The sequence below is a fragment of the Hyperolius riggenbachi genome, chromosome 4 (genome assembly GCF_040937935.1).
Source record: "Hyperolius riggenbachi isolate aHypRig1 chromosome 4, aHypRig1.pri, whole genome shotgun sequence".
Lineage (NCBI taxonomy): Eukaryota > Metazoa > Chordata > Amphibia > Anura > Hyperoliidae > Hyperolius > Hyperolius riggenbachi.
In genome coordinates this window covers 274,240,803-274,312,891 of record NC_090649.1, presented here as the reverse complement: position 1 = coordinate 274,312,891, position 72,089 = coordinate 274,240,803, and the positions used below count along the sequence as shown (strand labels likewise).

Genomic DNA, 72,089 nt, shown 5'->3' with positions numbered 1-72,089 from the left:
CACTCACTATATACCTATTTAAGGGTGTCCAGAGGTTAGCACTATATCTGTATTATTGGTGATTCTGCAGATCATCCATAATCAGGTATAGATCTGTATTCTTGGTGATACTGCAGATCACCAATAATCAGATTCTCTCTGCGAGCTGACACCGATCGTTACAGAACGGCAGACCAAAACCAAATGGACGCACTTTACAGCCGTCTTGATGCACTTACCACCTTGGTGGAAACTTTCATCCGAGTGCTGGACAGTCATCAGACTCAGATCAACGCTTCGTCTGGGACTGTACAAGTCTTTCAGACGGCTGTAAATACAGTGCGATCTCCTTCTAGCACAGACATACGCATGTCTGTACCTGAAAGGTTTTCTGGTCACAGATCTGACTTCCGGAATGTTAGAAATAGAGTGTTGTCGTACTTTGAGTTAAGGCCTAATTCTTCAGGAACCGTGGCACAGAGAGTAACCTTTATTAAGACCCTGTTGTCAGGGGATTCCCAGACTTGGGCATATTTTCTTACAGGGCATCCGGCCCTAACCTCGGTGGAAGAATTCTTTAAAGCTATGGCTATAATTTATGATGATCCGGACATTGCCTTTACCGCTGAGCGGAAGCTCAAGACACTACGGCAGGGCAAGGGTCCGGTAGAGAACTATGCTGCAGAGTTCAGGAAATGGGCAGTGTCAGCTAAATGGGACTCATTCGCTCTTCTAGACTGCTTTTTGTCAGGCTTGTCAGACGCAGTTTCTGATCTAATGCTGGGTCATCCTGAGCCGAAGTCTATCGATGAGGCCATTTCATCGGCCATCAGGATTGACTGTCGCTTTCGTTACCAAAGGCAGACTCGGGGTAGGAACAATGTGAGATATGTGTCCTACGCTGCGCCTCCATCTGTTTCATCTCCACCCGCTTCGCCTCTCCAGAACCAATGCAGATTGGTCGATCGAGATTGTCCCGGGTGGAACGAAGGCGCAGAGAAACAGAGCAGCTCTGTCTATACTGTGCAGAGGGGGGTCATAAAGTGCAGAATTGTCCCAAGAAGTCGGGAAACGCTGCCGCCTAGGTGTAGTCGGAGGAAATACCCTAGGCGCGCAGTCATTACCTCTAGATGATAAACGTTTGCTCCTTCCTTGTACTATATCTTGGAAGGATAAGACAGAGACCACTGAAGCCTTCATTGACTCTGGCTCAGCAGCCAACTTTATGGATTATGAATTTGCTAAGAAATTGGGAATTCGAATTTCCCCATTGAAGCAACAGATTCTGGTCACTGCAGTGGATGACTCCCCCCTGCAGAGTAACCACCCTCTGTCTCAGACCCCTGAGTTAAGGGTTACGGTAGGGGTGTTACATAAAGAGAATTCACAGTTTCTAGTGTTGCAAATGACAACCTCCACGATCATTCTTGGTATGCCATGGTTACAACTTCACTCGCCTCAGATCAATTGGGCTACAGGTCAGCTAACGAGCTGGTCTACCCATTGTTATCATCATTGTCTAGAGAAGGTAACCTTGGGTGAAACCAAGATTCACATGGAGGGATTGCCAGATCAGTATTCAGAATTTGCGAACGTGTTTTGTCCTAAGTCAGCCGATAAACTTCCTCCACACCGTCCTTTTGATTGCCCCATTGATCTCAGGTCTGGTTGTATGCCCCCTAGAGGTCATCTCTATAATCTATCTGGGCCAGAGAAATTAGCCATGCAAGAATACATCCGAGAAAATTTAGCTAAGGGTTTTATTCGTCCCTCTTGGTCTCTAGCAGGGGCCGGGTTCTTTTTTGTGAAAAAGAAGGATGGAGGCCTCCGTCCATGCATTGATTATCGGGGCTTAAATAAAATTACAGTAAAGAATCGTTATCCCCTGCCCTTGATAGACAATTTGTTTACCAGGTCACCAGTGCTAAGATTTTCTCGAAGCTGGATTTAAGGGGTGCATACAACCTTGTGCGTATTAGGGACGGTGATGAATGGAAGACGGCCTTTAACACGCCCGATGGGCATTACGAGTACCTAGTGATGCCCTTCGGGTTGTGTAACGCCTCGGCCGTCTTCCAAGAGTTGATTAATGAGGTGTTCAGAGAGGTATTGGGCAAATTCGTCTTGGTGTATTTAGACGACATACTAATTTTCTCGTCCAACCTCTCAGAACACAGAAAGCATGTTAAGTTGGTGTTACGAAAGTTAAGACAAAATATGCTGTATGCTAAATTGGAGAAGTGCATTTTCGAAGTGACCTCTGTCGCCTTCCTGGGGTACATAATTTCGACCTCTGGCCTCTCTATGGACCCTGGAAAAGTTTCAGCTGTCTTGGAGTGGCCCCAACCTGTAGGGCTGAAAGCTCTCCAGAGATTCCTGGGGTTCGCTAACTACTATAGGAGGTTCATAAAGGGGTACTCTATGGTGATTTCACCTCTCACCAGTCTCACCAAAAAAGGGGCAGACACTCACCACTGGTCCCCTGAGGCCAATGCTGCTTTCTCCACCCTGAAGAAACTGTTCTGTTCTGCACCCATACTGAGACATGTTGACATCTCCTTTCCCTTTATCGTAGAGGTAGATGTCTCAGAGGTAGGGGTAGGGGCTGTGCTGTCTCAGCGTTCCGGTTTGCAGGGAAAACTGCATCCTTGTGCCTATTTCTCCCGTAGGTTTTCACCCGCAGAGAAAAACTACGATATAGGCAATAGGGAACTTCTAGCCATCAAATTGGCCTTTGAGGAATGACGACATTGGCTAGAAGGGGCAAAACATACCATTACGATTTACACTGACCACAAGAATTTGGAGTACTTTGAAGGCGCTAAGAGACTTAGCCCCCGACAGGCCCGGTGGTCATTATTTTTCTCAAGATTCAGATTTGTAATCACGTATACCCCTGGTAGTAAGAACATCAAGGCTGATGCCTTATCCAGATGTTTTGAGCCCGAGACAGCACAGTCCTCAGACCCAGAAACCATTGTTCCTCAAAAGATGGTTCTGGCAGCCACTGAGACCTGGAAAGACTGGACAGTCACATTGGGTCCGTTCCAACAAGATGTACCAGAGGGGAAGCCTGAGGGGGTCATGTTTGTACCATTGCCATTTTGCTTACAAATATTGCAGCTGTTCCATTCCCACAAGAATGCTGGGCATCCTGGGGCCACCAGAACTCAAGATCTCATTGCTAGATGTGCTTGGTGGCCGTCATTGGCAACTGACTGCAACAACAACAAATAACACTTGTAAAGCGCTTTTCTCCCGTGGGACTCAAAGCGCATAAGCATGGCTCAGACCATCGTGGTACAGAGGAAAAAATTTTATAAGTCTGTAAATGCCAGGCTAAACAGGTAGCTTTTCAGTCTGGATTTGAATAGCTCCAGGGATGGTGCTGTCTTTACTGGGTGTGGTAGGGAGTTCCAGAGAGTAGGGGCAGCATGGCAGAAGGCTCTATCTCCAGATTTTTTGAGGTGCACTCTGGGAGTGACCAAGTTTACAGAACTTGCTGATCTGAGGTTGTGAGAGGTGTGGTGCAGCTTTAGCAAGTCCTTCATGTATCCAGGGCCCAGACTGTGCAGGGATTTGAATGTCAGCAGTCCAATCTTAAAGAGTATTCTCCATTCTACTGGTAGCCAGTGCAGTGAGCGAAGGATCGGTGTAATGTGACAGTGGCGAGGCTGGTTTGTTAGCAATCTGGCAGCAGAATTCTGCACTAATTGCAGGCGACGCAGGTCCTTTTTGGGGAGGCCAACATAAAGGGCATTGCAGTAGTCCAGTCGTGATGTGATGAAGGCGTGGACTAGGGTTGGAAGATCCTCTGGGGGAATCAGATGTTTAATCTTTGCAATGTTCTTCAGATGAAAGAAGGAGGATTTAACTACAGATGAAATTTGGTTTCTGAAACTCAATTCCCCATCGATTAGTACGCCAAGGCTGCGCACAAGGTTGGAGCTGTTTATGTCTGAATTCCCAATCCTGATTGGTGTTGCTTTAGGATAGAGCTGTTTTGATGGCGGGCACTGGCCTTGGACAAACAGGACCTCAGTTTTGTCAGCATTCAGTTTCAACCAGTTATCATTCATCCATGCCTGTAGCTCAGCTAAGCAAGAGTTTATTTTTGGGGTAGGGTCTGTTCCACCAGGTTTGAAGGACAGGTATAGCTGTGTGTCATCGGCGTAGCAGTGGTACGTCAGGCCATGTCGTTGGATAAGTGTGCCGAGTGGCAACATGTAGATTGCAAACAGCAGAGGGGATAGGATTGATCCTTGTGGCACTACGAATTGTAGAGGTGCAGGTTTGGACATTATAGGTCCTAGGGATACTCTCTGTGTTCTGTCAGTCAGGAATGATCTGAACCACTGGAGGACTGATCCACTGATGCCACAGTACTCCTGCAGTCTGTTAAGCAGGATTTCATGGTCAACTGTATCAAAAGCCGCTGAGAGATCCAACAGGATTAGGATGGAGCATTCCCCTCTGTCCCTTGCCATGAGCAGATCGTTGCAGACTTGGATGAGGGCTGTTTCACAGCTGTGGTGTTTCTTAAAGCCAGATTGTAGAGGGTCCAGGATGTTGTTTACTGACAGCCTGGTTTCAAGTTGCAGATAGACAGCCTTTTCAATAACTTTACCTAAGAAGGGGAGGTTGGAGACAGGTCTGTAGCTGCTCATAGCATCTGGATCCATGGAAGGTTTTTTAAGAAGGGGCTTGATGATTCCTTCTTTTAGAGAGGTAGGAAACCTCCCTGCTTGCAGAGAGCAATTTACTATTTTGTGAAATGCTGGACCAAGCAGGTCAGGGCATTTCAGCATATGTTTAGTTGGTCCAGGGTCCAGGTCGCAGGTTGTCTGGCGGAGGCGACGGAGGATGTCTGAGATCTCTTCCTCACTGCAAGGAGTATGTGAGGGAATGTGCAGTATGTGCTAGGAGCAAACCCTCCCGTCAGGCACCTGTTGGAACATTACAGCCTCTGCCAGTCCCGAGTGAACCATGGACCCATTTGTCCATGGATTTTGTGGGCAAGCTCCCCAGGTCTGAGGGCATGACGGCCATTTGGGTGGTAGTCGATTGATTCAGTAAGATGGCCCATTTTGTCCCCCTGAAAGGACTCCCCTCGGCCCAGGAATTGGCCGATCTGTTCATCCAGCATGTTTTCCGGCTGCATGGCATTCCGGAAAATATAGTGTCAGATCGGTCAGTCCAATTTGTTTCCAAGTTTTGGAGGGCATTTTGCCATCAGTTAGACATGGAGCTTTCTTTCTCATCAGGCTACCACTCACAGACCAATGGCCAGAACGAAAGAATGAATCACTCTCTGGAACAATTTCTGAGGTGTTATGTTGCTGATGCACAAACCGACTGGGTCAAATTTTTGCCGTTTGCAGAGTTTGCACACAACAATCTGAAGAGTTCCTCCTCAGGATTTTCCCCATTTCAGGTGGTGACGGGAAGGTTACCTAAGTTCACCCCATTGCCAGTGGCTTCTACTCCGTTTCCAGCACTGGAGAACTGGCAGAAGTCTCTGAAACAGATTTGGGGAATGGTTGAAAGAAATCTGGGAAAAGCTTTTCAGAACCAGAAAAAACAGGCTGACAAGAGACGTTCCATAGAATGGGAATTTCTTCCAGGAGACCTGGTCTGAGTGTCCACACGACATTTGGCTCTAAAACAACTGTCCCCCAAGTTAGGCCCTATATTTGTGGGTCCTTTTCCAGTGACCAGGAAAATCAATAATGTCACTTACGCCATTGATCTCCCTACCAGCATGCAAGGTGTGAGATCATTTCATGTGTCCCTGCTCAAGCCGGCAGTGCACGTGGATTACGCTCCCCCCCCCACCCCCCTGTGTTGATTGATGACCAACCTGAGTATGAAATTGAGAAGATTCTGGACTCACGTCTCGTGCAGAACTCTGTGCAGTATTTGGTTCACTGGAAGGGGTATGGCATAGAGGAAAGAACTTGGGTGCCAGACTGTCGTATGCACACAGAGGAGTTAAAAAGGGAATTCCATAATTGCATCCTGGGAAGCCGGGTAGGAGATGTCCGGAGTCCACTCCTCAGGGGGGGGGGTACTGTGAGAAAACGCGGAAAAGCTGCCGCGTGTACTAGCAGCAAGGCGGCTGATTCCGCGTCCAACGCAGCGGTCTGCACGCGGAAGCGTGCATCTAGTGACATGGCAGAACGCGGAAAAGCCTCCGCATGTATTGATAGCGAGGCGGCTGGTTCCGCGTCCAGCGCGGCGGTTTGCACGCAGCAGCGTGCAGCTGGGGTGCAGCTGGGGTGGCTGAGCCTGTTAGTTCACATAGGTTTAGGAATACACGCGCGCGCGCTGAAAGGCAGAGCTTTTATGATGGCCAAGGGGGGATCAGCTGACCAGGCCAGTCAGCTGACCTCAGAGCTGGTAACCATTGGTTGATCACTTTAGGGCGGCGCCAGAGAGCACTGCTCTATATATGGTTACTGCTGGCCACTTTCAAATTGTCTGCCGTTGCGATCACTACGTGGAAGCACTCAGACCTTAGTCAGATCCAACAGTGTGTTTGAACCAGGAGGACCTGGGAATTCACACTGAGCCAGATTATTATTATGTTATTATTCTGTTATACTTCAGACTAGTTCCAGGGTGTAGAGACCACGGACCTCACACCCAAGACTAGGGAACTTGTGTTATCATTCTGTTATTCATCAGACTAGTTCCAGGGTGTAGAGACCACAGACCTCACACCCAAGACTAGGGAACTTGTGTTATCATTCTATTATACTTCAGACTAGTTCCAGGGTGTAGATACCACGGACCTCACACCCAAGACTAGGCATTGTTTGATATTTGTTATGACCTGTTGCTTTCCTGACTATCCCTCTGCTTTCTGATTCGGTCCCACGCATCTCTGATATTCCGTTGCGAAACCCTGTCTGCCCTGGATACCGAATCAGCCTTCTGTCTTTTGTACGTTGTCTGTCCGTGTGTTGCCGACCTGGCTTGCCCGACCTCGAGAGCTATCTCTCTCCACTAAAGAGATAGTCACCAGATCACTTAGTGACATCCACCTCCAGGTGTCACTCACTCTCTGGTCCTTCCTACCTTCAGCCTGACTCCACCCCTTGGAGAGTCTCAGGCTGCTGGAAGGTTTCTGTACTCTCTATAGCAGTACTTCCTGTACTGCCTAGGGCCACCTGCTCTTCAGGTGGGTTACTCAAAGTCATACTGTTACACCAAACACTCACTATATACCTATTTAGAGGTGTCCAGAGGTTAGCACTATATCTGTATTATTGGTGATTCTGCGGATCATCCATAATCAGGTATAGATCTGTATTCTTGGTGATACTGCAGATCACCAATAATCAGACACCGATCGTTACACTACCTCTCTGAATGTTACAATTTTTTATACAAATGGTGATTTTACCCACAATTGAAAACACCATTAAAACAGAATTTACTGCAGTGCCTGACTCAACTGTTTTTCCTTTTTTGATGCTGATCCTATGTGTATGTTTCGCTATTTAGTCATGAGCATGCAGTATCTGTAATATTATCAAGGTGGCTTTTTGAGCATCTGTCTATCCTTACTCCCAGTGACACGGCTACAGACCCCGTAGTGCCGGCAACCCTCTATTCCTAGATTTCATCTGTAAACATGGACATTACCTTGCACATTCAGTTGTAACTGACAGCAGCTGATATATAACTGACAGCAACTGGTATATTTCAGTTCTGACAAAATCTTGTCAGAACTGGATGGGATCACTGTAAGAAGAAAATTGTGAGCTTATGAGAGGAACTGACAGTGAGGTAAGTGTGTAATTTTCATTTGCAGCTACATAATGTGTTTATTTTAAATAATTTTACTCAGTTCAGGTTCCCTTTAAAGGGAAGGTCCAAGCAAAATAAAAAGAGAGATCTACTTACCTGGGGCTTTCTCTAGCCCCTGGCAGCCGATATGTCCCTCACCACAGCTCCGCTCCTAGTCGGTGGCCCGGGGTCCCCTCCGTTGCAGAATGGTAAAATGAGTAAACATACTTTGAATGGATACTTTGGGTAGGTCCTCAAATTGCATAGATGTGGTAAGATTGTGCAATCTAGATTTTATCATTCGTGGGCACCTTAAGGCCCTGAACCCAGAACACAAATTGTCACAAAGTAAGTATTTCACACCATTACATACAAGTATGACCAGTCTTCAAACTTGCTAGTGTTTTGGATATTTTAGACTGCATTGAAATGTGCTTTTCAGCTCAGGGTGGCCTCTGTGATATCAGCCAACACAGGCTTGACAATTTTGAAGAGTTGTGACTTTGTTGTTCTTCACAGGGATTGATGAATTTGCTTGCCCACTGTAATGGCAACATAACTCACAGGTAGACACGTTTGAAGTTTCACACTTGCTATTAAACCTCCAACTACAAAGTAATAGCTGTCCTTTCAAATCATGAGTGGGTGTGATTTATTTCTACTACAGAAGATCAAAAAGTAAATCATTTGCCAAGATGTTGAGCTTTATAATTGAGCTAGCCATACAGGTATAAGGCAAAACATTAACACCTACCTAATTTTTGTGTAGATCTCCGTTGTGCTGCCCAAACAGCCCTGACCCATTGAGTCAAGGGGCCCAATCCAATTCACATTTTCTCCTAAGTTTTCTCCCAGCTGAAGCAGAAAATTCTGCCCATAGTTGGGTGTTGAACTACCTTTTAATTATATATTTCCCAGGTCTTATTGCTAATTACAATTGCATTGGGCCCCCGTTCTTCATGTTGCTTTTTTAATTTTCTCTATTAAAGGAAAGAATGGGGCAGGCAGAGAGGGAACACTGTACAGCACTTCTCTGCAACACATTTGGTGAAGACACTGCCAAACCATTCACATGACTAATTAATAAAGGCTGCAGACTGCATCAAAAAGTAGGATGTTTATGCAAAGCAATGAATAAGTATATACTGCTTAGTAACCAATATTAACTTCAAAAGAAACAGAAAATGTTTGTGATATGTATGCCAAAGAAAGCTCTGTTACACTAGACTAGTTTCAACACATTTCTTTGTCTTGTAGCAACACAACAATTCACTGCAAATACAGCAGGCATTGGATTCAAGATAGGTTGGGCTTACAGGGTACCTGAAGTGAGAGGGATATGGTGGAGGCTGACATATGGATGTGCTTCTGATCCTCTGCCTATTATACTTTTAGCCATAGACCCTGAACAAGCATTCAGGTTAGATGTTTCTGACTAAAGTCTGACTGGATTAGCTGCATGTGTGTTTCAGATGTGTGATTCAGACACTACTGAGACCGGTTTTACCATAGGATTGTGAAAACAACCCCCATGGCTATACATTTGTGATTTTTGGTGCTACCTCTCTTTAGTAGTTGGACTACCGGTGTGGGCCCTGTGTACAACAATCCCCTTTAACTGCTGAATGAGAGTGGTTATTCCTGGGCTATCCCTCACTCTGTATTGCATCCTCATTCAATGATTACAAAGTGGGTCAGACAAGGAGAAGCTGTGCAGGAGAGATTGATACCACATCCACTGGTGAGGCCTACCACATACGTACCTGCCTATCACTTTGACATATGTTTGATTACAACGCAAGGTAATTTGGATGCCAGGTGATGCCAAAAGTAAGACTATCAGTAATGTACTGTTACCAACATTCTATGGCCTTGCAACAGTGCTTTCTTCTCAGATTTCAGTGTTGTTTCCCATTGATCGGTTATCCCTAATGCCTAACCCTAACGTCCCCACTAAAATAAAGTCCTTACCGTAATTGTTATTGCTTCCTAATGCCTACTCTTAATGTCTCCCCCAAGATAAATCTTTCCCTGTTGCCTAAAACTAACCTATTCCCCAAGATGCCATCCAGATACATACATAACCGCCTACCTCAATATACAGCGTTTCCTAACACCTGAATCCTAACCTTCTACATCTAACCTCTTTCAACCCTATCCCCTAGTGCTCTCCATCTTAAAATAATACCCAACCCCAACCAGTAAACCCTAGCTTATACTTCACTTTCCTAATTTTCCTTCTCCGGTGCTTGGACTGCGTACCGACATTCAGCTATCATATAGCCACGTGACTGCTATCATATTTGAACAAGGCCCTTGCATGAAGTGCTCGACTATACAATAGTTCACTTCTGGTGCCCAAACCACAATTTTAGAATTGAGCTCTATGGTGGTGTCGATGTAATACAAAGAATGCACACCCAAATGACCTACTTCCCAATTATCTGCCTGCCAGTAATCTGCCTAAAGGTGCCCATACATGGTACAATTTTTTTTCATTTGTTTATTTTTTTCTGATTAGATAATTTCGTTGCATTATTCCGTTAGATCAAATATAAAGATTTTTCCAACATGTCTGATCGGATTTTTATAAATAAGCGGGATAATCGTTCATTTTACTTGATCGGAAAAAAGATTATTTTCAACTTTCATTCGATTTGATTGTTTTGGTCGAATAAATGGGAAAATTAAACGTTTTTGCTGTACCGTGTATGGGCACAATAACACTAATCTGCCAGTCACTTTTTTGCCTGCCAGTAGCCTGTCTGCTATCAGAGGAATCTGTATCCTTCAGACATCTGCCCGTTAATGACAATATCTACATGTCATCATAAAGATTTGTTTTGCCATTATCAATATCTGCATGTAGATAATATTTGCCCATTACTGGTAATTGCTGTCATTGCTGATATTATTTATATGACACCGATATCTGTCATTGATATTACCTGCATATTACTAACTGTAATTGCTTGTTGTTGATAATAATTGCATGTCACTGGAAATTGTTTGTATACAAAGGTAGCACTTTGCCTCTACCGAGATCATTCCAACGTCACAAAGCCACTGCCTAAAATTTGAGGAACACCGTTTGGAAGGACCAAAATGAAGGGTGCTAAGTCTACTTGAAGTTACAATACAAACCTGACATCATGTTTTGTGAAGTAAAACATAATGTTTACCTGTGGCTGTGTAGTATCTGGTGTCCTCTCTATTTTGTGTGCACATGTTACCAGACACAGAGGATAAGACATAAAATAAAAGGCTCCAAAATCACTACTAGAACAAGCATACAGATCCAGTGCAAGCACACTACTAAGGAACGGATTGTGTTTCAACTAAAATGTATGTAGCCCGTCTTTTAATTATAAATAATGTTTAAACTGATCTAAAAAGTTAGGGGAGATAATTTAGTAGCTTAGACCAAGGTTCCTCAAATGATATAAACCATTAGCAGGTTCACTGTTCTTGAGACTGCATGGAATAGTGGAATGAAAACATCTTTTGCTTATTGCACCTACACTACACCTATTATTATTTAATCCAATAAAACATGTCCCACTAAGCAGTCATTATGTGCCCCATGTAACAAGCACAGATATTGTATCCCACACATGATATGCATATCATGTTGCTGTAGGCTGTGGGTTGGGGGCAGTTAATGATTGCAAGAATGTTGGTGTTGTTGGCTGGCATTTTCTTGCTTTGTTAGATGTGTGCTCCACACATCTAACTAGCAGCATGCCAACAGACAGAATAAGTAAGGAAAGTGGCACCTGATAATAATTCAGCAGAAGCTTAACTCATTTGGTCCTGTGCATTCTCATTTCTAAAGGGAGTGGCAATGAGTAAGCTGTACCAACCTGTTGCTGTCTGGATATACTAGAGCAGACAGGAGCCAGAGGATGTTCTTGGCATTCTGTCTTGACTTAGGAGGAGAAAACACAAGTGGAGACTGATAGAAGAAGATGAGAACTTTGTAGTTTATAGAATACATCCACATACTCATGGGTAGGCATATACATGATACCACTTCTGTTTGTATATACAGTGGAACCTTATTTGCGAGCACAACACAATTTGTTCCAGAAATGTGCTTGTAATCCAAAGCACTCTTATATCAAAGTGAATTTCCCCATAAGAAATAATGGAAACTCGTGAGAAATAATGGAAACTTGTGATTTGTTCCACAATCCAAAAAAGTTATAGTAAAAAAGTATAAAATAAAAATGTACACAAGACTTGAACTATAACTAACAGAATAATTGCCATCTGTTGGCTCACCCCAACTTTTTTTTTTTTTTTTTTAATGTGGCTTTAAAGGATACTACAACCCACAGACTGTGGGGAGATAAAACCTGCATGGTGTAGGGAAGGAAAAGGACATACTCACCGCTCCCCTCGCTCCCTGCCGTCGGGTCCCACTAATCAGCCACAGCTCCCGGTACTGGCCGACTCTCCTGACCCTTGACCCGGACATACTGTGCCACGCATGCGCAGTATGTCCTGTAATCTTCGCTTCTGGCATCGCATCGTGACGCCAGAAGTACGGACACTCCCCCGCCTCCTCCCTTCTCAGCGTGTGCGTTCCAGCGGCTCCACTATAAAGCTAGCATGCTAGCTTTATAGTGGAGCCGCTGGAGCGCACACGCAGGAGGCGGGGGAGCAATCCTGCAGCACCAAAGGGAGAAGAACTATCGTGTCAGTTGTGATGACGTGCACGTGACACGTATAATTTTTTTGCTTGTATATCAAGATGTTGCTTGTATATCAAGATGTTGCTTGTATATCAAGTCAAAATTTCACAATAATTTTTGATTGTATAGCAAAGCGCTCTTAAACCAAGTTACTCTCAATCCAGGGTTTTACTGTATGTGATTGGATTGGTAGAGCAAGACAGATGGTTTAGAAACGTGCTGTTCAGATTAGGACTCAGGAGGTTAAAGTCACACGGTTTGTTGTACTGTGCTGGGATAGTGGCTTGACAATGGAATAGCAATATTTGTTTCCTGCATATTGCAAGAGCTTACCACCACTTGAGAGCGGAGGGTGTTGTGGTAGGTAGATATATTTCAAGAGAGACGATATGGGGGTGGAGGGATAGACAAAGGATGAGTTGGTGTAGGTCAGGAGCAATGACACTGGGGTAGAAGAATAGATAAGGAGTGAGTGTTAAGAGCAGCAAACCTGGGAGGAAGGATAGATGAGATGGGAGATAGGTGGGTGTCTGGATAGGTGACAAAAGGGTATGGAAGGATAGGTTAGGAATAGTTTGGTACGTGTAGGTCAGAAGAAGTGACTAGGCAAGTTGGGATGTTAGATGAGGAGTGGATGATGGTTATGGAAACAGGCAAAGTAACATGGTGGATGTAAAAATAGATGAAGGGCACGTGGGAGTAAAAGGTGAGGGTCAGTAAAAGTATTGCCCACACTTTGACCACCAAACCTATACAAAGTAAGCTGCTGCGTCCTGAGGGGGGAGCAGCAGCAGAAGAATGATGTGTAGGGGAGAGGGCAGTGCCTGTTGAGGAGGGAAAGAAAGGAGGGAGTAGAGAAAAGACATCCTCCTATCAAAGACATTGCCTACAAGTGTCTCATTTCCCTTCCCCCGGCCCTGCATTTCTCCTGTTAAACTGCTCCTGGAATTTCTCATGCAGCAGGGAAACAGCATATCTGGTAAGCCTATCAAATGCTGCAGTCTTCTATCATGCTCAATTATAAAGACGTGATGTGTAGTCATCCTAATAAGTGGTGTTGTTATGTGACATGGAATCCCATCCAGAAGATCACACACCAAGGAGGAGTGGGCGCCGGTGCTGGACCCTTGCAGCAAGGATATCAATCAAAGTCAAAATAAGGTTCCTCACACGGGCTATTTTCAGGAACTGTGCAATGTATTGTTCCATCACACACATAAAAGACATCTGACCATTACAGCCAACGATTGTTTCGAGGCCAATCTGGTCCCCTTTGTCAAGGTAGTCCATACGTCTGTCCTGTGCCTTGACAAAGGGGACCAGAATGGTCTTGAAACGATCCTTGGCTGTAACGGTGAAACGACATGGGGCACATGCAATGTGCTCACGGCTTCCATCTGAAAGCAATCACTACTGTGGCCCATGGTTTACTTTCCCTAATTTTGTGCAAACATTAGTGGGGACAAGTTAAAAAGGCTTGGCAAATTGGATATGTGATAACGAGCCATAGTGTGAGGATCTTCGTCACTGCCCAAATCATTCTAGTGAAACATAACTAGAGTTTGAGGAACACTGAGTGGAAGGATTGTAAACAAAAGCTTAATTAGTGCAAGGGGCTGATCCATGCTTGACTTTACAGGACAATTAAAAAATGACCTATAACTTCAGCAGCCTATATCTCTGTATTGCTGATTCATTTCACAAGTGCTTTGCACTAAAAGTAACCTATCATTTTCTGGTGCCTCCATGACAACATACCCCTGGGTTTACTCAGGTCACCCACCATAGCACTACAATTTGACTGCATCATTTTGTCCTTGGTTAGAACTTAGTTAGAACTCCACTATTGTGTTTTTATAATTCATTTTCCTTTTATTTGTGGGTCTCTTAACTTAAGGTGGCCACTAATGATCCAATCTATTTCATCCAATCTTACCATTTCTATGTAATATAAGGTAACTGCCTGAAGTATCCATTCAGTATATTCACTCAATTTACCCTTCTACTACATAGATTTGGTAAGATTGGATGAAAAAGATTGGATCATTAGTGGCCACCATTATACATTTGGCTTTCAAGTTTGTTTACGTTAAAGAGAAACCGTAACTAAGAATTAAACTTCATCCCAATCAGTAGCTGATACCCCCTTTCCCATTTCCTTTTCACAAACGGATCATCAGAGGGCTCTGTATGGCTGATTTCGTGGTGAAACCCCTCCCGAAGTATGATGTCAGCGCCTCACAACTCTGAGGTCGACATCACACTGTGGGAGCCTTATTGCATTGTGGGAAATAACAGCTGTTTCCAACTGCCAAAAAAGCAAGCAGCAACTCCTTCCCGGGACATCACCTGCCAGCAGTAAAAATGTCACCATGTGATAAATGTCTGAATGTAAATCAGGGAGAGGAAAGATTTTACAATGACCAAACACTGACTAAATCATTTATACATAATTATTGTAAAAATTAAACACTTTTTTATTACATTATTTTCACCTTTACAGTGGGTACTATATTTGCCAGGGTTGGGGATAATAGACTGCCTTTTGATTCACAAAACAGCTAGGATAGTAGTGTACAAGAGTTATAGAAGATCATTTAGCTAACAAAAAAGGGGCATGCACTTTTCTACTTTAGCAGCTCCTGTACAATTAAAATTACGGTACTGTAAATAGTCTTCTATTCATGTGGCTAACTGCAAAGCAACCCTTTACAACTGTATGAACTGGCTGCAATAGCAGTACTATTGTGTATATAAAAGTGCAAAAATATACAGCATGCTGAAATATGATTTGATTTTTAAAAATAAGCCCTTTACTTTTCCTCTTGTCTGCTCCTTGGCTCTTGCTGCCATCTTGTGTGTTTCCCTGTATTGCATGCATTCTCTACAATGCCTCGGGTCTTAATTTATCTACTGAATATTAATTTAGATTTAGTAAATTCCTCCATCCCAAGGTGGCCAAGAAGACTCTAACTCAATACTGTTCATCCAATGGAGCTTGCAAGTTTCTCCACATTTTATTCAGCATCATGATTTTAAAAAAGACATGTTCTCAGTTTCCTCCCACATCCCAAAACATACAGATAAGTTAATTGGCTTCCACCTAAAATTGGCCCTAGACTGATGCATGCACCACACAATACATACATAGACATATGACTATGGTAGGGACAAGATTGTGAGCCCCACTGAGGGACAGTTAGCGACAATACAATATACTCTGTACAGTGCTGCATAATATGTCGGCACTATATAAATACATAAATAAACACATAAATAAATGTTCTGAGGTTGTATTTCAACAGCACAGGATAGAAGACAGGGTCAAGAGGAAGCTAAACAGAACAAAGTAAATTGATTTCTGCTCTAGACCTCAGATTGGGCCAAACGGTCACTCCCAACAGGAAAACTACCCCGAGAAGAGAGGAAAGACAAAGTTATACAAGGCAAACATTACAAAATACATGATCATGTGATTTTGGGCAGGTTAGGAAGTGCCAACAATTCAAGTACAAGGCGGTCATAGGAAAGATGCACACTATCATGCAGAATACACTAGGGAATGAATGGAGGACCTTGCCAAATGCTTACAATCTAAGGGGAGGGGAGATGGACATAATAGGTAGGGCTGTAGAATAAGTATTCAGTGGGGGGTTACTGTGTGGTAGAAGGTAGGTTGGCCATCTTGAAGAGGTAGGTTTTGAGGACTTGCTTGAATGTGTTAAATGGTAATGTTGCCATATTATGTGTGGTTCTGGTGGTAAAACTGCAATATTACCTGTGGTTTTGTGGATAATGCTGCCATATTAGTTCTGGTTCTGGTGGTAAAGCTGCAATAGTCACAATGGCTTTAGAGGTAACTGCAATATTACAGTTGGTTCTGGAGTGAACACTGCCATATTATGCTAGGCATACACTGATACAATTATGCGCCGGAGCGAGCCGCTGGCTCGATGCCGGCGCATCCCCGCGTGCACGCGGATCGATTCCCGCTCGTCCCCGCCGGCGCACCTTATCAGCCGCTGGATTCCCCGCTATTGTCCTCCGGCGAGGATCGAGCGGGGAATCTATCCGGCAGGTCATCGGACCCGTCGGATATTATCAATCGAGCCATCAGTGGCTCAATTGATAAGGAACACAAACTCTGTGTATGCCCAGCATTAGGTGTGACTTTGGAGGTAACACTGCCTTATTACGTGTGTTTCATTCTGGAGGTAACGCTGCCAAATTATAGTTGATCTTGGAGGTAACGCTGCAATATTATGCATGGTTCTAGTGGTAACGCTGCAATATTATGTGTGATTTTGGAGGTTACTGCAATATTACAGACTAACCAGCAAGCTCATGGTGACCCAGAACTCATTGGAGTGTGTAAGGGACTACAATGGTCCTAAAAGCCCCCTTACTAAGATGTTAAGAAAAACAAAAGTTTGCTTTCCTAAAACAGAAAGAATTTGCGATAATTCAGGTTGGAGTGAGCTTGAGATGTCTCCCAGAGCAACACTGCTGAATATATGCAAATTAACCATTGTACCCTTAGAAGCTAAACACACCTCCAGAACCGCTGGAATGCAATGATGTGTCAGCTTGTTAATTTGTACAGAGCCATAATAATCCAACATGCATACAGACTGTTTCGGATTGTTTGGTGCTCATCAGTGCATGGCATGGATTAATTTGGCTCTATGGAGTAGGGCTTGTAAATCCGAGAGGTACAGACTAACCAGCAAGCTCATGGTGACCCAGAACTCATTGGAGTGTGTAAGGGACTACAATGGTCCTAAAAGCCCCCTTACTAAGACATTAAGAAAAACAAAAGTTTGCTTTCCTAAAACAGAAAGAATTTGCGATAATTCAGGTTGGAGTGAGCTTGAGATGTCTCCCAGAGCAACACTGCTGAATATATGCAAATTAACCATTGTACCCTTAGAAGCTGCAATATTACGTGTGGTTTCTGGTGGTAACGTTGCAATATTACGTGTGGTTCTTGTGATAACACTGCATTATTACATGTGATTCTGGAGGTAACGCTGCCATATTATATGTGGTCCTGGTGGTAAAGCTGCAATATTACATGAGATTTTGGAGGTAACGCTGCAATACTACAGTTATTTCTGGAAAAGAAACACTGCCATATTAGGTGTGGTTTTGGAGATAATGCTGCTTTATTATGCCTGGTTCGTTCTGGAGATAACACTTTCATATTAGGGGTGGTTTTGGAGGTAAAGCTGTCATATTACAGGTGGTTTTGGAGGTAAGGCTATCGTATTACGGGTAATTTTGGAGGTGATACTGCCATATTTCGCGTGGTTCTGGTTGTAACACTGCACTATTATGTGTGATTTTGGAGGTAACTGCAATAATACATGTGGTTTTGGACGAAACACTGACTAATTTCTTGTAGTTCTGGTGGTAACACTGCAATATTACATGTGGTTCTGGAGGTAATGCTTCAGTATTGCCAGTGGTTTTGGAGGTAACACTGTTATATTAGGTATGGTTCTTGAGGTAACGCTGCAATATTGTGTGTGGTTCTGGAGGTTACGTTGCTATATTATATGTGGCTCTCTGGATAAAGCTGCAATATTATGTGTGATTTTGGAGTAACTGCAATATTGCCTGTGTTGGACTTAAAGGGAAGGTTCAGGGAGGGTGGAGAAAAAATAAAAATCAATTTCCACTTACCTGGGGCTTCCTCCAGCCCGTGGCAGGCAGGAGGTGCCCTCGCCGCCGCTCCGCAAGCTCCCGGTGGTCTCCGGTGGCCGACCCGACCTGGCCAGGCCGGCTGCCAGGTCGGGCTCTTCTACGCTCCAAGTCCTGGTACTTCTGCGTCCCATGCCGGCGCTCTGACGTCATCGGACGTCTGCCGGGCTGTACTGCGCATGCGGCGGCGAGGGCACCTCCTGCCTGCCACGGGCTGGAGGAAGCCCCAGGTAAGTGGAAATTGATTTTTATTTTTTCTCCACCCTCCCTGAACCTTTCCTTTAACACTGCCAAATTACCTGTGGTTCTGGTGGTAACACTGTAATATTATGTGTGGTTCTGGTGGTAATGCTGCCTTATTACATTTGGTTTTGGAGGTAACGCTGCAATATTATGTGTGGCTCTGGAGTGAACGCTGCCATATTAGGTATGGTTTTGAGGATAACGCTGCCATATGAGTCCTATGGGAGAAAAGCACTATAGAAATGTTATTGTTATATTATACTGTATGTGGTTCTGGAGGTAAAGCTGCCATATTAGGTGTGGTTCTGAAGGTACCGCTGCCATATAACGTGTAGTTATGGAGCTAATGCTGCCATATTACGTGTGGTTCTGGAGCTGACGCTGCCATATTAGGCGTTGTTTAGTGGATGTATATGTGTTTGAAGGTCACTTTACCTAATAATGTTTGGGGAGAAAACAGGGGTCAATTATTTTACATTTGGCTCCGCCAGCACCTGTCATGAACACGCTCACTTATCGTCAGTTTGCAGAAGTAAGGGTGTGACTTAAAGAGGAACGCCAGTGAAAATATCGTAATGAACAAAAGTGCTTAATTTTCACAATAATTATGTATAAATGATTTTGTCAGTGTTTTCCCATTGTAAAATCTGTCCTCTCCCTGATTTACATTCTGACATTTATCATACGTTGACATTTTTACTGCTGGCAGGTGATGTCAGTGGAAGTAGCTGCTGCTTGCTTTTTTAGCAGTTGGAAACAGCTGTTATTTCCCAATGCAACAATGCTACCACAGTGTGATGTCAGCACCATGGTCCTGACATCACACTGTGGGAGGGGTTTCAACACAATACCAGCCATACAGAGCCCCCTGATGATCTGTTTGTGAAAAGAAAAAGATTGCTCATGGGTAAGAGGGTATCAGCTACTGATTGGGATGACGCTCAATCCTTGGTCATGGTTTCTCTTTAAAGGGAACATGAACCGAGTAAAATTATTTAAAATAAACACATGATGTACCTGACAATGAATATTTCATACTTACCTTGTAGTCAGTTCCTCTCAGAAGCTTACCATTTTCTTCTTAAAATGATCCCTTCCAGTTCTAACAAGATTTTGTCAGAACTGAAATATATCAGTTGCTGTAAGTTATATATCAGTTGCAGCTGAAAGGAAAACTGATGTGAAAGGTAATGCCCATGTTTCTCTATGGCCCAAGAGCAGGAGAGGACTGGGACCTTTTGGCCTGGAGGGAAAACACAAACAGGCCTGGTTTCACGGCAGCCCTAGCCCAAATGACTTCACACGCGCCCCACGTGCTATATAGCGGCATGGCCGGATTTCTGGCAAGGCCGCATAGGCCATGGCCTAGGGCACCAGATAAACAAGGGGCGGCCTGCAGACAGTGGGCATTATTTGCAGGGCATTATTTGCAAGTGTCCAAACAAATGAAAGTGGTCAGGATAACTGCACTATTAGTACCAGCTGGCATCTGCCTGTGCTGTGCTACAGGCAGCTGCAGTTCGTTAACCAAACGTTTGTGAACAGTTTGTGACTAGCAAAAAGCCAGACCTTGACCAATGACATAGCAGCAGCTGCAGGCAGTTGCAGAAGGCCGGGTCTCACGCACTTGGTGTGGGGGTTGAAAGGACCAGGGGCAGCACCAGCAAATAGTACAGAATACAGAAGGCAGCCTCTCACAGTACCCATTTCTTAATTATTGATTGGCCAGCACTGTTACCCTGAAAACAGCAGTGGGTACAGGACTCACTTTTACGTGTTGCTAACCCCACCCAATGTCCAATTGTGAGCCACTTTTGACTATGTGTGTGTGGTGGAAGGCTCCCACCACGCCCATCACCTGTAGATCGCTTGATTGACCAGTTCCCCCGTGTGACATGATTGATTCACTTCACGTTGCCATGGAGACCTTTAGCACTAGCCCCAATAGTGGACACCATCAGCCCAAAAATTTTTGGATTGGTGTGTGTGGAGAGAGGTGGTAGGATACGGTTTCGGTTGAGGCGGCTGGTAATAGTCGGCCTTGGGCGGTAAGAAGTACAAATCCGGCCCTGTATAGCGGTAGTCACTTAGGTCGCCAATGCAGAAATACAGCAAGGATACTCGAGGGACAGCATGACAGGTAAAGTATAAATGCACAGGCACCGCGAGCACACAATACATTTTGAGGAACAAAGGCCGGGGTTTCCATCGCGTTCATAGTTTGTTACATTTACACTTCACGACCACATCGGCCTGAGATTTCCCAGCATCTCAGATGGATACATTCAACTACTTTCTACCCGAAATAAGTCAAATTGTTGATTGGGCATGCTTGTGGCGGCACAGATTTTCATCTGATTGGATAATAATGATCGAAGCAGTTGGTGGATTGGCCAGCCCTAAATCATTAAATGAGAGGCAGCCTGGGATGAAGTCTCCCCCCCCCCCCCTGGCCAGTCCCCCCCTGCCCAAGAGAGTTAAATTACAGTTTAACAGTGTGCTGACCCAGAAGTTGTTACATGGCCATTGCCATTTTTAAAATGTAGGACAAAGAATTCCATTGATCACAGTGAATAAACAGGACGCGGGAAAGGAGAGAGAGGTTGAGGAGTAGACTACACAGGAGGTAAGTATGACGTGTGAATGTTTATTTTGACTTTTAATTTTCAGTTCAGGTTTGCTTTAATAGATTCCCATTGCGAACAGGTTAATCTATCTCTAATTACCTGGGGCTTCTTCTTGCCCCTAGAAGTCATTTTGGTCCCTTCCCTTGCTGCAGCTCCGGTCCTCCTGAGTGTCCTGCTGGCCACCCATAAAGATCGCCAACCCATTGGCGGATGCACAGGTGTGCAAACATGCCCACATCATCTAGTGTGTACACACAGGCGCCATTTTTACATGTATGCCCTTGGTGCTGGGGCAACTGGTACTGGTACTTGGGAAGGACCCCTTTGATGTGGCTCTGAAAGCTCAACTAGTAGCAGGGTTTAATTGTCATCTGTAGCTTCTTGTGAATGATTTATGTAATGATGTATTGGATTATGAAATATGGTGAATGCATTACAGACATATGGCTGAATATCTCTTCCTGTGGAGAAGACTTCAAAAGTTAAAATTCTTGCTGATCTCTTCCACTTTATATAAAGGTACAATTCTAGCAGATCTGAATTCAGAACTCTCTGCTCTGAAAGATACACATCAGCATAATAACCCTAAAGCGGAATATAACCCTGCATTTCATCTTTGCTCTAAAACTTACAGCATATTATATGCAACCAGCATTTTTTTTTACTAGACCAGCATTGGAAGGGTTACACACAGAGCTTGAAAGTTCAGTGCAGTGAAATGCAGACCATCCGAACTTTAGATAATGTTATCTTGTGTTTACTTAAATGTATCAAGTTAGGAATGTGACACATTCTCTGACTGTGGAGAAGCTGCTCAACACAGACAGAGAGTCAAAGCAGGTCTGCCTGAATGAATGAATGAATAAAACCAGTTATTAACCTTCCTGGCGGTATGGACGAGCTCATCTCGTCCATTGCCGCCGAGGCTGATATCTCTGGCCCTGCTGGGCCGATTTGCATAAAATAAACTGCGCCACACGCAGCTAGCACTTTGCTAGCTAGCTGCGTGTGGTCTTTGATCGCCGCCGTTCAGCGGCGATCCGCTGCGTGCAGCGGCGGAACAGGTCCCCCCCGTCCGAGCCCTTCGCTGCCTGGACCAATCACTTTTGGCAAGCGTAAAGGGCTGGATCGGAGGCGTCTGACGTCAGGACGTCGGCTGACGTCATCCCAATTGTCGCCATGGCGACGGGGTAAGCCCAACAAGAAATCCCGCTCTCCGCGGGATTTCTAGTTACTTGTGATCGCCGAAAGCGATCAGAAGGGCGCACCATGTGCGCCCTCTAGTGGGCTTTTATGCTGCCAACTTTATGAAAAAAAAAACCTGCCGCCGCCACCCTGGCAATTTAAATAAAACGCCAGGGTGGTTAATAAAATGCACAGTCAGCTCACAAAGAAAAAAACTGTACTTTTGGGAACCTATAACTTCTAAATGAATAAAAATACTTATGCACAAATGCAAATATGATAACCGTATGACATATAAAAAGTAGGAAAACATGTTTTTATTCAATATTATGCCAGGGTTTTAAACCGCTTTAAACAAAAAACATTTCTTTGCTACAGCTGATACAAATCCTCAAAATAAATCTGCACTGTTTCTACTTCCTGATTCATGGAAGTAGACATATTGTTAACCTCCCGTGCTTTAAAATGAGCTTATCTGCCATCTCTGTCATGGCAGTCATGTGACACAGGTGGGAGATCAAATTACAACTTGTGATTAGACACAAATGAGGGGGAATTAAACAGGCTAAACTCTCTAAATACATACAGGGTGCATTTCTCTGTTTTCCTTTTGTCCTGTGCGAGAGTTCAGGTCCACTTTAAGTCAAATATTGCATACCTTCCAACTTTTTGAGATGAGAAAGAGGGACACTTAAGCCATGCCCCTGCCACACCCCTAGTCACGCAAACCATAAAGATTTCATAAGAAACGTGTTGTTTTATCATTCAAACCACACTGGTCCTTTTTATCCTGGTTCATTTTTCTTCATATATAGTTAGAATTAGTGTTGCGCCTAGAATTAAATGATGCTGCTGAGTCTGAATAGTTGAGTATCCCAATCTCAAAAATCTTTTCTTTATATTTGAACTATCATTTTTCTTCATATTAACATTTTAAAATTAGTAATATATTAATTTAAATGATGGGAATAAAGTTTAGTCAAACACATTTTTTAGTAGAGAACTATATCTACATGGAAAGAGGTACAAAGTCCTCAATTCACTAAGCTTTATCAAACACTTTATCAAACGTTTGATCATTTACCTCATGGGAAAAAAATCTAATTTTTAATTCACTAAGGTGTTATATTTATCAAATGTTTTAACGATAAAACGTTCAATAAATCTATAACACCTTAGTGAATTCAAAATTAGATTTTACCCATGAGGTAAAAACAAGTGTTTGATAAAGCTTAAAGCTGGCCACTAACGGTCCAATTTCTAGCGAAAAATCGTTCGAGCGATCAGAAATTCTGATCGGACGAAAAATCGTTTACTACACCATCAACTAACCAATCATTGCTTCCTATCTATCACGACCACCAAGAAAATCCAAATTTTCGTTCGACGAAAATTCATTCGGGCGACATTTTTTTCACTCGTTCATAATCGATTGTGTCCATCAATGGAGATTATTTACAACCAATCCGATCAGAATTTCTGATCGCTCTAACGATTTTTCGCTAGAAATTGGACAGTTAGTGGCCAGCTTTAGTGAAATGAGGCCAATGTCCTGAAAGAGGGACAAATGAGGAAAGATGGACAGAGGGATAGGGCTCCTAAACAGGTACTGTCGCTATGATATTGCACCTGTGCCCAAAAGAGCACATTTTTGTAGTGTGGTGTTTATGTGGCTTGCCTTGTGGTGCAGGTTTGATCCCTGACCAGTAGCACGCTATCCATCCATATGCTGCTACGTTTCTTTGCATATTTCCTCCCATATCCCAGAATTTTACTAGTAGTTTCTTTCACCAATTTTGACTACTCAAGGTGCAGGATACAAGATATATATCATAATAAACACTGGTGAGCCTTGTTGTCTACAGGTTGCTAGTTACTGCATTTGCTCGGCAACTTCCAGCGTTGTCCGCGTAATAAGGCGGATCGGCAGTCGCTAAGCAACACATCAGATCAGACAGCCATACGCTTTCTTACGTCTCTTTTGGCGAGGTCGTGCCACGTGACGATGAAATGTCATAGCTATGCGCGGTCACATAATCCTGACGTCATCAGCGGTGTAGCAGGAAGGTAACGTGTGTGCGGTAGCAGGTGAGTGGGGGTGCAGCAGAGGCGAGTCTCGGGGGTAGTACGCCGAATACATGAAGGGCATGTCTTGCTGTCCGTTAACCCTGGGTATCAGTGACGCAGACTGCTTTGATGAGACTAGTGAGTTGCTGTTTGGTAATGTCAATCATCTGTCATTAGAGCAAGAGTTTGCAAGCTGTCTGTATTATTTTTAAACACTTGCTTTCGTGTTTCTCTGTGCTCTTTAAACAGTTTCCACTGAGCTGGTTTAGATGTTGCTTGTTGCCGACAAGACTGAGCTCATCTCTTAAATGCAAACCTTTAATGGTCACAGTAGGTATACAGATAGTGGTAGGTAGCAGTTGATTGTTACTGATTTTTTTATTTTATTGCTAGGGCTGTCATGGTTAATATGTGCTTAATTTTCATAGTCATTGCTGTAATTTATCCAGTAAAGCATTCATGTTAGGACATAGCTTCATTGGTTGCAGGCACTAAGTTCTTGGGCGCTAGTCTACTTTAGGGGACCCACCACAAATCCCCATAGACCCTTTCAGCTGGGCTGCAAAACGGAACAAATGTCTTCCGTTTGCTTGTTGAAACCCCCACAAGCCATATACCCATGGATAAGTAAGCATGTCCTCTAACGAATTTGGAGGTTTTCGGTAACAAAAAGTTGAAATTGGCCGTGTAGGAGCCACCGAATGGCCTAAATCTCGGTTCCGTCGCCCATCTTCATTGTGCTGTGCAGGACTTTTCTTCCTCCTCATTGGAGGGTTTGTTAGCTGCCGACAGAAGCTGGCACGCCCCCGCCCAACAATCCCTCCAATGAGGAGGAAGAAACGACCTGCAGAGCAGAACCAAGATGGCCGACGGACCCTAAATTGCGGCCGTTCCGCGGCCCCTATACAATCAGTTCAAACTTTTCTTTTACCGAAACCCGCAAAATTCATTACAGAACATGCTTAGCTACCCGTGGATAAAAAGGCTTGTGGGTGTTTAAACAAGCAAACTGAAGACATTTGTTCCGTTTTGCAGCCCAGCTGAAAGTGTCTATGGGGAACAGGGGCGTAACTAGAAATCACTGGGCCCCCATGCAAAACTTTGGATGAGGCCCCCACCCGCCAAGCTGGGGGCAGGGCGCTGGACAGAAGAGCCTGCTGCCCACTGAATAGGGACTGTCTACAAATCTTTGGCTGCAAAACTTTGTACGATTCCTTATCAGTGACTCAGCAGATGCAGTAATTAGAACTACTGTGCAGAGAGCAGAGAATTTTTTATTCATGCCCTTAGTTGTCTGTCTCTCAGGACGGTGCCCCCTATGGCTTCTGGGCCCCCTTGCGGCTGCATCCCTTGCAGGGTCTATTGTTACGCCCTTGATGGGGATTTGCGGTGGGTCCCCTAAAGTAGACTAGCGTCAGTTCTTGTATGCTTTCGTTGACTGAAATTTGTAGGTAGAAAAAAAATAAAGTCTTAATAGTAAACAAGTAGATGGCAGTTGTTCTGGTTACTGTTTAGCAGTTAATGTCAGGTGATCAGCAGGCTGGAGCCAGTGGGTTCATGCAAGCACATTTTGTTGACTGAGGGCCTTTTTTCACTGGTGCGATTTCCATGCCGAATCCGCAGAGTTTCCCCGCAGGCAAATCGCGCGTGGAAACTCTGCCATAGGGTGTAATGGGACTGTTGGCCGAATCGCTTGCGCTAGCGATTCGGCTGAGATTTTCATCCGAAATGGTGCGGGAGGCTGTGAATCCCATAGCCGCGCATGGCACGGCTGATGGAATACGTCTGCGTACCTGCAGACCAGGAAGTGACACCGTGCGTCACAAGTGGAAACGGGCCCTTAAAGAATAATTTGTAATGCCTTGGTCTTTTTAGAGCTCTTGCTGATCCTGTTCAGTAATAATGAATAGGAGAGAAACAAAGATGAATTACAGTAATGCTACATCACTTACATGGGATTGGCAAGATGGACTTTTTATGAGAGCCCATGCCATTACAAGTTGCACGTGTTTTAAAAACAGCCTTGAATTGAGTGTAATGGTGTAGGGCCTAAAGCAGGCATGGGCAAACTCGGCCCTCCAGCTGTTACGGAACTAGAGGTCCCACAATGCATTTGCCTTTGAGTCATGACTGTGGCTGTCAGACTCCTGCAATGCATTGTGGGACTTGTAGTTCCTTAACAGCTGGAGGGCCAAGTTTGCCCATCCCTGGCCTAAAGGTAATTGTTCATTTTAGTTTTTATTTTTTGTTTAGATTTTCACTGGGAACTATGGAAGAAGTAGAAGCAACTCTGCTAGAGGCTGAACCAGATGTACATATTCAAATCCACTCTAGAGCTCACATGGATGGCATTTTCTCCTGCTTAGAAGAACAGAGAAAAAAGAACTTCTTATGTGATATTACAGTGATCGTTGAGGGTGTACAATTTCGTGCCCACAAGGCTATATTGGCAGCTAGTAGTGAATATTTCTCCATTATGTTTGCTGATGAGGGGGATGTAGGCCAGTCAGTTTATGTCATGGAAGGGGTAATTGCTGAGATCTTTGAAAAGCTGCTTCAGTTTATCTATACTGGAAATGTGAGTGCAAGTGATAAAAGCCTACAGCAGGTGGTGGCTTCTGCCCATGTACTGAAAATAGATAGTTTGGTGAAAGCTTATAGTGATCACCAGGCAGGTGACAAACTCCAGTCTTTTCAGTCCAGCAATGCCATGAAAGATGAAACAGATGAGGGCATACCCAAACGTAAACGAGGAAGGCCAAAGAAACAGCAAGCCGAAGATAAAACACATGATGACATCAATCTTGGATTACAACTAAAAGCAGAAACAGAGCATGTTGCTATTACAGAAAACAGTGATGAAAATATTCTTATTGCACCTGTATTAAATGAGCAAGAACTTGTTACTGATTATGCTGCAGAGGTAACCTGTGACTTAAACCCCCGGCCTGTGGAAGGCCAAGGCTTTTTCAAGAGGCACAGTAAACGCAGATCCCAGAGGTCTGTTAAGCTCCAAGACTACAGACTAACTGAGGAATACGATGAAGATGAAGAAGGAAAGTCTGTTATAAAAAAACGAAAACCATCTGGATCTGAATTTCACTGCAAGGACTGTGGAAAAGTATTCAAATACAAGCACTTCTTGACAGTACATCGCAGAACTCACACAGGTATGAAATTAAGGGGTACATGTATGATGGGGTGGGGGGTGAACACAACTGCATTTTGGCAACCACTGATTTTCTATTTATAATAGACACCTGAAGTAATAGGGATATAGAGTCTACCCCCTCCTCCCCAGTCTTTGAAATCACTACATGGAAATTTTGAAAGCGGCAGAGAAGACAATGGAATGGGAGAGGAGGACGCTGCAAGCCTGTCTCTTCCTGTCTGCAAATTTTACTTTACCCAAAACTCAAAATATTTTCTGTGATTACAGGGTCTGGGGGGGAGGGGGGAACAAGGGCTGCAACAAACATATAAAGGTATGTGGACCCTGCAATTAATTGTACTCTGTGCTTACCTTAGATTGTTTTGCCATGGGTCAGGTGTCCTTTAAAAAGAGCAAAGCATAAATACTTGCAGAAAAAGGTTTTCCCAAGTAAGCTACACACTATAAAAATAGAATGGTGGAAAGCAAACCTGAATTAAAAATAAATGTATGAGAAAGTTAATTGTATATGTAGTTTTTATTTTTTTCATTGCAAGTTCTTACTAGGATTGGTACTAGAAGTACCCATGGTTATCTCATCATATCACATGTCAGTTGAGGTAAAGAAGAAAGCTGGTATTTAAAGGACAACTGAAGTAAGAAGAATATGGAGGCTGTCATATGTCTTTCCTTTTAAACAATGCCAGTTGCCTGGCAGCCCTGCTGATCTATTTAGCTGCAGTAATGTCTGAATAACACCAGAAACCAGCATGCAGCTAGACCAGTGATCTGCAAATTTGGCTCTCCAGCTATTAAGGAACTACAAGTCCCACAATGCATTGCAGGAGTCTGACAGCCACAGTCATGATTCATAAAGGCAAATGCATTGTTGGACTTGTAGTTCCTTAACAGCTGGAGAGCCAAGTTTGCAGATCACTGAGCTAGACTATTGTCAGATCTGACAATAATGTCAGAAAAGCCTAATCTGCATATGCTTGTTCAGGGTCTATTGCTCAAAGTATTTGAGTTGAGGCAGAGGATCAGCAAGATAGCCAGATAACTGGTATTGCTTAAATATGGCAGCCTCCATATCCCGCTCAGTTCAGTTGTCCTTTAACTTCCCTTGCGGTATTCCTGAGTCAGGCTCGGGATGGAAGTTCACAGCTCAGAGCGGTAACCCCGAACTGGATCCAGGGGCGGTGAGTAATGTCCAGGGCTGCCACAGATCTATCTATTGGTATGATTTTTAGGGTCTTAACGTGTAAAAAAATAAATAAAAAAAAAATAAAATAAAAAAAAAATGCACTGCTATCAAACCCTAAAATCCGGAAATAATCATACCGCCAGGGAGGTTAACTGTTTCTCTTTGCTTGGTGCAGTACAGTTTGCTTTGAACAATCCAGGTTGCAGATAGAAGTTTATTTCTGTAGTTAGCTTCTTGGCTCCCTGGCTAATCTGTTCATTTTGTTTTTAGTTACATTTCAGTCGGGGATTATTTTAATACATGAGGCCAATAAAAGATAACTCAGCTTCAAGTTACAAATCCACAAAAGCCATGGAGGGGCTTGCTGGGACCCAGGAGTACTTCCTGGGTCGCAGCTTGGCTTCCTATTGGAGTAAGCTAGTGGTTGAGGGATGCCTGTAATGGAGGAGGCAATTCCAAAGACGATTATTGACAAGCCTCAGGTAAACAGACGGTTAGCGACAAGCAGATTGTCGGTAGCCTAGTGCCATTTTCAGGGGGAATAGCAGAGGCATGGGGAACTAGCAGCGGCAATAGGACACAGAGGCCTGTCATTGTGCACAGAACATGCCTATGTGTCATTAAAGGGAACCTTAACTGAACGGGGGGTAAAGAGTTTCACTTACCTGGGGCTATTGCCAGCCCCCTGCAGCAGTCCTGTGCCCTCGGAGCTGCTCTGGAATCCTCCGATCCCCCACTGTCACTTAGTTTCGTTTTTGACAACTCACCAGTCGGCCGGCCGCTATGCGTATTATTGGATGCGTTCCCTACTGCAATTAGCGCTGTTGCGGATCGCAACGTGTACAAAAATACGCGTTGCCGCATTCCGTACTCGTAGATATGCGGCAACACGTATTTTTGTACGCGTTGCGGTCCGCAACAGCGCTAATTGCATTAGGGAATGCGTCCAATAATACGCATGGCGGCCGGCGACTGGTGAGTCGTCAAAAACGAAACTAAGTGACAGCGGGGGACCGGAGGATTCCAGAGCGGCTCCGAGGGCACAGGACTGCTGCAGGGGGCTGGTAATAGCCCCAGGTAAGTAAAACTCTTTACCCCCCCGTTCATTTAAGGTTCCTTTTAAGACTTAAAAATTCTGCCTTGGGTTCTCTTTAAATATTTTGTATGACCTGTCCCACTATGTACCATTCAACTCCTCCAACCAGAGGATACTTATTAGAGCTATCGAGTTTTCCCCTACTCCACTCTGGCCAGATCAATCTCACTTTCTGTGCTTTCGGCTGTATGATTATTTTCATTAGTGGTGTCATAAAGGGCTGTCTTGTACCCTGATAGGGATTTATTGTGGTCGGTGACTGTGGCTGACTTGCTGCTGTGGATCTGATATCTCTAAACATTTGGGCCCATATGCAATTCACTTTTTTTTTTCTCTGGAGTTAAGTCCTAGGAGATACTTTTCAATTTCTCTTTAAATTAACTTCAGCATTTTATAAATAAAGTACAGTAAGTAGGGGAAAAATACTATTAAAATTATTTTGAGTATTTTCTAACTTGCTGGTGGTTTTAAAACGCATTTTATGGCAAGGTGTGAAAATATCACCTAGTCCTAGGGGAAAACTCAGGAGAAAAAGTGAATCGCATATGAGCCTTGGCATTTTATTCTCTATAGACAGGTCTGTGGGATTAAAGGATAACTGAAGTAAGACTTATATAGAGGCTGCCATGTTTATTTATCTTTAAAGGGAGGGTTCACGGAGTTAGTTTAAAAAAAAAAAAAAAAAAAAAAATACTAATCCACTTACCTGGGGCTTCCTCCAGCCCGTGGCAGGCAGAACGTACCCTCGACGCCGCTCCCGGTCTTCTCCGGTGGCAGATGAAGTTAGCGCGACCACGTGAGACGCACGTTGAAGCACACGAGCCCTACCTGGAAGCCGACCTGGCCAGGTCGGGTGAGCCACCGGGGAAGACCAGGAGCCTCTGGAGCAGCGTCGAGGGCACGTCCTGCCTGCCACGGGTGGGAGGAAGCCCCCGGTAACTGGATTAGTATTTTTATTTTTTTAACCAACTCTGTGGATCCTCCCTTTAAACAATACCAGTTTCCTGGCTGTGTTGCTGAACCTTTTCCTATAATACTTTTAGCCATAGACCCTGAACAGGCATGCATCAGATCAGATGTTACTGACTTTTTTTTTTTTGTGTGTAAAATCTAACAAGATTTGCTGCATACTTGTTTCTGGTGTGATTCAGACACTACTGCAGCCAAATAGACCAGTAGGGGGCTGTCAGGTAACTGGTATTGCTTAAAAGGAAATGCATATGGCAGCCTCCCTATACCTTTCACTTCAGATGCCCTTTAAGGCAAGTTTAAGCAGTAGCTTTAGGCTACTTACACACTAAGACGTTGCGTTTTAGGGGACGTTATGGTCGCATAACGTGCCCCTAACGCAACGCATGGTGGTGCGGGAGAGGACGTTAGAGTGAGCCGCGTTAGGCGGCTCTATCCGCATAAGGTCTCCCAGAGTGGCGCTGATTGGCCGGCGGGACCATGTGATGCGGAGCGAGACACTCCGCATCACGTGGTCCCGCCGGCCAATCAGCGGCCGCCAGTGCAGTGCATATTAAGTAGCCATGTGCGCAGCTCCTGTAGCGGCATCTCCCCGCCTCCTCTCCGCCCCCCACTGAGCATGTGCAAACCGTCTAACGTAGAACGCACAGCATGCTGCACTTTCACTACAATGTGCAGCGTTACATGTAACGCAACGTGGGCACTGTGAACAGCCCACTTGTGTTACATTGCTGTGCGTTGGGGGAGCGTTACAGGCTGCACTAACGTGCGCCTTTAACGTCCCACTGTGAAAGCAGCCTTAACCTGCAGGGGTTTGTGCGTGTTTTGTATATGACTAGATATCTAGCTAAAGTGATGTGGTAAGCATTGTGTATGTATCCGTATCACTTTTCACCTTTATAACATGGTTTTAAAGGATATCCGAGGTGGAAATGCTTGAGTAAATTGTTTACATACTTGTCTCAATGCCACAATTCCAATCTGATGGGGACTGTGTCCTTCGTAGCCTCCCTCTCTTTTCCATTCATTTGTAAATCGTCCCACACTAAGCACCGATGCACTGGCTCCTGACGTTTGACCTGGATTTAAAGGGAATCTGAAGTGAGAGCGCTATGGAGGCTATCATAGTTATTTCCTTTCTAATAATACCAGTTGCCTGGAAGTCCTGGTGATCTTTTGGTTGCAGTAGTATCTGAATCGCTCACTTGAAACAAGCCTGCAGTTAATCCAGTCAGTGTACCTGATCTGCATGCTTCTTCGGGGTCTATGGCTAAATGTACTAGAAGCAGAGGATCAGCAGGACAGCCAGGCCATCTGCATTTTTAAAAAGACAATACATGACTTCCGGTTCCGGCGCCGTGGGAGATGGAAGCTTAAGCTGAGAGCTCCGTCTCGCTCGCTCTGAAAACCTGCCCCCAACAGTTTAATCGGAGACCTGAGCATTGGTTACTCCATGGCAGAACCACAGGAGATCCAGACCATGGACCGATACGTCCTCCGAGCATCACGAGACAAGGTAGCCCCTAAGCCTCCCCGAACAGGGTCGAAGGCAGCCGCGCCCAAGATGGCGGCGGGTGCAACGTCTGAGGCGGAACAAGAGACCTCCGATGCAGAACCGGACACACAAACTACCTCGCAGCAGGTGATAGACTACAACATCATGGCGAAAGAAGTGGTCAAGCTGCTAAAGCCGGAATTAACAACTACTATCACGGAGGTGATCGAGCGGCAGCTCAGAAATATCCATGACGAGGTTTCCTCCCAGGCATTACGCATACAGCAGGCCGAAAACAGGATTAGCTCTTTAGAAGATAAGGTGGAGGAAACATCAAAACTGGCTCATCACACAAACGCAAGGCAAGTAATTATATTTGACAAACTTGATGACTTAGAAAACCGGTCCCGCCGGAACAATCTCAGAATAGTCGGAATCCCGGAATCGGTTAAACCAGGGGACTTGGCTTACTTATGCTCAACTGAGATCCCAAGGGCTCTGGGCCTAGACGCTGTGTTTAAAGTGGAAAGGGCGCACCGTATAGGTCTGCTACGTGCAGAAAGAAAATCCCCTCGCCCTACGATTGCACGTTATCTGGATTACTCAGAAAAGGTTATTCTCATGCAGGCCTACAGAAAACAAAAGGACTTAGTGGTGGATAATAAAAGGCTATTACTCTTCGCTGATTACTCCGCAGAGGTTAACAGAGTGCGTAAAACCTTTAATCCAGTATGCCAAGTTCTAATACGTCGTAAAATAAGATTTGCTTTGAATTACCCGGCCACTTTGGTTGTGTACTTTGAGGGGAAACCGATGTCGTTTACATCACCATCTGAGGCCCAAAGATACCTGGACGCTCCCCAGTCGCCAAGGCACGCACTAATGGAATCTTCTCACGGAAGCCAGAAATCTTTAGAAAATAAATCACCCACGCCATCACCAGAAAAGCCAAAGGACTGGTCCCAGAGTCAAGGTTCTTCAACATGGGACGATTAGCTGATATCAGCTCTCCAGAGTAAATAAGGTCTTATTGTTTTATTTCTGGGGGCAGACTCTTAACTATGTGAATCATATATTATTTTTTTTTTTTTTTTTTTATTTGAGTTTGGTATTCCTTTTCAAGGTCTCTGCGTTTGTTCTGAGTTTCTCTTTTACCATAGTTAAAAGGTAGATGATAATAATTCACAAATTGCATACTTGAAATCCTGTTAAGCCTAGAATGTATGATTTTTTAAGTGAGCGAGCAAATACTCTCAGCTTACCATGCTTTTAGGGGCACCACGCAAAACTTTTTGAAGCGTGGTTGGCTCCTATTACTAAACCTGCCGATTTTTGATTTTTTATTTTCCCTGATATGGCACACCTTGGCCCTTTTAGTATGTCAAATGCAGTTGCATTGTTATGTAGCAGTGCCATTCTACACACAGAGAAGGAATAAAACTCAAGTAAAAGTCAGGAATAAAACTCAAGTAAAAGTCAGGAAGTAGTACAGGGGTAGAACGAGGAATAAAAGAAAAAAGGGCAGCATGGGGGATAAGGGGATATGATCCTCTAAAATACCTCAGGGGTAGTAATAAAACAGGAATTTTGGATCCTAGAAAGATACTGGAAAGGGTCCGTGTACTCAGAAAGCAAAATATGTGGTGTTCTTTATATTTTTTATTTCAGTTGCTTTTTCCTTTTCTTTTTCTTTTTTCGTTAATGGTTAGATATTTGTTGAGGTTATTTAGTTATAGGGGTGTTCGCTCTCCCCCCTCCGCCCCACAAGGTGAAATTAAAACTGATCTCTCATCTCCGAAAGTAAATAGAGGTTCACCTGTTGCAGCTGGGACAGTGGGTGGGCCACCTACATTATGCTATAATCTAAATGTAAATTATTCTAAACAAATTTGTTATCACTGATAATCACTACTTGAAATATTAAAGGTCTACGAACTCCGCAGAAAAGGTCCCAGATCCTAAGACATCTAGGTAAATTAAAGGTAGACATTGCCGTACTGCAGGAGACACATCTTAGATCGCACGAATTCCCTATGATGTCCAAAATGTGGGTACAACGAGTAATAGGAGCCCCTGCACAGGGAAGGAGGGCGGGTGTTATAGTACTGATTGGAAAATCATTTGGAGGACAGATTATATCAATAGAGGCAGACAAAAAGGAGAGTAGATGGGTCAGAATTGAACTAAAAGAGGGAATAACTACAATAGTGCTCTGGGGGATCTATGCACCGAACAGCAATAATGGAAGCTTCTTTAGAAAATTGACCTTAGATGTAACATCAATGGCTAGCCATGTCAAATGCGTAGTTTTGGGGGACTTTAATGCAGTCCCCTCCCCTGCAGAGGATAGACAAACTCTTAGTCTAAAATCTCCCAGACCCAATCCTCAGGATAACTCTCTAGCTTTATTTTTGACCACCACAGCTCTAATAGACGGCTGGCGCCATCTACATCCCCTGGAAAGGGACTTTACTCATTTTTCTCATGTTCACTCCTCGCATTCTCGTATTGATCTCGTTCTACTATCACAAAACTTAATTACGTCGCTTCAACAATTAGACATCAAAGCAATGGTCATATCTGACCACACACCTGTAGTGGCTAAGCTACATTTAAAACCAAAGAGAGACCCAGGTCCATGGCGTTTCCCCACTTTTCTGTACAAAGATGAACAGTTTACTAATGATTTAATCTTATGGTGGAGGGATTATACCTCTAATAATAGGCAACACATTTCACAGCCAATCCTATTTTGGGAAGCTGCAAAGGCAGTGTTGAGAGGGCAAATTATTGCTTATTCTGCAGCATACAGGAAAAAGACCCTGGAACACTATTTGACATCCAGTGTAAAGGCAAGACAGTCATACTTATTATACATTAAAGAACCGTCTGATATTAATAGAGAGAACTGGATTGGGGATAAAAAGAATTGTGATATATATCTGGAACGTTATGACTCGATTTACCGATCCTCGGGCTCTGCAAGGTTTTTTAGATGGGGAAATAAATCTGGAAAATTGTTGGCAAACATGACAAGGGTAAGGTTTTCCCCTCCTATAATTCACCAGTTGAGGAATAACAAAGGTAAAGTAGTTGGTAATCCAAGAGATATAGCTGACATTTTTTATGATTTTTATAAAAATCTCTACTCCTCTCGCCCACGCTCTATTGATGACCAACAAAAATTTTTGGAAAAGCTCAAACTTCCTTTAGTTTCAGAAGAGGATCAAACGGTATTGAATGCAGATATTACAGTGGGAGAGATAAATAGTGTTATTAAAAATCTAACTTTGGGAAAGGCCCCTGGTCCTGACGGTCTTTCCCCAGAGTTCTATAAGATTCTGAAACCTGAATTGGGAGAAACCTTATCAACTTTATGTATAAACAACATAAATTTCTCCCCACTGCCAATGAAGCATTTATTAAACTTCTTCCTAAACCAGGAAAAGATTTATTAGACCCAGCGTCTTTTAGACCCATCTCTTTATTGAACCTGGACTTCAAGATAATCTCAAAGATACTAGCAGATAGGTTGTCCTTCTTTCTACCAACTTTAATTAGCAACTCGCAGGTTGGATTTGTGAAACAACGCAGTGCAGTTGCAAATATTAGAAAGGCACTGTTCCTTTTAGAAAATCATAGGTTGAATCCAGAAGCAGGGATGTCGGAGGCCTTCTTGGCTCTTGATGCCGAGAAGGCCTTCGACAGCATAAAATGGTCTTGGTTGATGCAAGCCCTGGGAAAGTTTGGATTTGGAGGAAATTTTGTATCATATATAGGCCTCATGCATGTGAATCCTCAGGCGCGTATTGCTATCCCGGGGGTTTTGGGTCCTTCTGTTGCTTTGGGGAGGGGAGTGCGACAGGGGTGCCCTTTATCACCATTATTGTTCAACTTAGCACTTGAGCCTCTGTCGCGCTCCCTTACCCAGCATAATGTCTTTGAAGGAATCTCAGTAGGAAAAACGGTGTTATCTGCTATGCTATTTGCAGATGACGTCTTGCTATGTATGTCAAACCCAGAGAGAGATATTCAAAAAACTATGCAGCATATCGCAAGTTTTGGCTCTTGCTCAGGGTTTGCGATAAATCCACATAAAAGTGACCTCCTATTTTTCTCCAATAAAGAGGCTAATAAACATCACCCTCAACTTATGAGCCACGGCATAAGCTATACTCGGCCATTTATTACTTATTTGGGAATCAAGCTTCCAAGACAAATTGATCAGTTGTACAACTTGAATTATACTCCTCTGATTCAACAAATCTTAAATGAAATTCAGGGATGGGAAAAATTGATTTTATCATTATCAGGAAGAGTGCAACTGATTAAAATGTTCAGTGTAGCCAGGCTTCTATACCCTCTTCAGACACTGCCAATTCTTTTAAAACATAAAGATATCACTCGCTTAAAGTCGGCTTTTGTAAAATTTTTATGGAAGTCAGGGAAACCCAGAATAGCCTTAATAAAATTAAAAGCAACTATTCCTCAATTAGGACTCAACTTCCCAGATATCCACTTGTACAATCTCTCAGCACTATTTCGACATATTAGGGATTGGGTAGGAGATACTTCCTTTTATACACCAACAAAATTGGAAAAACACAGTGGCTCCATTCTCATTTTTAGGAATTCTTCATACCCCTTTAAGCCAATTACCTCAACGGATTAAAAATAATGTCTTGTTAAGAGACACACTTATAGTATGGAGGGAAATAAGAAAACGTTACAACCTTTCTGCATATATTTCTAAATTAACACCCTTAAAGGGAAACCCTACATTTCCATCAGGTGACATGCATGAGGCCTATGAGTTGTGGGCAAACATGGGAATTCATTTAATAGGGGATTTTCTTGATCAAGAGGGTAAGGTACTAACTTGGGAGAAGACTCTAGCATCTAAGGAAGTACTATCAAACCATGCTTATTATTTTGCTCAACTGAAAAGCTATATTATGAAAAAATCAGGGGGTACGGGGGTGATTAAGTCACATATTGGCTTTAGCAACTTGATTGGCAGTTTAAAATATAAACAGTCTTTATCATGGATATATACTCAACTTAGAGAAACCCTACCCAAAAAGAAAAATTATTTCCAACAATTACATAAATGGGCAGAGTTCATGGAAATCTCAAAAGAATAATATAGTAGACCTCCTTAGAGAGGGCTGGTTAGCAGTTTGGTCAGCTATGGTGGGTGAAGATTGGAGGGAAATGTATTTTAAGACAGTATTTAGGGCCTATATCCCTATAAAAGGCCCATACCACCATATTGGATCAAGCCTGTCATCTTCGTGCCCAAAATGTGGTGATCAGTCCCCCTCCTTAAACCATATGTTGTGGCTATGTGAAGCTATCCAAAAATTTTGGAAAGAAGTTTTGTTGTACTCTCAAGAAGTCACTCATATAACAAGGTCAGTAGACCCCCTTTTCTGTTTATTTCATAGCATAAATAAGGTACCTGACACGGAGGCCCCAATGATCACAAAGTGGGAACACCTTCTTCTTCTGGCAGCCAAAAAGGCCGTCATGAGGAAATGGCTTGAACCTACGGCACCTTTGGTTGAAGATTTAAAAACAAATCTTACCCATATCCTCCATCTTGAGAGGTTATCAATGGAAATGATGAAACCAAATACAGTCCCGAAATTTTTCAAGACCTGGCAACCATTCATTGAACATTCATTTACAAGGAGTCAAATAGTTACTTTAATGAAAACCTTTGAGGACACTAAGTGGTATCTGAAAGGTAAAATAGGGGGATATCTGGGCCGTTTAGAAATATAATCATAGAGATGACCATAGTCAATTATTACTATCTAAGACATAACCTCTTGTTTGAGGGGAAAGGGGGGGGTGGAGGGGGGGGGGGGTGAGAGCGGAAAATGTTTATTTACTTTCTTGTTATTTTCTTTTTGGGTTAATCGCATAAGCTCACTAATGGGCAAACTGTTAAGGCCAATTGCCTATGTCTATCTAGACAATTGAAACATGACAGCAGGGTAAAACAATATAGATGGGTTATGATGCCCTCATCTTAATGAGGGACCTATCTATATACAGGTGGTCAAAATATAATAAGGCTTTTGACAAAATAATCTCGTCACCGCAACAATATGAGTATATTTTGTATTTTGTATCTCGATATCTGAACAGAAATTGTTATAGTAGTTATTTAAGATGTTATAATGCAGCGGTGTAATAATATTGTCATTACGTCTGTATATCTCCCTTGCTGTTCTAAATAAAGAGAAGTTTAAAAAAAAAAAAAAAAAAAAAAAAAGACAATACATTTGTCAGCCACTATAACCCTTTCACCTCACGTGTGCTTCAACTGAAGTTTTAAAATACCCTTGGGAAAATTCATATCTCAGAAATACCTGACTGAATAAGCATCTCCATGCAAATGTTGCTGCTGTTGCATTAAACTGATTGTTTGATATTATATGAATGCACAGACTCCTAATGATACTTCTTATTTCAGGGGAACGGCCCTTCAGGTGTGCAGAGTGTGGAAAAGGATTTTCACAGAAACACTCCCTACAAGTCCATGAGCGAATACATACTGGGGAGAGGCCCTATAACTGTACTGTGTGCAATAAATCTCTGGCAACCAAGAATTCACTAATGGAGCACATGAATTTACATGAAGGTATGCTATGCAGATTGTTAATGCTCAGCCCATAGAGTATTTATACTCCCCTCCCCCCCTAGGAGCCCTGAGTTATTGCTGGCAACACCAGTTCCTGGGCCTTAAATGAAGCCTGATGTGAAAAGAATATAGAAGGAGCAGTTCTGGACTCCCTTTTGGTAATGCTTCATGCTTGGCTGTTGCAGTCATCAGTGATAAGCTATGGGCTTAAAGTGTACCTCTAGTGAGTTTATCATTTGAAACCCTTTGGGGAAATTGCTATAGCTTTCTTTACTTGCTTCTGCCACTGTCTTCACTCAGGTGCTTCCTGCCATTGTATTCAGCCTTGCATGTAGTAAAGCTGAATAGTGAAGCATGCTACAGCTGAATGGAGATTGAGTTACAGCAGCTGGAGAATGGGAGAGTAGCATTAGCAATCACCCCTAGTACACTCTGAGGTTGATTCACAAAGATTACTTATTTTTCACCTTAACTGTAAGGAGTGCTAATGCATGAGATAAACAGATAAGAACTAAACCGTGAGTTATGTTAAATAAGGAGAGCTAAATTATGAGTTAAGTTAAAGGACCACTATCACGAAAAAAGTAGGCAGTTAAAATGTAATAGAACCGACAGGTTTTGGGCCAGTCCATCTCCTCATGGGGGATTCTAAAGCTGGCCACTAATGGTCCAATTTCTAGCGAAAAATCGTTACAGCAATCAGAAATTCTGATCGGATTGATTGTAAATAATCTCCATTGGTGGACACAATCGATTATGAATGAGTGAAAAAAATGTCGCCCGAATGAATTTTCGTCGAACGAAAATTTGGATTTTCTTGGTGGTCGTGATAGATAGGAAGCAATGATTGGTTAGTTGATGGTGTAGTGAACGATTTTTCGTCCGATCAGAATTTCTGATCGCTCGAACGATTTTTTGCTAGAAATTGGACCGTTAGTGGCCAGCTTTAAGCTTTATCAAACACTTGTTTTTACCTCATGGGTAAAATCTAATTTTGAATTCACTAAGGTGTTATAGATTTATTGAACGTTTTATCGTTAAAACATTTGATAAATATAACTCGAACGATTTTTCGCTAGAAATTGGACCGTTAGTGGCCAGCTTAAAGAGAAACTTCAACCAAGAATTGAACTTTTTCCCAATCAGTAGCTGATACCCCATTTTACATGAGAAAGACAATGATTTTCACAAACAGACCATCGGGGGCGCTGTGTGACTGATTTTGTGCTGAAACCCCTCCCACAAGAGGCTCTGAATACCGCGGTACTGCTGGCAAACTGCCACAATGTAACAATGTTCAGAGACAGGAAATAGCTGTTATTAGCTGTCTGTAACAGACAGAGCAGCTAGAAACAGCTAAATAACCTGCCCACAGTAACAATGTCACCATGTAATACATGTCAGAATGTGAATCTGGGAGAGGAAAGATTTTACAATGGGCAAACACTGACTAAATCATTTATACATAATTATGGTAAAAACTGAAGCACTTTTTTTACTACATTATTTTCACTGGAGTTCCTCTTTAAGGGTTTTCTTTATTTTCAACAGCATTTCCTAAACAGTTGCAAAGTCTAACTGACAAAATAGTGTGCAAGTGATTAGGGAGGCCGGCTGGTATCTTACTATTTTGGCAGTTAAACTGCTGTTCAGGAAATGCAGTTAAAAACAACAAAAACCATGAGAATCCGCCATGCAGAGATGGACTGTCCCAAAACCTGTCGGTTCTGTCAGATTTTAACTGCCTACTTTTTTTTTACGATAGTGCTCCTTTAACCATGTCAGCCGCGCGGACGTGAGCTTCACGTCCGCAGCGGCAAGTGCTAGAGCCGCAGGGACGCGCTAGTCACGTCCCTGCAGTTTGGGTGGTCTGCAGGCAATCGTGCGGGCAGATGCCCGCGATCGTGCTGCTGCTGCTAGCAGAGGGGATTGGCTGCAGGGGACAAAAGTCCCCTGTGCCAATTCGAGCATGTCCGCCGAGAATAAACACTGTTTTTGTTCAAAAACAGTGTTTATTCTGTAAATGGAGCCGCCGCGCTATCTCCCGCCGTGATTTCCGCCGGTTTCCGCCGCCCGATCGTTAAATTTATGAATGGAAACAATGTTTCCATTCATAACTTCCCCGCCGCTGCTGTGATCGGAGGCTTCCGATGGAAGCCTACGTCACTTCCCTGGTTACAATGTAGTGATACATTGTATCCCCATTAGCGTACATTGTACGCTAATGGGATTTTTGCTCAGTAGGGACATCTTGTGGCCAAATAGTATAACACACATACTAACTTTGGGGAATAAAAATAAATGGTTATTTATGTCAAGAGTCTTGTAAAAGTAATACCTTTTAATGGCTAACTGATAAAGTTAAATAATGCAAGCTTCCTGGAATCTAGTCCCCTTCTTCAGGCATATTTCTAGATGTTAGCTGTAGTAAAACACTGATGCAGTGTTATCATATATTGTTTGGCTAACACGGTACAGAAACAAAGCACTTTTTTTATTACATTATTTTCAATGGCGTTCCTCTTTAACCATTTCAGCCCGCGGGGATTTTTCACCTTATGGACGAGAGGAATTTTCACCTGTCAGCGCTTCTCCCTTTCATTCCCCAATAGCTTTATCAGTACTTATCACAGCAAAATGATCTATACCTTGTTTTTTCCGCCAGCAATTAGGCTTTCTTTGGGTGGTAAATTATGCTAAGAATTATTTTAATCTAACTGTATTATAATGGGAATAATAATAAAAAAATAAAAAAATGCATTATTTTTCAGTTTTCAGCCATTACAGTTTTAAAATAATTAATACTACCATAACTAAAATCCACCCATTTTATTTGGCCATTTGTCTTCGTTATTTAAATGTTAAAATTATACCCCTAGTTTAATGTATGGTGACAATATTTTATTTGAAAATAAAGGTGCTCTTTTTCAGTTTTACATCCATCACTAATTTTTAGCTCAATATTTATTAATTGTATGTCCTCTTGACAGTAGTAAAAATGTTTTTACAATAATTATGTATAAATGATTGTCAGTGTTTGCCCATTGTAAAATCTTTTAAATCCCTGATTTACATTGACATTTATTACATGGTGACATTTTTACTGCTGGCAGGTGATGTAGCTGCTGCATGTTTTTTGGCAGTTGGAAACCGCTGTAAACAGCTATTTCCTACAATGCAGCAAGGTTCCCAGACAGGAAACTGCCAGGAGTACGTACTTCTCTTGTCTCTTGTTGGAGGGGTTTCACCACAATACTGTATCAGCCATACAGCGCCCCCTGATGGTCTGTTTGTGAAAAGGAATAGATTTCTCATGTAAAAGGGGTATCAGCTACTGATTGGGATAAAGTTCAATTCTTGGTCGGAGTTTCTCTTTAAATAAGGAGGGGTAAATCATGAGTTGTCATTCAAGGGGCTTGATTCACTAAGGCAAATAGCATGCCTTATCAAAGTTAACACGCCTTAACAGAGTAGCATAGCAAGCGCTATGAACCCACAGGGGCTCAGGGCAGGACGAGAGGATCTCTTGTCATTGCCATTTAGCAGGCATGAGTTCACTATGCTACTCTGATAAGGCATGTTAACTTTGATAAGACGTGCTAACTTTGATAAGGCATGCTGTGTGTCTTAGTGAATCAAGGAGAGATAAATTGGCCTCAATTCACTAAGATCATGCCGGAGATAAGGCAAGAGAAACACAGTGAGAGAGTTATCTTATCTCTTCATTCCTTACTTTACCTCCTCTGTAGTTATTTTCACATGGAGTTAATTAACAGCCTGTCTTTAACTCTGGAGTTATTTTAAGGATTGAAGAGTTAACTTTGTTTGCCTGAGGTAAAATGTTTCCTGAATACTACATGCCTTATCACCAAGGTGACAACTCTAGAAACGTTATTAACCCATTCAGGTTCCGTCGTTTTCACTTGAGAAATGTTTACCTCCCATTCATTAGCCTATAACTTTATCACTACTTACCACAATGAACTGATCTATATCTTGTTTTTTCCGCCACCAATTAGGCTTTCTTTGGGGGGGGGGGGGGGTACATTTTGCTAAGAGCCACTTTACTGTAAATGCATTTTAACAGGAAAAATAAGAAAAGTTTTTTTCAGCCATTATAGTTTTAAAATAATACATGCCTCCATAATTAAAACTCACATATTGTATTTGCCCATATGTCCCGGTTATTACACCGTTAAAATTATGTCCCCATCACAATGTATGGCGACAATATTTTATTTGGAAATAAAGGTGCATTTTTTCCGTTTTGCATCTATCACTATTTACAAGTTTAAAATAAAAAAAATATAGAAATATTTCATCTTTACATTGATATTTAAAAAGTTTAGACCCTTAGGTAAATATTTACATGTTTTTTTTTTTTTTTATTTGTAATGGTTTTTTTTTTTATATTAAACATTTTATTTGGGTATTTTTGGGAGGGTGGGATGTAAAGTATAGTTTTATAATGTAATTGTATGTTATGTTTAATTTTTTTAAAATTTTTGTTGTAGTTTTACTTTTTGGCCACAAGATGGCGGCCATGAGTTTGTTTACATGACGTCACTCTAAGCGTAACACACGCTTAGTGACTCATCGGGGAGGGAACGGCCAGAAAAAGAGAGAAGCTGTCGCTTTTTCAGCGGGGGAGAGGAATCAGTGATCGGGCACCATAGCCCGATACACTGATTGCCTGGCTACCGTATCCGCGGCCGGGAGTGCGCGTACACGCGCGCGATCGGCCGCGGGAGCGCGCATGGTTCCTGGACGTAGTTTCTACGTCCAGGAACCAAAATAGGTTAAAGACAGGAGATAAGCTTAGTGAATTGAGGCCATTGTGAGTTAATAAACAAGGTGAGATAATTTTAACAGAAAAGCTTTGTGAATCAGACCTTTTATGTGAATTTGCAGGGGGGGTGGGGTGGTTGGGGTTCAGTGGCAGCTCATCTCAAATACATACCATGTTTTTAGGGGGCCAAACAAATCTTTACATTTACATTTGGTTATACAGTACTCTTTAAAACCATGTAATTTAATTCCTGAATATCTGCATGCATTAAAGGAAACCAGAGACGAAAAAGTTAAAATGTTTTGTACATACCTGGGGCTTCCTCCAGCCCCAGGCGCACGGATCGCTCCCATGCTGCCATCCTCCGCTACCTGCAGCTCCGGTACTGGGTCCCGTAACTTCCTCCAGTCGTGGCCAGTCTGCGCAAGAGGAAGTGCACTCTCTACGTATCTCTCTGGCTACGTAGAGCGCACTTCTTCTGGCGCAGACTGTCTGCGACTGGGGCAAGTTACGAGATCCGGTATCGGAGCTGCAGGACGGCAGTGTGGGAGCGGATGGGGCTGGAAGAAGCACAAGGTATATATAAAACTTTATTTTTTTAGTCTCTGGTACACTTTTTAAAGGACTTACGAGCTGAAATGAAAAAAATAAAAAAAAGTTAATTACTTTAGTGCACTATTAGAGCTCTGTGTAGACAATCTGTGCCTCCGTTGTACTTTCCAGACCCTCTGTTATCTTAATCCTCTTAGCATTACAGGCCCCGCCCCAGCCCAGGGTCGCCTTATCTCTGTGCACTACAATCGCTGCTTTAAAATCCCTCTGCCTGCTTAGCTCAAAGCGACGTGGCTGCGTAGGATTACAGCCCTGCCAGCAGCTCATCGTCACTCCATACACTGAGTCATAAATCATGTGGGTGTCACCACATGACCTCCCACATGACTGATTTCACTTCAAGCCAGCGAGCAGGGCTGTAATCCTACGCAGCAACTTCGCTTTGAGCTAAGCAGGCAGAGGGATTTTAAAGCAGCGATTGTAGTGCCCAGAGATAAGGCGACCTTGGGCTGGGTCGGGGGCTGTAATGATAAGAGGATTAAGATAACAGAGGGTCTGGAAAGTACAAGGGAGGCACAGATCGTCTACACAGAGCTCTAATAGTGCACTAAGGTAATTAACTTTTTTTTTTTTATTTCAGCTCGTAAGTCCTTTAAGGCCTCTTTTCCACCAAGACGTTGCGTTTTAGGGGACGTTAAGGTCGCATAACATGCCCCTAACGCAACGCATAGTGGTGTTGAAGTTGGACGTCAGATTGAGCCGCGTTATGAGGCTCTTGGTGTTATCCTGGGAAGTCCGGATCTTTTCAATGATTCGGATGATTCGAATCGGATCATTGAAAAGATCCGGATTTTTGAATCATTTTACTAGGGAAGCAGGGGTGCAGCAGAGTGAGAGGTGCAGGAGAATGAAGGCACATTGAGGGTGCTAATGGGGAAGGGAGAGATGCAGCAGGAAGATTGTGCTTGTGCACTGAAGCTGCAGTTCCTGTTTCTTCCAGACATCCACTGTGAACCAAATCCTTCATTGTGATGATCCAGATGATTCGACTCACAAAAAAGATCCAAATCGTTCATGATCTAGGCAACACTACAGTGCAGTGAATATTAATTAGCCATGTGGCTAGGAACAATAGGGACTCTCCCCTTACTGAGCATGTGCAAACAGTCTAACGCAGCTAAAACCACATATAACGCACAGCATGCTGCACTTTCTTTGAACATCCAGCGTTACACTGTAACGCTGTGGGCACTGTGAACAACCCATTGATTTTTCATTACTGTGAGTTGGGCTGTGTTACAGGCTGCTCTAGCGTGCGCCTGTAACGTCCCACTGTGAAAGCAGCCTAAAGAAGAATTCCATGACATGTCAACCAGTTGAAAATTGAAAAATGTTTCTTATTTGTACATAAGTGTATTTTAAATTTTAAAAGCAGCGCTGCTAGATTGTTTTGTGTGGATTCTGAGACCATCATCTAGTGTGCGTACAGCTGTCTCATGACATTGTTTATCTATCTGGGGCACTGGATCAATAAACAAGCAGCAATGAATGAGCACATAGTTCTCTTTACTCAGCACTCATTTCCTAAACAGAACAATAGTTCAGTGACTGTAATTGGTGATGTTTACAAAGCTTACTGCCTGCAGATTCGTTTGAGAGATAACTGTAGGCTGCTTACACACCAAGACGTTACAGGCGCACGTTAGTGCGCCTGTAACGCTCCCCCAACGCACAGCAATGTAACACAAGTGGGCTGTTCACACAGCCTACGTTGCGTTACATGTTAAGCTGCACGTTCTCCGCAAAGTGCAGCATGCTACGGCGTTGGAGCGGCTATAGCCGCGTTAGACTGTTTGCACATGCGCAGTGGGGGGCGGAGAGGAGGCGGGGAGAGCCAGCTTCAGTAGCCGCGCACATGGCTACTTAATATTCACTGCACTGGCGGGCGCTGATTGGCCGGCGGGACCACGTGATGCGGAGTGTCTCGCTCCGCATCACGTGGTCCCGCTGGCCAATCAGCGCCACTCTGGGAGACATTATAGGAATCGAGCCGCCTAACGCGGCTCACTCTACCGTCGGCTCTTGCAGCACCATACGTTGTTAGGTGCACGTTATGCGACCTTAACGTGGCACCTAACGCAACGTCTTGGTGTGCAAGAAGCCGTAGCGATAGACATCTTGACCCTCCATTTAGAACAGGTTACTGGGATAGCTTGATTTTCTTTGTTAATACAGTAGGAGGTATAGAGAAGCTTTGTGGCAAGTCATTTAAAGTGGACATGAACTCGGAACTTCCTCTCTGCTCTAAAAGATACGCAACAGCATAACCTTTAAAGAAAAACATTTCTTTGTTACCGCTGGTAGAAATCCTAATATAAATCTGCATTATTTTTACTACTTGCGTCTATGGAAGCAGACATATTAACATCCTGTGCTTTCAAATGAGCTTAACTGCCATGACAGTCAGGTGACACAGGGAGAGATAAAATTACAACTTGTAATTCGACACAAATAAGCGGTAATAATTAGACAGTGTAAACTCTCTAAATACATGGTTTATTTCTGTTTTCCTTCTGTTCTGTGCAAGAGTTCAGGTCCACTTCAATCAAAGAGCAGGACAAATCTGAAGGGTTTTTTTTCAGGCAGAGATCCAAAAATATAAATCAAGGGGGAAAACTGTGTTTAAGATGAATTGCTATAAATTATATCACTTGCTTTGTGGAATCCTCTTTATACATTTAAATATTATACGTTTTTGGAATCTTAGCTGTGTGTCTATCTTTATTCTTCTAGGGAAGAAATCATTTACTTGCGATCAGTGTGGGAAAGTTTTCAGGCAGAGGAAGCAGCTGAAGAGCCATTACCGAGTACATTCTGGTATGTACAAATCATAAGCTTGGCTCTTTTGTAAGGCATACACCTACCACTTATTGACGTAACTAAGTACAACTATTACATGCTACTTGATTCATTTAGTGTACTCTGATGTGCTGATGTGGTATTTAATATCAGTTTGGAATCTAATCCCAGCTCCATCTTAGTCAAATTTGATATTCTGGTAGGGGAACCAAACATTTGGATTTATCAAGACTTGTCTACACCAGAGATCATTGAGCAGTAGGTATGGTCAATGAAGTGTTGATGCTGGATTATGCAAATTGTGTATGCATATTCCTGCGGCTTGAAAATTGACCAATCAAACACCACATAGATCTTATTTGATTGGTCCATTTTCAAGTTGCATACATTTTTCATAATTCTACATCAACTAATAATTATTTGCATCTTGTTGACCATACTTACAGAGTACCTAGATAGCTCATGTTGATTCAGAACCACTAAGAGACAAAGTGGTAGGTCAGGAGTGGCACACCTTTCCAAACGTCAAAGATGGATGCGTAACCTGGGTGTCAAGCCACACCCAATTCGTAACAACAAAGTCCAGGGTCGTTTAGCACACCAATTTGTAAATTCCTAAGCGTTTTGTTCTTCACATCACAAGTCCTCACACAGATTGACAATTGTTTCGGGGCCACGGAGGTGCGTACAAGAGGTATCGGCGTGGGAGACTTGGGCACAGGATACAGCCTGTATATGGCTGATCCTGCTGCTGCACAAGTTCCCGGTCATGTAAAATACTATTCCCCCTCCAGGCCGCCATGAATAGTGGGAAATGAATTAATTTGGCTTCCAGCAATTGCTGGAAGCTGAATAATTGTGTTTTAAAAGTAACTTCAGCACCGTCTTCTGATGGCGCCGAAGTTACTCCATGTGTGCTGCTATAGCCATAATTCCTATTACGGCCTATGGTGGCGCCGGCTGCGATCGAGTCTCCAGCGCTGGAATCACCGTGTTCACTAGACTAGAGTCTGCACTTTCTGATGAAGGGCACCCTCTGTGGCCCCGAAACAACAATTGTCAATCTGTGTGTTGACTTGTGATGTGAAGAATAAATCACTTCAGAACCACTAAGGCTAAGTTTCCATTGCTGCGATTCCAGGCCGATTCCCTGCCCACGAATTTAGATAGGATTTGACAGCTTATTGAAGTGAATAGGAAGCATCCAAATTTGTGGCCGGGGAAAAATCTGAGGCCCTGCAGCATAAATTCATGCGTCACTGTCCGAATCCCATAACCGTGCATAGCGCGGCTAGAGGGATTCAGCTGCGAGCAGGTCACAGCTGTGCCGACATCGCGTCTCGCAAGGTGCATGCTGCGCACAAGTGGAAACGAGCCCCAAGAGAGTATGAGGGGCTGAAAGAGACGGAAAAGTACTTCTACTGAAAAAAAAATTATGCATATAATTTAGCCTTCTGAAAACGGAAGCTATTTGTAATAATTCAGCTTTAAAGAGAACCTGAGACAAGAAGAGTCTCAGGTACCATACTTATCTGGGGCTTCCTTAAGCTCACATTGAGGCTGCTTATCCCTCGCCATCTCCCCGGGTGGCTCCTGTCTCCCACAGTAGTGCCCGAAAGCCTGGCTGAGTCGCACTTCATCGCACATGTGCGGCCCGACAGGTGTGCCAGAGCACATTTGCTTGCTTCAGGCTGGATTCACCCCTAGATGTTTTGCCTTGCATCCCATTTGTCAAAAGGCATGCAACACATTAAAGCAAACTTGAACTGAAATTGAAAAGTCAAAATAAACATACACAGGGTCGTACTTACCTTCCATGTAGACTACTCCTCAATGTCTTTCTCCTCTCCTGTGTCCTGTTTATCCACTGACCAATGGAATTCTCCATCCCCCATTTTAAAAATGGCAGTGACCCTGTAACAGCTTCTGGATCAGCACACTGTTAAAACTGTAACATCGACCACTTGAGCCATAGGGAAACGTGGGCATTACCTAGCACATCAGGTGTCCTTTCAGCTATAACTGACAGCAACTGATATATTTTAGTTCTGACAAAATCTTGTCAGGACTGGAAGGGATTGTTAGAATAAAATGGTGAGCTTCTGAGAGGAACTGACGGTGAAGTAAATATGTAATATTGATTTGCAGGTACATCATGTGTTTATTTTAAATTTTACTCGGTTCAAGTTCCCTTTAAAGGGAATGTCCAAGCAAAATAAAAAAATCAGTTTCACTTACCTGGGGCTTTTACCAGCCCCATGCAGCCATCCTGTGCCCTCGTAGTCACTCACTGCTGCTCCAGTCCCCCGCTGGCAGCTTGCCAACCTCGGAGGTCGGCGGGACGCATTGCGTACATTTTTACGCATTCCCGCTAGTGCAGGAACATTAACACATAAATTTTTACGCATTACTAGTTCAATGCGTAAAAATCCGAGGTCGGCAAGCTGCCAGTGGGGGACTGGAGCAGCAGTGAATGACTACGAGGGCACAGGATGGCTGCATGGGGCTGGTAGAAGCCCCAAGTAAGTGAAACTCATTTTTTTATTTTGCTTGGACATTCCCTTTAAAGGGATACTGTAGGGGGGTCAGGGTAAAATGAGTTGAAGTTACCCGGGGCTTCTAATGGTCCCCCGCAGACATCCTGTGCCCATGCAGCCACTCACCGATGCTCCGGCCCCGCCTCCAGTTCACTTCTGGAATTTCTGACTTGAAAGTCAGAAAACCAGTGCGCCTGCGTTGCCGTGTCCTCGCTCCCGCCGATGTCACCAGGAGTGTATAGCAGAAGCCCAGTATGGTCTGTGTCTGCGCAGTACGCTCCTGGGGCCATCAGCGGGATCGAGGACACGGCAACGCAGGCGGAGTGGTTTTCTGACTTTAAAGTCAGAAATTCCAGAAGTGAACTGGAGGCGGGGCCGGAGCATCGGGGAGTGGCTGCGCCAACACAGGATGTCTGCGGGGGACCATTAGAAGCTCCGGGTAAGTTCAGCTCATTTTCCCCCGACCCCCCTACAGTATCCCTTTAAGTGTAAATAGGGTCTCAAGCTGAATTTTTGGAAATACCTTCTGTTTTAAGAATGCAATTTTATATTGACCGTACCTACTGAGCAGTGGTGACTAGGGATTATTTATTATAATTGTAAAGCACCAACATATTATGCAATGAATACATGGCTTAGCAGGTAGGTGAACAGCATGTTTATGCAGTGAAGTGTTACATGAAATTATCAAGAAATTGTTTTGGGTAACCATTTTTGTAGGCCTTTCTATGGTCTAATACATTCTTGGACCAACTGGGAGGAAGCCAAATAACCTAACATAATGGTTTTTGGGTTGTGGGGATGAGGCTAAACATTCAGAGCGGACCCACCACCGGACTTCATGCAGGTGGTAATTAAATCCAGTATCCTAAAGCTGTGAAGTGAACCAGTTAGTAATCGTACTGCTTAAAGAAAACCTGAACTGAAAATTAAAAATCAAAATAAGCATACACAAGTCATACTTACCTCCCGTGTAGTCTACTCCTCAATCTCTTTCTCCTCCCCCGCATCCTGTTTGTCCACTGTGATCAAGAGAATTCTCCGTCCTCCATTTTGAAAATGGCCATTACCCCATAACAGCTTTCTGGTCAGCACACTGTTAAACTGTAACATCGTCCACTTGAGCAATAGAGAAACATGGATATTACTGGGCACAGCAGTAGTCCTCTCAGCTATAACTGACAGCAACTGATATATTTCAGTTCTGACAAAATATTGTCAGAACTGGAAGGGATTTTTGTCAGAACAAAATGGTGAGCTTCTGAGAGGAACTGATGGCAAGGTAACTATTTCATGTTCATTTGAAGTTACCTCATGTGTTTATTTTAAATAATTTTACTCAGTACAGGTTCCCTTTAAGCTCTTGATTTCACTGCCAGGTCCTTGAAACTGTATTGGTCAGGAAGATGATGTGTCATTGAATGAGTAGCTGTAAAAAAGAATGAAGATGTAATCCTCCCACATTCCCAGTTTTGCAGTGGAGCATTTGATACAATGTTTAGGACAACTTTTATACCAACCAATATAAAGCTGAATACTCCGAATTAAAGTGCACTTTGCATTTGTCATTTTTCTTTCAATCTGTTGAAGGCCACGGGTTACCAGAGTGCAATGTCTGCCAGCGAAAATTCATGGATGCTGCACAGTTAAAAAAGCATCTAAGATCTCATACAGGTACCGTGATATTTCCATGTGAATACATATAGCACATGATTGTTCCTTGTGGGATGAACTAGACAGTGCACACTTACAAGACAGTCAAAGTGTAGCTTTCACTAAAATAAGAATTCCTCAACTAATCTATACATTTTAATTTTATCATTTTTTTTTCTGTAGATGAAGTATTTTATATCTAATGTAAATACATGCACTGTATATGGGTACATCTCTGGCTAGTGACTTGCATTCTGATAACCTCCTTGCCTCATGTCAATAGATCTGGTGCCTGTGGAAGACTTTTGCTTCTTAAAGTGAACCTGTTTCAAATTGTGTGAACACCTCTTACATGTTGCTGTTGTCTTATGATGTAGTGTGCCTACACCTTCCTCTCCTAAGTTGCTCTCATTGGCTGTCTTGTTAGAATTGCTTGTCATGTGATACTGGTGACAGGATTAGAGGGTGCTGGTCTGTGGTCAGTGTAACACAGGGGCCAAAGTCTAAAGCCGCATCTACACGCGTAGATGCGGCCGCGATGCTCCTTATCAATCGAGCCGCTGATGATAAAATCTAGAGGCCACAAAAAGAAAATAGCAGCAGCCAGTGCAGTTTCTAGGCTAAAATGCACCCAGGGCGAGGGTGTAAAAATTGCGCCCCCCCCCCCCCAAAGCAAGGTATGGGTGCCCACAGTGTAGGTTAGCCAGGTCTAGTTGCACTCAGTATAGATTCTCCCAGAATAGGTACCCCAGTATAGGTAGCCAGCTATAGGTCCCCCCAGTATAAGTAGCCAGGCATAGGTGAGTCAGTATAGTTGCCCTCCGGTATAGGTTAGCCAGGTAGGTGTCCTGCCAGTATAGGTAGCCAGTATAGTTGCCCACAGTATAGGTTAGATAGGCAGGCGTCCCCGGTATAAGTTAGATAGTTAGGTGCCCCCACTACAGGTTAGCTAGGTGGGTGCCTCTAATATAGGTAGCCAGAATAGTTGCCCCCCGCATAGGTTAGATAGGTAGATGCCTCCCAGTATAGGTTAGTTAGGTAGGTGCCTCCAATATAGGTAGCCAGTATAGTTGTCACCTGTATAGACTAGCTAGGTAGGTAGGTGCCCCCAATACAGGTTAGATAAGTTAATGCTCCCACTATAGGTTAGATAGGAAGGTGCCCCCCAGTATAGGTTAGATAGGAAGGTGCCCCCCCAGTATAGTTAGATAGGGTAGCTGCCCCCCAGTATAGGTTAGATAGGTAGCTGCCCCCCAGTATAGGTTAGATAGGTAGGTGCCCCCCAGTATAGGTTAGATAGGTAGCTGCCCCCCCAGTATAGGTTAGATTAGGTAGCTGCCCCCCTCTGTATAGGTTAGATTAGGGTAGCTCTGCCCCCCCAGGTTAGATAGGTAGCTGCCCCCCAGTATAAGTTAGGTAGGTGCCCCAGTATAGGTTAGATAGGTAGCTGCCCCAGTATAGGTTAGATAGGTAGCTGCCCCCAGTATAGGTTAGATAGGTAGCTGCCCCCCAGTATAGGTTAGATAGGTAGGTGCCCCCCAGTATAGGTTAGATTAGGTAGCTGCCCCCTCAGTATAGGTTAGATTAGGTAGCTGCCAACCCAGTATAGGTTAGATTAGGTAGGTGCCCCCAGGATAGGTTAGATAGGTAGCTTCCCCCAGTATAGGTTAGATAGGTAGCTGCTCCCCAGTATAGGTTAGATAGGTAGCTGCCCCCCAGTATAGGTTAGATAGGTAGGTGCCCCCCAGTATAGGTTAGATAGGTAGGTGCCCCCCAGTATAGGTTAGATAAGGTAGCTGCCCCTCAGTATAGGTTAGATTAGGTAGGTGCCCCCCAGTATAGGTTAGATTAGGTAGGTGCCCCCCAGTATAGGTTAGATTAGGTAGGTGCCCCCCAGTATAGGTTAGAATTAGGTAGCTGCCCCCCAGTATAGGTTAGATAGGTAGGTGCCCCCCCAGGATAGGTTAGATAAGGTAGGTGCCCCCCAGGATATGTTAGATAGGGTAGCTGCCCCCAGTATAGGTTAGGTAGGTGCCTCCCCATGATGGAGGAGGGAGCCGCAGCCGCGGGGAGGGCAGCCCGACCTCTCCCTCTCTCTCCCCGGGCCCGCCCTCCATGCGATCCCCCCCTCGGACGGAGTGCAGAGTAATGCGCAGGGAAGCGCTACAGGAAAAACTACTCACCTCCGCTGGCTCCAAGCGCTGCTCTCTCGCCGCCAGTCTCATCCTTGCTTACACGCTGATACACACACACGCTGCTAAACAGGAAGCAGCGTGTGTGTGTATCCAGCGTGTAGGCAGAGAGAGGAGACTGGCGGCGACAGAGCAGCGCTTGGAGCCAGCGAGGTGAGTAGTTTTCTGTAGCGCTTCCCTGCGCATTACTCTGCACTCCGTCCGAGGGGGGGATCGCATGGAGGGCGGCCCAGGGAGAGGGAGGGAGAGGTCGGGCTGCCCTCCCCGCGGCTGCGGCTCCCCCCTCCATCACACAGCGCCCCCTCTCAGCAGCGCCCCGGGTCGGGCGGCACGCCCCGCACGGGGGTAGAAACGGCCATGGCAGCAGCTAATTATCACTCATACTATTCCATACTTTTCAAGCATATTTTGGAAACCGGTTTACTCCAATAAAAATATTTTTTTTCCTCTTGGAAAATGAATTACAGTACGCCATCTGCAGACTGATGAACCCAGACTCAGATTTAGTTGTCAAGTAAGACGGTGTTTTTACCCGGATTTTGGTTTTGGCACATACAGGGTCGGTGATGGAACAACACAACATACAGTAGAATGCATATAGTGTAGACAGTACACATGAACAGCATTACAGAGGCATAGTTTGATAAGGTGTGGGTGGGGGGGGGGTAGGATCAGAGGGGTAGTCTAAGTGCTGATTGAGTGGAACTGCCATCTGTGGCACTCAGACACTACGTAGCAAGTCGGGTGCTATGTCCGTGGGTTAAGGTAAGGGCATAGCGGAGATAAATTGCAATTATTATCTGAAGGCTAAGCTTGTAAGGCTGTTTTCCACTTGCCGCATTTCTATCCAAAAATTGAATCTAACGATTATCGCTATTTGGTTTCCGCTCAACCGCAAACCGTGTGCATGCTACAATTTTACTGCATTTGAGTTAAGTCCATGAGTGTACAAGAAAATCGCATTCTAAGCATGTTGCGATGTGAATTTCATTTTCACTATTACTGTATGTTAGTTTTTCTCTCATCTGTAAAGCGCTGTAGTACCAAAGGTATGTCGAATGTAAATTGGGTAATGAGTAAAACGCATTCAAAATGTTAAACCTGACAGATGGCATGGAAAATTGGGGGGGGGGGGGGGGGGACACAAATGCAAAGCGTGTGCAATCGGGATGTGCAGTGGGAAAGAGCTCTCAACTGCTTTGAAGAATTCTTTACATGCCTTTGGAGCAGGGCTGTGGAGTCGGTGCAAAAATCTTCTGACTCCTCAGTTTACGAAAGTGCCGACTCCAGGTACCCAAAATTGTTCCGACTCCTTGACTCCAACTCCTTAGTCTAATACTTACCAGGACTGTGAATTTTGTCTAAAAATCATCCGACTCCTTAGTTTATGAAATCACAACTCCGACTCTAACTCCAACTCCAGGTACCCAAAATTGCTCTGACTCCTCGACTCCGACTCCAACTCTGACTCCACAGCCCTGCTTTGGAGAAAGGGATATTCTGACAAACTTGTGCACAGCAAATGTTATATAATTTAGAAAATGTGTTAATGTTGCTTAATTACATCTGCAGAATAAGAACTTCATGAGGACTTAATGTACACCAAAAGTAAGGGGAAGATGGAGGCTGCCATATGTATCTTCTTTGAAATAATGCAAATTGCCTGGCTGTCCCACTGAACCTCTGCTCTAATACTTTTAGGCCCCTTGTACACATTCGTGCTGTGTCGCCCCGCGTTTGGCTTACCTGCCACATCCCCACTGAAGGGCAATGCAGACTTGCACACGTAACAGGGTGCAGTGTGGTGCGCTGGAAGCATCCAAACCGCTCCGTTTCCGATGCAAAGTCTGCAGTGTGTTGCCGCATGATCCTTTTCTACATCATCATAAGTCAATGGGTGATGCAGTAAGAGCAAACGGTGGGAGCGCAGTGCGGGAACCCACGGGAATCTCAGTGATGTACTTCCTGCCTAGGAGGGAGTACGTCGCTGAGCAGGGGCATATGACCCTGCCGCCACACAGTGGCACAGGGTCATATGAAGGCTGGTTTCTGTGCTGCTCAAGAGTAAAACCAGCCTTAGACATAGACCCTGAACAAGTATGCAGATCAGATGTTTGACTGAATTTGCTGTATGCTTTTTTTTGTGTGTGTGAGTGATTCAGACAGACACCACTGATGCATGAAAAATCAGCAAGATTGCCAGGCAACTAGTATTATTTCAAAGGAAATATGGCAGGCTCCATATCCCTCTCCAGTAGTGTTGGGCGAACATCTAGATGTTCGGGTTCGGGCCGAACAGGCCGAACATGGCCGCGATGTTCGGGTGTTCGACCCGAACTCCGAACATAATGGAAGTCAATGGGGACCCGAACTTTTGTGGTTTGTAAAGCCTCCTTACATGCTACATACCCCAAATTTACAGGGTATGTGCACCTTGGGAGTGGGTACAAGAGGAAATTTTTTTTTAGCAAAAAGAGCTTATAGTTTTTGAGAAAATCGATTTTAAAGTTTCAAAGGGAAAACTGTCTTTTAAATGCGGGAAATTCTTTGCACAGGTAACATGTTTTTTGTCGGCATGCAGTCATAAATGTAATACATATAAGAGGTTCCAGGAAAAGGGACCGGTAACGCTAACCCAGCAGCAGCACACGTGATGGAACAGGAGGAGGCGCAGGAGGAGAAGGCCACGCTTTGTGAGACACAACAACCCAGGCCTTGCATGAGGACAAGAAGCGTGCGGATAGCATGCTTTGTACCGCCATGCAGTCATAAATGTAATAAAGATAAGTGGTTCAATAAACAGGGACCACGCGGCAACGCTAACCCAGCAGCAGCAGACGTGATGGAACAGGAGGAGGCGCAGGAGGAGAAGGCCACGCTTTGTGAGACACAACAACCCAGGCCTTGCATGAGGGCAAGAAGCGTGCGGATAGCATGCTTTGTACCGCCATGCAGTCATAAATGTAATAAAGATAAGTGGTTCAATAAACAGGGACCACGCGGCAACGCTAACCCAGCAGCAGCAGACGTGATGGAACAGGAGGAGGCGCAGGAGGAGAAGGCCACGCTTTGTGAGACACAACAACCCAGGCCTTGCATGAGGGCAAGAAGCGTGCGGATAGCATGCTTTGTACCGCCATGCAGTCATAAATGTAATAAAGATAAGTGGTTCAATAAACAGGGACCACGCGGCAACGCTAACCCAGCAGCAGCAGACGTGATGGAACAGGAGGAGGCGCAGGAGGAGAAGGCCACGCTTTGTGAGACACAACAACCCAGGCCTTGCATGAGGGCAAGAAGCGTGCGGATAGCATGCTTTGTACCGCCATGCAGTCATAAATGTAATAAAGATAAGTGGTTCAATAAACAGGGACCACGCGGCAACGCTAACCCAGCAGCAGCAGACGTGATGGAACAGGAGGAGGCGCAGGAGGAGAAGGCCACGCTTTGTGAGACACAACAACCCAGGCCTTGCATGAGGGCAAGAAGCGTGCGGATAGCATGCTTTGTACCGCCATGCAGTCATAAATGTAATAAAGATAAGTGGTTCAATAAACAGGGACCACGCGGCAACGCTAACCCAGCAGCAGCAGATGTGATGGAACAGGAGGAGGCGCAGGAGGAGAAGGCCACGCTTTGTAAGACACAACAACCCAGGCCTTGCATGAGGGCAAGAAGCGTGCGGATATAGCAGCAATGCTTTTTGCCGCCATGCAGTCATAAATGTAATACAGATGAGAGGTTCAATAAACAGGGACCGGAAACGCTACACCATCCCAGATGTTCATTGGTCATGTTACTTGGTTGGGGTCCTGGAGTGTTGCGTAGTCATTTCCAATCCAGGATTGATTCATTTTAATTTGAGTCAGACGGTCTGCATTTTCTGTGGAGAGGCGGATACGCCGATCTGTGACGATGCCTCCGGCAGCACTGAAACAGCGTTCCGACATAACGCTGGCTGCGTGGCTGAGCGAGGTGCACAGTGGCAGTACACACAATGCTATATACAGCGTGGCTGAGCGAGGTGCACAGTGGCAGTACACACAATGCTATATATAGCGTGGCTGAGCGAGGTGCACAGTGGCAGTACACACAATGCTATATATAGCGTGGCTGAGCGAGGTGCACAGTGGCAGTACACACAATGCTATATTAGTCAGGCTAAGCCGTGTACACAGAGTGTCAGAAAACACAATGCTATATATAGCGTGGCTGAGCGAGGTGCACAGTGGCAGTACACACAATGCTATATACAGCGTGGCTGAGCGAGGTGCACAGTGGCAGTACACACAATGCTATATATAGCGTGGCTGAGCGAGGTGCACAGTGGCAGTACACACAATGCTATATTAGTCAGGCTAAGCCGTGTACACAGAGTGTCAGAAAACACAATGCTATATATATAGCGTGGCTGAGCGAGGTGCACAGTGGCAGTACACACAATGCTATATATAGCGTGGCTGAGCGAGGTGCACAGTGGCAGTACACACAATGCTATATATAGCGTGGCTGAGCGAGGTGCACAGTGGCAGTACACACAATGCTATATATAGCGTGGCTGAGCGAGGTGCACAGTGGCAGTACACACAATGCTATATTAGTCAGGCTAAGCCGTGTACACAGAGTGTCAGAAAACACAATGCTATATATATAGCGTGGCTGAGCGAGGTACACAGTGGCAGTAAACAATGCTATATATAGTGTGGCTGAGCGAGCGGTGTACTACTGTTCCCAGCAGCGACACACAATGACTGGGGGGGACCCTGGCTAGCGTGGCTGGAGAGCGAACTACCCTGCCTGCCTACCCAAAGCTAAACCCACAGACAAATGGCGGAGATATGACGTGGTTCGGGTATTTATTTACCCGAACCACGTGACCGTTCGGCCAATCAGAGCGCGTTCGGGCCCGAACCACGTGACCCGTTCGGCCAATCACAGCGCTAGCCGAACGTTCGGGGAACGTTCGGCCATGCGCTCTTAGTTCGGCCATGTGGCCGAACGGTTTGGCCGAGCACCGTCAGGTGTTCGGCCGAACTCGAACATCACCCGAACAGGGTGATGTTCTGCAGAACCCGAACAGTGGCGAACACTGTTCGCCCAACACTACTCTCCAGGTGTTTTACAGCTGATCCGGTTGCATTCCGTTAACCAGAACTAACTCGGTGTTACTAATGGGTTTCATTGCACTAGTTGTGACACATTTCAAGTCAAACAGACTGTCTGATGGTGCTAAATATTATTTAGTCTAAAGTCAGCCACAAATAAGTGTGATGCAATTCCATATAGATATTCCCCTGACATACAGATGGCAGTAGATGCACCACTGTGCACTTTAGATTTCTTGCTATAACTTGATCAGAATATTTTTTTTCCAGCCACTACTGTGGTTTTATACTGCCTAATCCACAACAGAACCTCCATTCAAGTGCTCTTCCCAACAGGTCAGAATTTTGTTTAGCTGCCCACATAGCTGTTCTGATCAACTTTACCCCTAAATTAATAATTTGTGTGAGGACGCGGACTACAGACAGATTACCTGCTATTGGTTACAACAAGTCTATATCCAAGTCTATATATTTATGTGGTGACACACATTGCAGTCTGTGGGTCAGCTGGATTGAATATAATAATTTGTATGAATTACAGAAGACATCACACTGAATAGATGTTAGTTTGTACAATTTGTGCTTGAGCATTAATGATCCAGAAGTGAGCTACTGTGTGGCATCTTCAGGCTACAATTCAATGAACCTAACTAGCAACGTGTCCTAGATGACTGTACTAGGAAGCATTATGTACACCGCAATTGCAATTTTATGTAGACTTAAATTAAGTTGTTTGTTTTTGGGGGGTTTTAATTAAGGGATGTAAGGAAACGCGGAAAGGCCGCCGTCTCTCGAGGTGAGGCGGCTGTTTCCGCGTCCAGCATGGCGTCACAACGCGGAAAAAACGCCGCATGCCGCATAGGCAGTGCGGCGGAATCCGCATTGGTAACGGCGGAATCCGCATCAGAGGCGGCCCCCCGCTCTAGATACATTGCATGACAGTACTGGTGTGGCTGGGACTGATAGTCCACCAAGATTCAGACTTACACGCGCGCGAGCACAGAGGCAGAGTTTAAATAGCAGTTAGAAGGGAGTCTGCTGACCAGCTGGGTCAGCTGACAAATTCCACTGCTCTCATTGGACCAGCAATTAGGGAGGTCCTGGAAAGGTCCTAGAGTATATATACTGCTGGTTGTTCACTTGCTCTTTGTCTGGCGTGCGATCACATATGTGGGAGCACCCAGATCCGCAAGTGTGCCGGGACCAGCTGGAGCTGTAATCCTACACTTAGCTAGATTCTGTTGATAGCTAAAGTACTAGTTTGATTGTGATTATCTGTTATGACTTTTGCCTGCCTTGACTATCCTCCTGAACTCTGATCTTGTACCTCGATATTTCTGATACTCTGTTGCCGAACCCCGGCTCGTTCCTTGACTCTGCTTCTGCCTCCTGATTTTGTACCCCGATATATCTGATACCCCGTTGCTGAACCCTGCCTGTACTTTGACTCCGCCTTTGCCTCCTGATCTTGTACTTTATCTGTCCGTGTGTGTACGACCTGGCTTGTCCGACCTCGAGAACCGACCTTACTGTTAGAGGCGGTTCCTCGCTCTGTTAGTGATCCTTCCTCCTGAAGGTTACTTTCAGTCTGTCCTTCCTACTGTCAGTCTGACTCCTCCCGTCTTGGAGAGCTCGGGTCTGCGGAAGGAATCTGTGCAGTACTCCTTGCTGCACTGAGGCCTAGTCCTCTAAGTGTTATTGTTGCACCTAACACTACACTCTACTCAGGTGAACAGAGGTTAGCTAGTATATCGGATTATCAGTGATACTGCAGATCACGTATAATCTGGTATACATCTGTATTCCCAGTGATTCTGCAGATCACTGGTAATCAGATCCTCTCTGTGCTTCACCGATCGTTACAAAGGATTAGAAATTATTACTGTGCAAATAATCAGAGCTTGCATGCAAAATGCAGTAGAATTTCAATATAGTAAACTCAGTCCTCAGGGTCCAGCTATGCACCAGCAAATTCTGATCTAGTAAACTACTTGTAACTTGAAGCTGACTAAGCAAATTTACCGTAGTAGTTGAGGAGTTTAATTGGCTCAGTTGCAGTTTGCATTCGGTTTGTGAATCTCACTAATTATTCTTAATAAGGAGTGTGTGAAGCATGCTGCACAAATCCTGAATAACATATTGGTTAAGTCAACTTTTATATGCATAACTGAATTATGTTTTTCTTTAGGCGAGAGGCCATTTACATGTGAGATCTGTGGAAAGTCCTTTACTGCTAAAACCTCTTTGCAGACACACATCAGAATACACAGGTATGCTATGTTGTCTTTCAACTTCTTGGAGAATATAATCATTACAAAATGAAAATGAAACTTTGATCAGTAATGAAATGTTAATGTATTAATGATTTTTGCATCTGCTCTAAAATGCATGCTTATCTCTGCCACTGTTTACATTAAAGTGAATGGGGACCTGAAAAAAAAATTAACCAGATACTACCTATAGAGCATTCCTGCTCCTCTCATGGCCCCCACGTTCCAGCGCTGGCTCCCCGATAGCAGTATTCTTCCAAATGATCAAAATACTGCTCTCTGCTGCCAAAGGAGGATTTGGAAGTCTTTGAGAGCCCGAGTGTTCCTGAAAACGGGGGTCTCCATACTGCCCACACACGAGCACGCTTCCTCGCGTACTCACGCATGCACAGTATGGAGTCGCCCATCTGCTGGAGCATTCAGGCACCCGAAGACTTCCAAAGCCTCCCGCGGCGGAAGATTCAAACTGGGGAGCCAGCATTTAACAGAGGGATATGTGAGAGAAGCGGGAAGGCACTATAGGACAAAGAGCCTTCCCTCTCCTTAGGTAAGTATCTGGATGATTTTTTTTTTTTTTGGGGGGGGGGGTTAATTTCCCATTAGCTAAAAATCACAGCCAATTGCTCATACTCAGATGAAGTACTGATAACATCTGTAAATACTAAGATATGATATTAAATCTAGAACATCAGGAGTTGATTTAATGGTTTAGCACAGATGACTTTTTGTGCAAGGGAGCGGGGCTACAGTGTGGAAGCTGGCGGTCATAGACCATGGCAGACCCGGCAAGTAGGTTAAACTTTGGGTTTTGTTTTTTTTAGGGGGGTTAAATCGTTAAATTAGTTAAATCGCAAGTGCTGTTCAATCGCAGGGAGTAGATTTTACACCACTTGCAATTGCCAGTGAAGTCCTGCCACAAAATGCGACCAAATACGTTTGACAAAGCACTTGCGCTTTAGCAAGTGCTCCTCTCAGTGGCCTCTAGCCTTAAGTTTGTGTCTCTAGCTAAGCGTTTGTCATTGTGGTTTCTTTAAAAAATAAGAAAAGCCACAAACATTCACTAACCCTTAAATTTAAGCAAAAGGCAAAAATGAAAAGGATAAGATTTTATTTGGTTTTTATCAAGAGCTATTGGTATATATAAAAATCATGAACAACTTTATCAGTGGATTTTCCACAGTTTTATTTTAATCTACTTTTTAACTCCTTTCGAACTGACGCAGTTTAAATCTACGTCGGGCGGGTGGGGCTGCGGTTCTGACCGGACGTAAACTCTACGTCCCATTCACCGCGCGTCCCTGCCCGTAATTTTACGGCAGAGCACTGTGAGCCGGACAGGAGCCGTTTTCATTGGCTCCTGGCCCTGTCATTACTGTAAATTGGCTTACATTGAGTGACAGGGTCAGGGGCCAATGAAAGCGGCTCCTGACCGGCGCACAGCGCTCTGCCGTCATCGAGATGGCAGAGAGAGCAGCCTGCGGCGGGGACAGAGCGGCGTGAGCGACGGATTATTGCGGCGATTCGTCTGTATGTGCCTTTTAGCGTACCAGCAGCCTCTGGTCCTTAAGGGGCAGAGGCTGCTGGTACCGAAGTGGTTAAGTTTTTACTGTTTTATTGTTTTTGCTCAATGACTCATTCATTGAAGTATGCCAGAGCTAAAAATCCATGAACTATTGAGCCATTTTCTGCTAGGAAAGTGTCTTATAGTTGTAATTTCTTATCAGTGAGGGTCACCCTGTAGTCTGACCCAGTCCTGACTCAGACAGGAACTGCCACTTATATACCTGATGTTTAACTCTGTCGGGCAGAGAAAAAAAAAGAAACACAGCATAGTTATTTGTGTGCTTGGCACTGTACATACACTTCTATCTCATCATGTCACATGTCACCTCGGGTATCCTTTAAGATGTAAATATTGTGAGTGTAGACCTAGGTGTGGTGGAGTTCACTGATCAGTTTTGAGCATCATCCGCTTTAGCAGCTTTCTTTTCATTTATTCATGTGTTTGTTTTTTTTTTTTTTTTCTCAGGGGTGAAAAGCCACACTGTTGCAACATTTGTGGAAAAGCCTTTGCAGATGCAAGTGCCAAAAGAAGACATAGTATTTTGCATACAGGAAAGAAGCCATTCTCATGTCCGCAGTGTGATTTGCAGTTTTCCCGCATGGACAATTTAAAGACTCATCTTAAAACCCACAATAAAGTAAAGCAAGCGCAGGAAGTCACTACTACCACTGGATGCACAGAGGATGCAAGAAACATACTTCAGCTGCAGCAATATCAACTTGCAGCTTCCAATGGGCAGGAAATCCAGTTACTGGTCACAGATGGTGTTCACAACCTGAACTTCATGTCAGGCCATGGCCAAGGCATTAGTATTGTGACTGCTGACGAATCTCATAATATCACAGACCAAGCTGCAAACCTTGCACTGATTACTCATCAGCCTTCAAGCTTGCATGGCTTGTCAGTCCCATCCCATCAGCACCAAATACCTACTATCCAAAACATTGAGCTAATAGAAAGCAGGGTACAAACTGTTCTCCAGGAGCCGATGCATGTCATCACTCTCTCAAAGGAGACACTGGACCAGCTGCAAGGGCGAGCGCATGAAATTCACTTGACACAAACAGACCGGCCGACGACTCTGACTCAGGTGCAAGCACATCCATCTCAGGGTATCCTGAACCAAAGTATCCGAGTCCCTGACCACATTCAGCAAGCATTAACTGTAAACCCTGCAGAGCATCATATAGCTGGGTCTCAGATCTCAGCACAGACATATCAGCTACAAGCCGATACCGTCTCTTTTATAAATGCCACTCTAGACACCACTAATTCCTCTTCTGTATGATGGAAGTTTCACTTGTTTCATCTATTTAACACAGATTATTTTTCTCAGCAGGTGGTTACTATGCACATTATATTGTCTGAAATGTGTGCTGGGGATTCTAAGATTGTGGACACTCCGCACAGTCACATCTTTTGCCTTTTGGGTCAGCACTGACCTTAAAGTAGTTATTGCAGTTCTGTGAGACCAGCCTTAGTGCTGGCTTTAGGCAGTGTAAGTGCCTGACACACTCCAAGATGCCATGCTTATTTTAGAATATCCTGTACATTTTTTTTTTTTAAATCTGAGTTTATTAAATACAGCCAACACAATAAAAACAAAACCTACAGCATAACCATGCGATCACTAGACCTAATACCATCCAAATACACATGTATCCAAGAACTGTAGTATACAGGTAATGATAAACAACCAGTTCTAAGTTGTCAAACAGATTAATATTCATACCATAGGACAAGGCCAGGCAATCGTAAATAATAAAATGTCTGCAAAAATTAGAGCCACAGGCCTGATCTTAGTACCCATCAGACTAAGCATCCACACCCACAGAGATAACATCAGCTGTTCTAGAACTAACCAGCAGCTCTACACCCATCTATACACTCCATACTTTCTCAAATTTGTGCAGGTGCCGCCACCCTGTGAGTATAGATTAGTTTCTCCAGTCTAAAGGAGCCCATACACCTAACGGTTTTCCCGCCGATATACGGCCGATTCGATCACAGTGATCGAATCGGCTGTGAAATCGCCGCGCACACCGCTGACAGAACGATTGATTTCCGTCCGAAATCGATCATTCCCGTCGATCCGTCTGTGCGGAAGATTTTTCTCGATCGCCGGCGGGTCGGGAGTGCGTTGATATAGGCAGTCGAATGACCGACGCAATACAGCGGGTATACATTACCTGTTCCGGCCGGCGCGAGTCCCCTGGTCCCCGCTGTCTTCCTTCCGTGCTGGGTTCCGGACCGGCTGCAGCTACACAGAACTTCCTGTCCTGGCAGGAAGTTTAAACAGTAGATCGCCCTCTACTGTTTAAACTTACCCTGGACAGGAAGATCAATAGCTGCAGGAACGGTCTGGAGCCCGGAGCGGAGAAGAAGACAGCGGGGACCAGGGGACTTGCGCCGGCCGGAACAGGTAATGTATGCAGGGAAGGGGGGGGGGGGGGGGGGCGGCAGCAGCTCCACAGATTGTGATCGGTTTCAGGCTGAAATCGATTCACAATCTGTTTGCAGTAAAGGCAGCCATATGATCTCTCTCTGATCAGATTCGATCAGAGAGGGATCTATCTGTTGGTCGAATCTGATGGCAAATCGACCAGTGTATGGCCACCTTTAGACAATCTGAAGTAAAAATAAACTTTTTTTCTGGGGGGGGGGTCACGATTCACTGTCACTTTTAATAGGCGTTGAGACTTCCATTGTTCTACCATGGGAGGGAGAGGATTTTTCCAGCGGCTCAAAATTAATTTTACATGCTTGAAATAAGGAACATAGAACCATGGCTTCGACAACATTGCTTAATAGACCTAAAGGATAGAATTGTACAGTCTTCGGCATATCTATTCCCAGGACACTATCAAGAAAGCGAAGAACATTATCCCAATATCTATGTAATTTAGGGAAATGCCACACCATATGTAATAAACCACCATGATCATGTTTACAACGAGGGAAAATTGGATTCTTTCTCCATCCCATATCAAACAACCTTTTGGGGGTAAGACAGGTTCTTAGAAGGATATTGAGCTGAGGCATCTCTTGTGCTGTTAGTTGACATTAGGGGACCGCTTGTACTATCTCAGACCAATCCTCCTGTGTCAGCTCTCTCAGGTCACTCCGTACGTCTGTGCAGAAAATTGTGTGTATGGCAACATGGGCTTTGCTTCATTGGATGGTAAAAGTCACGTGTACTTTATTTCATTGTGGAAGATCAGGGGCAGTATACTGAATTAAGGAATCTCCTTGATATGTTTTTTATGTGAGAAAAGGAAAAAAAGAAAACATGACTGCAAGTTTGTAAATTATATTTGTTTTGACTTTTTTTTTGTAAGTTGGACAGACAAATATTAAATTGTCTTCTTTTGTATTTATGAAAAAGCCATGCCATATTGTTAAATACAGCCTTTATAACTGACTCACATCTATCTTTGTATAGTATTTTTTTTCCTCTAATCTCCTGGGACCCAGCAATCAGACTGGGAGAGGCAAAGCCAATCTTGCATGTTCCTTTGCACTACTATGGACAGGCGTTTGGAGCACAAAGTGATGACCTTATCAGTGTGGTAATGCTCCTTTGATGTTCCATCTGGCTTGGTGCTTTGGCCAAACTATTCTGTTAAGTCATGTCCTCTGTTATTTAAAGAGAAACTCCGACCAAGAATTGAACTTTATCCCAATCAGTAGCTGATACCCCCTTTTACATGAGAAATCTATTCCTTTTCACAAATGGATCATCATGGGGCTCTGTATGGCTGATATTGTGGTGAAACCCCTCCCACAAGAAACTCTGAGGACCGTGGTACTCCTGGCAGTTTCCTGTCTGTGAACCTTGCTGCATTGTGGGAAATGGCTGTTTACAGCTGTTTCCAACTGCCAAAACAGCATGCAGCAGCTACATCACCTGCCAGCAGTAAAAATGTCACCATGTGATAAATGTCCGAATGTAAATCAGGGATTTAAAAGATTTTACAATTGGCAAACACTGACTAAATCATTTATACATAATTATTGTAAAAATGAAGCACTTTTTTATTACATTATTTTCACTGGAGTTCCTCTTTAACCCATACACGTTTGACACATATATGATCCGGATGCATTAAAGTGAACCTGAGGTGGTATAAGGGGGAAAAAAAAGTAGATACTTACCTAGGTAGAGGGAAGCCTTTGGATAGTCCAGAGGCTTCCTGGGTTCCCCTCGCCCCCACCATTGCTGTGCATGGACTCTGAACATATCAGACAAGAGCTTGTCTGATATGTTTTCGTGGCTGTGCTTCCTGCCCTTTACAAGCATGGCTGTACTGTGCCTGTACAAGTATGACCACACCTGCGCCGTATGCCGAAAGTTTGTCCACAAGCGGTTCCATTATCATTATACTGTGCAGGCGTGGGGATACAGGCGCAGCACAGCCGCAAACTGAGGGTTTTGGGCAGTGGCAGTGATCTTGGAAGCCTCTGGAAGAGATTATGTTGGAAGCCTCTGGAGGATCCAGAAGCTACCCTCTTCTTGGGTAAGTATCCACATTTTTTTACAGGCTCCCTCCGAACATCTCAAACAAGGGCTTGTCTGATTTGTTCTTGAGGCCTAGAAGAGGATCCTGACCAGTGGCAGTGAGGTCTTAAAGGACACATTTGGGACTTTGACTTGTGTGTTTATGCTGGTTGTCTTGTTTCATAGCTGACTCTTGAGATTCAGATGACAGATAGCTGTCTTGGCATTTTCTTTTAGTATTCTCTGGTATTTTTCAGAATTCATTGTTCCATCAATCATAGTAAGTTGTCAAAGCCCAGGTGCTGCAAAACTTTGACTCGCACGCACGCACGCACCTGAAGTCTTAAAGGTTCTTATGCTGTTGTGTATCTTTTAAAGCTGAGATGAAGTCCTGAGTTCAGGTCCGCTTTAAAAAGCCCAGTGGTGTTCCAAAGACGAACATGCTCCTGGGAGCTGTAACTTCATTGTCCAGCCCCCAGCTCTATGTGACCACTCTCAAGGTGGGATATTGCACAATTAGGCCATAGAGCTGGGGCTGGTTTATAAAATTACATCTCCCAAGAGCACTTTCACTCATAAAACCACCACAGGTTGAGTGGCTATATATTGGGGTATACGGAGAGCAGGTGAGTAATTCAAGGTTTTGCTTTGTGATTTATTTTTGGTAACGGAGTGCTATTGAAGTACTTTTTACCCACACTTCTTAAATAGAACCTGAGGTGAGAAGGATATGGAGGCTGACATGTTTATTTCCTTTTAAATAAAGCACATTGCCTGTCTGCCCTTCTGATCCTCTGCCTCTATAGACCCTGAACAAGCATGCAGATCAGATGTCTGACAAGATTAGCTGGATGCTTGTTTCACGTGTGAGTTTTAGACCCTACTGACCAAAAACATCAGCAGGGCTGTCAGGCAACTGGTATTGTTTAAAAGGAAATATATATGGCAGCTTCAATAGGTCTTACTCATCAGGTTCCTTTTGAGGCAAAAAGCTCTATTTTCTCTATATCATGCCTTGTAGCAGGAGTTATCTTTTGATGGATGACTGGTTTTAGGTAGGGTATTAATGGTCTTTACTCCTTTCCTACACAATCTCTCTAAGCCTGAGACCCATTACAAAGCACTACCACTAGCGATTTCCCTGCTCTTATACAATACATTAGAATGGAAATGTTCCCCAAGTGCTGCATGTCCTGTGATTGGCCTAATCGCAATTACTCTAGTGGAATCTGTTTCATACATTTACATTGGAAGATTACTTAAGGAAATCGCTAGCGATTTAATGCTCTCCCTAAACGTTCTAGTGGGTCCCAGCCCTGACTGTTGATTGGGGGAGACAAAATTCTTTAGAGATGGTCTTGTTACCTTTTAACAGCTTTATGGGCATCAAAAACTTTCTTCAGACACCTTATTTTTCATACTAAGATATACATCCACAATTATATTGGGCACTGTAACCCCAAATTGGGCAGCATTTCCCCGTTCCCCAGATATTAGCTTGTGAATCCCTAAGCAATGCAGTCTTTGCAAAAGACATACTTGCCAACATCAGCAGATGTCTGTGTTTCTTGCTGCATTACCAATCCTTCCAAAACAGGTAAGAAAAGCATATCAATTCACAGTGCTGCAACTCCAACCGAGAAGCTGCATGTGCCATCGTGGGTGCATACATATGAAATCGCTGCCAAGATACAGCTGGTTTATGGCTTATCTTGCTACTGCACAAGTCCCGGTGATGTTAATTACTATTCCCCCTCTAGGTCCAGATGGATAGTGGGGAATTATTTAATTCGGCTTCCAGCTATTGCTGGAGGCCGAATTACAGTGTTTTAAAAGTAACTTCAGCTCCGTCTTCTGATGGCACTGAAGTTACTCACTGTGCACCGCTATAGCCGTAATTCCTTTTACGGTCTATGGCAGCCTTTCTCAACCTTTTTACCTTGAAGGAACCCTGTAAATAACTTTTGGATCTCCAGGAACACCTGCAAACAATTTTTTTGGTCTCGAGGAACCCCTACATTTATTTTTCAGGAGGCATGGTCTTTAACCACTTCCCGACCGCCGAATATACAATTGCCGGCCGGGAAGTGCACCCCGCAAGGACCGCCGTATAGACAAATGGCGGCGGTCCTTGTAGGGGCATGGGCGGAGCGATCGCGTCATCCGTGACGCAATCCTCCGCCTGGCGCCGCTCACCCCGCCGCAACATCCCGCCGGCCATACGGAAGCGCCGGCGGGATGTTAACCCGACGATCGCCGCATACAAAGTGTATAATACACTTTGTAATGTTTACAAAGTGTATTATACAGGCTGCCTCCTGCCCTGGTGGTCCCAGTGTCCGAGGGACCACCAGGGCAGGCTGAAGCCACCCTAGTCTGCACCAAGCACACTGATTTCCCCCCCCCCTGCCCCAGATCGCCCACAGCACCCATCAGACCACCCCCCAGACCCCTGTTTGCACCCAATCACCCCCCTAATCACCCATCAATCACTCCGTCACTATCTGTCAACGCTATTTTTTTTTATCCCCCCCCCCTGCCCCCTGCTCCCTCCTGATCACCCCCCCACCCCTCAGATTCTCCCCAGACCCCCCCCCCCCATGTACCGTATGCATCTATCCCCCCTGATCACCTGTCAATCACCCGTCAATCACCCCCTGTCACTGCAACCCATCAATCAGCCCCTAACCTGCCCCTTGCGGGCAATCTGATCACCCCCCCAAACCAATAGATCGCCCGCAGATCCGACATCAGATCACCTCCCAAATCCATTGTTTACATCTATTCTCTCCTCTAAACACCCACTAATTACCCATCAATCACCCATCAATCACCCCCTATCACCACCTGTCACTTTTACCTATCAGATCAGACCCTAATCTGCCCCTTGCGGGCACCCAATCACCCGCCCACACGCTCAGATTGCCCTCTGACCCCCCCTTATCAATTCACCAGTGCATTAATTACATCTGTTCTTCCCTGTAATAACCAACTGATCACCTGTCAATCACCTGCCAATCACCTATCACCCATCAATCACCCCCTGTCCACCCCCTGTCACTGCCACCCATCAATCAGCCCCTAACCTGCCCCTTGCGGGCAATCTGATCACCCACCCACACCATTAGATCGCCCGCAAACCCGCCGTCAGATTACCTCCCAAATGTATTGTTTACATCTGTTATCTTCTCTAAACACCCACTAATTACCCATCAATCACCCCCTATCACCACCTGTCACTGTTACCTATCAGATCCTAATCTGCCCCTTGCGGGCACCCAATCACCCGCCCACACGCTCAGATTGCCCTCAGACCCCCCCCCCCCTTATCAATTCGCCAGTGCATTAATTACATCTGTCCTTCCCTGTAAAAACCCACTAATCACCTGTCAATCACCTGCCAATCACCTATCACCCATCAATCACCCCCTGTCACTGCCACCCAACAATCAGCCCCTAACCTGCCCCTTGCGGGCAATCTGATCACCCACCCACACCAATAGATCGCCCGCAGATCCGACATCAGATCACCACCCAAGCGCAGCGTTTACCTCTATTCTCTCCTCTAAACACCCACTAATTACCCATCAATCACCCCCTATCACCACCTGTCACTTTTACCCATCAGATCAGACCCTAATCTGCCCCTTTGCGGGCACCCAATCACCCGCCTACACGCTCAGATTGCCCTCAGACCCCCCCTTATCAATTCGCCAGGGCATTATTTACATCTGTCCTTCCCTGTAATAACCCACTGATCACCTGTCAATCACCCATCAATCACCCCCTGTCACTGCCACCCATCAATCACCCCCTGTCACTGCCACCCATCAATCAGCCCCTAACCTGCCCCTTGCGGGCAAACTGATCACCCACCCACACCAATAGATCGCCCGCAGATCCGACATCAGATCACCACCCAAGCGCAGTGTTTCCATCTATTCTCTCCTCTAAACACCCACTAATTACCCATCAATCACCCATCAATCACCCCCTTTCACCACCTGTCACTGTTACCCATCAGATCAGACCCTAATCTGCCCCTTGCGGGCACCCAATCACCCGCCTACACGCTCAGATTGCCCTCAGACCCCCCCTTATCAATTCGCCAGTGCAATATTTACATCTGTTCTCCCCTGTAATAACCCACTGATTACCTGTCAATCACCTATCAATCACCCATCAATCACCCCCTGTCACTGCCACCCATCAATCACCCCCTGTCACTGCCACCCATCAATCACCCGCTGTCACTGCCACCCATCAATCAGCCCCTAACCTGCCCCTTGCGGGCAATCTGATCACCCACCCACACCAATAGATCGCCCGCAGATCCGACGTCCGATCACCTCCCAAGTGCAGTGTTTACATCTGTTCTCTACCCTAAACACCCACTAATTACCCATCAATCACCCCCTGTCACTGCTACCTATCAGATTAGACCCCTATCTGCCCCTAGGGCACTCAATCACCCGCCCACACCCTCAGAATGCCCTCAGACCCCAGCCCTGATCACCTCGCCAGTGCATTGCTTGCATCTATTCCCCCCTCTAATCACACCTTGAGACACCCATCAATCACCTCCTGTCACCCCCTAGCACACCTACCCATCAGATCAGGCCCTAATTTGCCCCGTGTGGGCTCCTGATCACTCGGCCAAACCCTCAGATCCCCCTCAGACCCCCTTCCGATCACATCCCCAGTGCATTGATTGCATCTATTTTCCCCTCTAACCACCCCCTGAGACACCCATCAATCACCTCCTGTCACCCCCCTAGCACTCCTATCCATCAGATCAGGCCCAATACAACCTGTCATCTAAAAGGCCACCCTGCTTATGACCGGTTCCACAAAATTCGCCCCCTCATAGACCACCTGTCATCAAAATTTGCAGATGCTTATACCCCTGAACAGTCATTTTGAGACATTTGGTTTCCAGACTACTCACGGTTTTGGGCCCGTAAAATGCCAGGGCGGTATAGGAACCCCACAAGTGACCCCATTTTAGAAAAAGACACCCCAAGGTATTCTGTTAGGTGTATGACGAGTTCATAGAAGATTTTATTTTTTGTCAAAAGTTAGCGGAAATTGATTTTTATTGGGTTTTTTTCACAAAGTGTCATTTTTCACTAACTTGTGACAAAAAATAAAATCTTCTATGAACTCGCCATACACCTAACGGAATACTTTGGGGTGTCTTCTTTCTAA

The 72,089-nt window shown here is 44.4% G+C and overlaps 1 protein-coding gene across 8 annotated transcripts; it reads left to right on the top strand.

Annotated features, from left to right (window-relative positions):
* The first annotated feature begins 13,414 nt into the window (after window positions 1–13,414).
* Window positions 13,415–64,658, top strand: ZBTB24 (zinc finger and BTB domain containing 24). Of its 8 annotated transcripts, none has more exons than XM_068279450.1 (8): window positions 23,925–24,073; window positions 24,545–24,643; window positions 26,549–27,465; window positions 38,695–38,862; window positions 46,997–47,080; window positions 51,190–51,273; window positions 60,738–60,819; window positions 62,849–64,658. In XM_068279450.1, exons 3-8 carry the CDS (start codon window positions 26,565–26,567, stop codon window positions 63,669–63,671), a joined length of 2,142 nt encoding a protein of 713 aa, XP_068135551.1. In that variant the 5' UTR covers window positions 23,925–24,073; window positions 24,545–24,643; window positions 26,549–26,564; the 3' UTR covers window positions 63,672–64,658. The 8 variants fall into 8 exon arrangements, with proteins under 8 accessions (XP_068135554.1, XP_068135551.1, XP_068135553.1 ...); XM_068279451.1 differs by lacking the exon at window positions 23,925–24,073 and adding an exon at window positions 24,139–24,316 and having other exon boundaries at window positions 24,545–24,625; XM_068279448.1 differs by lacking the exon at window positions 23,925–24,073 and adding an exon at window positions 24,139–24,316.
* The last annotated feature ends 7,431 nt before the right edge of the window (window positions 64,659–72,089 follow it).

Coding starts and splice junctions, on each gene's coding strand:
- ZBTB24 (XM_068279453.1), top strand. CDS start 26,565: ATGGAAGAAGTAGAAGCAACTCTGCTAGAGGCTGAACCAGATGTACAT. Junction 27,466..38,694: donor ACATCGCAGAACTCACACAG/GTATGAAATTAA, acceptor TTCTTATTTCAG/GGGAACGGCCCTTCAGGTGT. Junction 51,274..60,737: donor GCATCTAAGATCTCATACAG/GTACCGTGATAT, acceptor GTTTTTCTTTAG/GCGAGAGGCCATTTACATGT.